Below are 72,089 nucleotides of genomic sequence, written 5' to 3'. Positions count from 1 at the left end.
GTTGTTTGTCAACTAGGTTGGTCGAATCGGTCAACAGATGGTGAAATAGCATTCTGTTGATATATGAGAGTAATTTGTCTACAAATTGGGGTTTATAAGGGGAAATCTGTCGACAGATGGGGATTCATCTATCGATGGATTGAAGCATGGTTTATGGTTGTTGACAATTTGGTTTTCGTGGTTTCTTGATTCTTCATTTTATGTCTCTAATATGCCCCTAAATCATCCTATGATCTTCTAGCAAGCCCCTCCATCAATTTTAGCATTGTTTATCATCTTTAGAGGGTGGGGAAACTAGTTGTTCAATTATATATATGAGCATTTATGTAAATATTTTGTGAAAGGGGGGGCATTAGGTGCTATGGATGCATAAAGGCATGAAAGAGGGTAATACCTACATAAATTACTCCCTAAGGAGGTAATGGAAGATAAATCCATAAGAATGCATGGTGTTGCATGTTGTAATTGGGCATACGTGTGTGTGCACCCATTGTTTGGTATGGCAGTGTGTCTGTGTATCTTGTATGGTGGTGTGTCCATGTGAAATTAAAGGTTATCCTACCAAGATGGTGGGGTTTATGCCCGACCATGGGAGCTTCGGCTCATAATGCCACCTAGTATGAGCTAGGTTGTGGGTGGATGGAGGTCCACAATTACATATGATGTGTGTTCATTTATGAGCTAGCATGTAGCATGGCATAGAGGCGTGGTCATTGATATTTTTATTCATGGTGGGGGAATTCTTGATTTGATCTTGTTTTTGTTATTACCTAGTGTTGTTCCTCCTCGGTGAGATGATCTTACATATTCGTGCTTGTTATATCATGCTTCATTTTTTTTGTGATCCATATCTTTTTTGTAGACTTGCTAAGCCTTGTGGCTCGTATTGGTTTCTTGCACCATTCCAGGTAAGGATAAAGCGAAAGCTAAGGAAGGTGACAGGTCTAGCTGCGGTTGAGTCTTATGTTAGATATGTGTACAGATGTCTGCCCAACCTAAAGATCCTTAGGGGTTGTTTTAAGGGAAAGGAGATGAGTTTTATTTTGTAATTTTTCATAGCCCTTTAGATATTTTTTAATGTATAGGAAGTCAAGCTCGAAAAGAATATTGTAATGGCATGGTGATGTATATATATTTAAGGTTTGTTGGATTTTGTTTATGTACCTCGTCTTTGACGACTCTCTCACAAATCTCTTATACTAGCGGGAGCTCTGAGAGGCGGGCCGTTATATGTGCATAATGAATTGTTGATGAGAACTATAATGATTTTGAGAAAACTTTCTAACTAGACCTTTCCAAAGTAGGGATCATTCTTATAGAGCTCTTTCAACACTTCAAACCCAAAGACTTGAATTTGCACGATAAGGAGTAAAGGATGCCTATGAATTAATGCATCGACTACTTGATTTTGGACCCTAGCCTTGTGCCTGATTACAAAAGTAAAAGCTTGGAGGAACTCAACCTAGTTTGCATGCCTATTGTTGAGCTTATGTTGGCCATTGATGTATTTTAATGCATCATGATTTGAATAAAGTACAAACTCCTCAAAGATGAGATAATATTGCCAATATGTTAAAGCTCAAACAATAACATATAACTTCTTGTCATAAGTAGAATAATTTCTTCTTGCACCACTCAATTTTTTACTAAAATATGGAAGTGGCTTACCTTCTTAACAAAGGACAACTCCAATGCCCACATTTGAGGCCTCGCAACTCACTTCGAAGATTGTTTTTGTTATGATTTTGGATTAAAAACAAACCATCAACCACACAAATGAACACATAAATTTAACGTGGAAAATCCAAATCGGGAAAAAGCACGAGTAGAAAGAATAAAAATATCACTTTGAAGGTATTGGTACAACAAAACTGATATTGCTATAACTAATTTTAGGGTATTTGGTACCTATTTATAGATCTACCACTCATCTATAGATATATACAAAAAAGGATTTAACCAAATCCATATTCTAATCAAAAGATGAGCCAAGAAGAAGATAAATCTTCAATTGTGGATGTACTTGAATCACAATCAAATTTGACGTCCTAATCACAATCAAATTTGAAGTCCTAATCACAGTCAAATTTGAATTTCGGGTCACAATTATAATAGTTTCAAATTTTGGTAGGGCAAGAACAGGGACCTTCCTCATTTTTTACTTTATTAGCTCAAAGCTTTATTATGCCTTTCCACTCCACTTGAAAACTCCACCTTTTAAGCATTCAGTAATAGGATAAATGATAGTACTAAACCCCTGAATGAAGCGGTAATAAAAAGAAGCTAAACCATGGAAGCTTCGTATTTCTTAAATAGGCTTAGGAGTAGGCTAGCTAGGAAAGGCTTCCACCTTGCTAGGATCCACCTTGACACCTTCACTGGAAACAATATAGCTTAAAAATACTAGGCTATTAGTGCAAAAGTGAGATTTCTTCAAATTGGCAAACAAATGTTGTTTTCAGAGCATGAGGAAAATCAAGTGAAGATGATCCATATTTTCCACTTGACTCTTGCTATAAATCAGGATATCATCAAAATAAATGACAACAAAATTTCCAATAGAAGGTTTGAATTGGTTAACAAAAGTAGGGATCCGGTCGACAACTTTGAGAAAGTGGTCGACCGGTCAGAGAAACCCATAAACTAGGTGACTAATGGCTTTGTTGTTGTCAACCGTTTTTGGTTTAGTGGGAGGTTGTTGCCCTATTCTTCAGAACGGTCGACCGGCCCATCTGAAACCCAGAATCAGTCGACCGTTTAAGGCATTGAAAGACTATTTTGAGTCTTTTTCGGTTGCTATTTTTGTGCAATGAGATTGCATTCTGGCAAAGACGATTAGTGCTCATGATATGAGATATCAATGGTCCGAAAATGATGCATATTACATTAGCATGGAAATTTTAATGCGCTATATTATTTAATGAGATTGAATGGATGCGTGATCATGGATTTTTTATAATGTAATTGTATGGATAAATGAATGAATGTTACAGGTATTTGATGGTTTGTAATAATTAATTTTCATTTTGTTTGAGACTGTAATGAGACTTAAGTCTCCTTGCTATTTTCATTTTAGTAAAAAAATGTATAGTACATCATTTTATGTAAAATGAAGATGAGGCCATCAAGAGTTGGTGACTCCAAGGAGCAAGAAGGCCGAGAGAAAGATTTATGTTCATGAGATGGGCACTGGTTTTTGTTCCTAATAATGCTGTTGATTAAATCCAGAGGCTCAAATTTAATTAATAACCATAAAGTCCATGATCATCCAATACATATGCATGAGTTTGTTATTATAAGATACAAGATGGAAAAGTTAATGCATGTGCAAAGTAAGACCTCTAAAATAAATACCAAAATCTTCCCAAATTATGCAAACTAATATTAGACTAAAACGATAAATAAGATTTATCATGACCCTCCATCGTTGTAGGTGATCGTTAACTCAGTTGGGTGTACTCTCGTTGCCCAAAGGTGGGAGGACGCATTTCATGAGAGGGGATCGATGCCTATCTAAATCATAAGATGTTGTTGGTGTACTCACATGGATATGGCCAACATACCACCAAAGTGTTCAAGTTATAGACGTTGAAGTGAATCATTAGCTGAGGTAATGGGTCAAATCCCAAGAAACCATACAATCATATCAAATATATGGGTATCCTAAGAAACGATCACAGCGTTGTGGGGTAATCATGTTGGAAAGAAATCGATCACTCGCCACGAGTCCCTTTAGGGATTCGCATTTTCCACTCGGGAAGTGCGGGATTCAAAAAATTGAGTGAGAAGTACCATTTAGTTTAAGACTAAAACTAAATGGTTATGTAAGATAAAATCAAACTAACAATCGTTTATTTATTTATTGTAGATTTTTTCAAAAAAATGGTAAACTCCTCAAACTCCACCTCGCACATATTAGAGAAAAATGTTTTCACTGGACCTAACTTTAAGGATTGACTAAGAAACTTAAAAATTGTTTTTTAAGTATGGAGAAAATTGAGGATGAATTGGATAGATATGTCCTTGCTTCTCTTCTAGAGGGCTCTAGTGAGGAGGAGCGTGTCACCTAGAAAGAGATGAGGCAGAAGGATCTGAGGGTGAGGAACTATATCTTGGAATCTATGACCAATGAGCTCTAGCGTCAGCATAAGCACATGATTAATGCAACAAGCATGATTTGGAATCTACAGGAGCTCTATGGGGAGCATAGCTAAACATTTTGATATGAGATATCTAAACAGTTATTCAAGGCCAAGATAGCAGAGGGCCCAAATGTGAGAAACCATATACTTAAGATGATTAATTTGATTGGTTAACTAGATGTACTGGAATTCTACATGAATGTTGAGCTGCATATTGATCTCATACTTCAATCACTTTTGGAATCTTTTTCCCCGTTCATTCTTAATTTCAATATGAACAATCTTGAGTTGTTAAACATGTTAACAACAACCCATGCCTAAATTAAGGGGAGGAGGTAAGGAGTTCTTGAAATTGCTTCATCATCTAGAAATTCTAAGAGGAAGAAGAGTTCTTCCAACAAGAAGAAGAAGCTTGGTCCAAAGAAGGACATTTCTAAGTAGAAGCAAAAGGAGAAGGGATCAACTGGAAAGTGTTTCCATTACCAGGAAGATGGGCATTGGAAAAGGAACTGCCCCATGTATCTTACTAGCTTGAAAGTCAAGCATTTTGAGAACTAGGGTTCAGGTATATCTTTTTTCTTTATCATTGAGATTATTAATGCAATTGGTCATTCTCCCATCTCATGGATACTTGATTTAGGTGCAACTTCTCATATATGTGTTTACATGCAGATCTTGAGAGGAGTAGGCCGCTTGCAAAATTGGAAGTTATCCTTCTAGTGGGAAATGGAGCTCTCATAGAGCCATTAGCTATAAGAACAACATTTGTAACTCTCCATTCTAGGCATGTATTTACTTTGAAGGACTACTTATATTTACCAAATGCATTTCATAATGTACTGTCCATTCCAAGGCTTGTAAATGATGGTTATGAACTCTCTTTTTCTAGCAATGAATGTCACATCCATCATTTTGATGAGGTTGTTGGAAAAGGCTTTATGGTAAATGGTCTTTACATATTAGAGTTGCGCTAAAGTGTTAGATAGAGGGATGTAAATGTTGCATTCACTAGCAATGGGAAGCATTCTCATGGTGACGGTGTTGACCTTAAATAGTTGTGGAATCATAGACTAGGCTATCTAATTGAGAGGAGGATTAACGAATTGGCCAAAAGAAGATTAATTGATCCAATAGGTTCTAAACTGGGGCTAACTTGTAAATACTGCATTCTCAGTAAAATGGCCAAGTTACCCTTTGTGGGACAAAGTGGTAGAGCTAGTGAATTGTTAGGGTTAATCCACATAGATGTATGTGGCCCGTTCCCTGTAATGGCAAGGGGTGGTTATAACTACTTCATAACCTTTACTGATGATTTGTCACAATATGGTTATGTTTACTTGATGAAGTATAAGTCTGAAACCTTTGAAAAGTTCAAAGATTTTAAGGCTAAAGTAGAGAACTAGATTGGAAAAAGTATTAAAATACGATCAGATCGAGGAGGGGAATACTTGAGTACAAAGTGTAATGACTACCTTAAGGCCAATGATATAATATCCCAATTGTCTCCTCTTGCAACTCTATAGTTAAATGGTGTTCTTAAGAGAAGAAACAATACCTTGTTGGAGATGGTACAATCAATGATCGCTTTTGCTGATCTATCATTATCACTGTGGGGGTATGCATTATCCTCTACAATTTATCTCCATAATAGGGCTCCAAGCAAATTTATTGAAAGTACACCACATGAGATATGGGTCGGGAAGCAACCTAGTCTTAAGCATGTTAGGATATGGGGTTGTCCTTCCCATATTAAGAAGTGTTGTTTCCAAAAATACAATAATTATAATTTTGTGAAGCGGGAAAGATTGCGATGAAAGACTTTGTTACTGTGGAGAATCAACTAGCTGTAGGTTGCCAAAAAATATATTTCTGAAAAAGTAACGTAAGAGCCTTAGTGTTTCCTAATGAATTTGGAGCTTCCCAAAAAAAGAGTCTTTCTGAAAGAAGTTTGTCTTTTTGATAGAAGGGATCCTTTCAAAAGGACGAGGAAGGCTTTCAGTGAGGATCTGGAACTTTTCTCATAAATGATGGGTGTCAACTCTCAGAGAGAGTCTTGGACCTCTCTCGGAAAGGGTGGTGAATGTCTTTCGAAGAGAGTATGGGACCTCTCTTGGAAAGGAGAGTGGGTGGGCTTCGGAAAGAATTAGATGCTCTTTCGGAAAGGTGGTCACCTAGCTCTTGAGAGGACTAAAATCTTCTCGGGAAAGATAGGGGATCTTCGAAGAGAACCGTGAACAACCAACAAAAGGTCAGAAGGCTCACGGGGGATCTCTACCCTCGAAGACCCTTCGATGCTTAAGTTAACTACCAAAAGAAAGTGTGTTACGGAAAGAAAACTAAGGCTTCAGAACAAAAAGTTCAGGTAAAGGAAAATTACCCAAAGTCCCTTTCTGAGTATTATAGCTTGGCTTTTATAGGGCTCGAATCTTGATAATCATTGTAGATACATATGTCAACATATTCGAAGGACTACACGTGCTAATCAGCATACTTTCTTTCGGAAGAAAGGCATCATTTTCAAAAAAGCTCTTTCCAAAAGGATTCTTTTAAAAAGAACCAATTTCTTTCGGAAAAGGGCCTTCCGAAAGCATTTCCTTCGCTTTATGAGGTTATTATTTTTCTTTCCAATTTTGGGGGTACAACAAGAAGCTCAAGACAGATAAGCTAGAATCACGTTCTAGCACAGGAACATTTGTGGGCTATCCTGAGTATTGCAAAGGATACTACTTTTACTTTCCCAATGATCAAAGAGTGTTGATCAATAGGGATACCACATTCTTAGAGAAAGAGTTTCTTCACAAGGGAGGCATCAGAAAGAAAGTAGAACTAGAAGAGGTGTCTTTTGAGGTCTTGCCCTGTGAAGAAGCCAATCCTAAGCCAGCATGACCAAATAGCGTCATTCCACAAGAGGTTCATAGATCTAATAGAGCATTTTGTCCTTTAAAATAGTATGGTTTTATCGTGGATGAGACACATGAAGCATTCTTGTATGAAGATAGTGATCAAGATGTTGATCCTACTAGCTACGAATAGGCGATGTCAGACATCGACTCTAAGAAATTGCAAGAGGCTATGAAGTCATAAATGGAATCCATGTATTCCAACCAAGTCTGGACTCTAGTAGATCCACTTGAAGGAATAGTTCATATAGGGTGTAAATGGATCCATAAGAGGAAGATTGGTTATGATGGGAAGGTGCAGACCTTCAAAGCACGACTAGTGACAAAAGGTTATCATCAAAAGCATGGTATTGACTATGAAGAGATGTTTTCGCTTGTCGTTATGCTCAAATCTATCATAATGATTCTAGCCATTGCAGCACAGTATGATTATGAAATATAACAAATGGATGTCAAAATAGCTTTCCTAAATGGTTATCTTGAGGAAGATATATTCATGGAACAACCTCATGGTTTTGAGTCTTCTAATGCCAATCGAGTGTGCAAACTTAAGAGATCCATTTATGGTCTTAAGAAAGATTCAAGATCTTAGAACATTCATTTTGATGGTGAGATCAAAGAGTTTGGTTTCATTAGAAATTTGGATGAACCTTGTATATACAAGAAAGTCAGTGAGAGCGCTCAAGCTTTCTTGATTTTGTATGTGGATGACATTTTCTTAATGGGGAACAATGTTGGCATGTTGATTTTAATCAAACTATAGTTGTCCAATAAATTCTCCATGAAGTATCTATGAGATTAGACTTATATCTTGAGAATCCGCGTCTATAGAGATAGAGCAATGAGATTAATAAGTCTCTCCTGAAAATATGCTAAAGTGGTTTAGCATGGAGAATTCCAAGAAGGATTTTATACCTTTTAGGCATGAAGTTCATCTCTCTCAGGGCATGTCTCCCAAGACACCTGAAAAGAGACAACATATGGAGAATATTCCCTATGCCTCAGTTATTGGGAGTCTGATGTATGTTATGCTATGTACTAGACCTGATATTGCATATGCTGTGAGTATCATGAGTAGGTATCAGTCCAATCCAAGTTTGGAACAATAGATAACAGTAAAGTGTATACTTAAGTACTTGAGGACTAAGGATTTGTTATTGGTGTATGGAGAGAGAGATCTTCACGTTGATGGATTCACTGATTTAGATTTCCAATTTGATTTTCATGACAAAAAGTCTACATCCAGGTTTGTGTTTATTTGTAATGGAGGGGTAGTTAGCTGCAAGAGTTCCAAGCAGGAAGTAATTACGGACTCCATTATGGAAGCCGAATATGTTGCGACATGCGATACAACAAAGGAGTCTGTTTGGATGAGTAAGTTCCTTACTGAACTAGAGATGGTTTCATCCATTGAGTTGTCGATATCTCTATATTGCAATAGCAATTGGGCTATTGCATAGGCCAGGGAACACAATCTCACTAGAAATCCAAACACATAAAGCGATGTTTCCATCTGATTCGAGAGATCGTGGCATGTGGAGACGTGCAGCTGCATAAGATTGAGTCACTAGGGAATGTCATGGACCCACTAGCCAAAGCACTATCTTAGGCTCATCTTGATTGCCAGAAAGAAAGGATGGGTATTAGATATCAGACGACTCTAGAATAGTTACCTATAAGCTGTAAATCAACATTAGTGCAAGTAGGAGATTGTTAGTGTTAGTGCTCTTAATGCTGTGACATCCAGCAATTCTATTATGGGACTAATGATGTAAATCTTGCAAATATAATAAAATATATTTTCATATTTTAAGGTCATATCTTTATTCATACCTCTCCAATCAACATATATGAATGAGCTCTTAGATTTCCTAATGAAAATCTTAATCTTAAGTGGTAAGAATATGTGACAAAAACTTTTGGATTAAGAATTTCTTAAAAGGATTTTCGGTCCTTAGATTTCTTAGAAGAAGGCTATGATTAATCTATTATGGACTGACACATGGATTACAACATTTGGTTAGTATGAGATACTAATGATAAAGGATGGTGAGTCGCATGCTATAATCCATGAGATGGAAATAGTAAACATGTGGGTAGATGTTAGTTGAACATCTACTGAATGTACGCAAGTGATAGATCACATGGCTGAGAAGATCTATGATCTATCACTAGCTTCGATTGTGTTACTGGTCCTTCGATTAAAGGTAACACAATTATCTTGTATGTTGGTATCTAAGATTTGTAATTGCTAAGAACCACCCGATTTCTTAGGTAGGAGATGCACTGTGTGGTCTCTGTGTAGTAACATATGGAGGCAGGTGATTGCTAATGGAATCCATTAACCTCCAACGTGAGGTGAACATCCTGTGTGATCAATGGTGGTTGTGATTGTATAAACCCTTGGCAACTTGATTGGAAAGGTGTTTCCAATGTTGGAAGGAGTTCAGATGTTCATCTCGATCACACCATGCTAGATCTTGGCATAGCAATCAAGTTAATGAGTTTGATTAGTCCATAGCTCTCACTCAATCGGAATGTTAGTTGATGGAGGGATTATATTACATGAGAATTGAAAGTCCAAATAAGTTCTCTTGAAGTATGGCTTCATTACAGGTAGGATCGCTCTAACATAATCCTAGTTGTCACTCAGGGTCTTTTGGGGTACATCGAGGAGATGGAGAGATTCTCTTTCTAAACCAAAGTGTTTGGCCGGTGTCAAAGTGTTTAACATGTCCCAATTGCTACTTAGTCGTGAACCTAAAAGGTTACACATATATCTAAGTGTGGTGGTTAACTAGTGATAGAAAGTAGTAATTAATTAATGATCGTCATTAAGAGTTAATGATAACACTGTTAAGAGTTAACGGATCGGGTTTAAATTAATTAGAGGAATTGTTAAGAGTTAATAGGCATGTCGTTAAGAGTTAAAAGGGGCCTTGGTATCATTATGAGATAATGAAAGGGCTACTAAGTGTTAATGATGAGCTTAGATGCAATTTACAGAAACTTGGAACAAGGGAACAGAATTGGTTGATCGTACTTGGAAGCGATCGACTAAATCAAGGCCGAACCAATTACAAGTTGAGAATTGATCGATCGAACCTTCTTGATGGGTGCGGACCAGTCGACCGTCTCCTTGAAATCAGTTGATCGTTTCTAACAACAAGGGGCATGATTCGACATGATTTCTTTGTTGTTTCTATAACCATTTGGATGGACACGTGGAGGAGGAGGAGGAGGACGTTCCTGGGGCATGCCTCTCCCCTCTCACTTTGTCTCTTCTCTCTCTCTTAGTCATTTGTCCGATTTTGGGAGCATTTAGGGTTTTAGGGCTGAATATAAAAGGGAAGAAATAAAATAATAGAGGAGATTTTGCTTACTACGTTTTGCTTGTTGTTCTCTCTCAATTAAAGCAAAATTTCCCATTTCTTCTAGAGCCTTCGAATCTTTCTTAACCTGCTCCCATTTGCTCCATTGATTGTTGTTGCTATTATAGGCAATTCTAATCCAACAATGAGACTGTTTGGATTTGGAATCCATTGTTGTAAACCCATTACAGCTTAATCACCTACAAGAGGCTTAGCTATCACATAGGCTCTCTTGTAGGTCTCAACCACTCTTTGATGTGTGGATTGACTAGGGCCCTTGTATTTTCGAGGGTCGGACTAGTCATCTGAGTTATGGATTGAAGCAGTAAGTGACTGTTCAAAGAAGCTATTCAGGAGCTATCCGATGAGCAACGGTTGCTGCCACGAGAGGATATTCAGCCTCTACATCAAACTCAAAAGTTTCCAGTGAGGTATATTTCCCAATGCCCCATGGATGGTTTCATTTCGTATTGCATATGGTTATTGATACCAAGTCTTGCAAGGTGGTCTTGATTTAATTTCTGCTGCGTTTTGTATGTGCTTTTGAAAATATTTTGAAAATCGGTAAAACCCCTTGCATGATACACCAGGAGTTGGCGTTCCCCTTTAGAGACTAACATCTATGGGTGTGTCTAGTCCTCAAAAATCAAAGCCTAAGTTCCTAGCATAGTAAACTTTAGAAACTTGAACCTCCAAAAACCTTGAGCATCCTCAACTCTAATGGTTTAAGGATATGCAACAATAGATACATGGATATTTAAGCTCAAGTTTAAAGTCCCCTGTAACAATTAACAAATTTTAGGTAAAAGGCCTTAAAGAAGGAAAACTTGACTAGAAATTGTATTTTGCAATTATATTTCTATGAGGAATTTTATTTTACTTCAAGTTCAAAATAAAATATCCCTATCCAAATGTCAAAACTATCCCATGTCTCTAATCTCTAAGTTGAGACTAATTTCTATGCATTACCTGCACTATCTAAGCCCACAAATAGTCACACTTGAGAGCCTTAGGGCATTCAAAGTACCTAAGATTGTCCTTTATCTAGAAAGGAGAGTTAAACCAAATGTGAAACCCATTAGTTCATAGGGTGAGTTAGGTGCAAAAATCCCACATCAAAAGAAACATGACTAAAGCACAATTCTTATTGTACATTAACACAAACAACACATAAGTTTTAGTATTGTGCTTCAACCATGAAGGATAAGATCATATCAATCTATTGCATGCCTCTACAAGTCCATGTAACCAAGACAATTACAACAATTTGGTGTTTGGCTCAACAAATATTTGTTCAAACCCAAATACAAGGGGAAAAAAAATCCTTAACCATAGTTAATACTCCTCCCAATTCTGTAAGAGAAGAAACACTAACTATTAACACAATGGTTGACATCTTGATTACTAGAAAGGAATTTTTATACAAATTTCCTAAATAGAAAGTTACCCAACAAATCCAAATATCTTCTTCAGAGAAAGCATTAAACATATGTTAGTTCTACTTATTATGGTTTTAGATAAATTGCAGTGGTAGTCCAAATCCCTAACATTAATAAGCAAAAAGATAGTAGGTACTAGGTCATGAAACAAATCAATGGTCTATTTTCCAATTATAAATGCTATAAGGTTATAGTTGATGAAAGATTTTTCTTTTAGCCCAAATGATATTTTTCTTTTTGCTAGGATTTTGGGAGAAAGAAAATCAATGTGACCAAAATATTTTATTGAAAAGGAAATCAAAAGGTAAATTTCTACTAGAAAGTAATCCTTTAACTTCTTCTCATTTTCTAACTCAAACAAAAAATCCAAGTCAATATAACTTCAAATCCATCCAATTTATCAAACTATATTTTTCTTTTCCCCTGTTTTTCCATCTAGAAATCCAAGTTCCAAATGTAGCATATGAGCTTTTTGGTAATAGAAGCAAATAACAAAGATATGAGTGATAAATTAGTTCAACTAATAGGAAATAAAACTTTAAAAAATTATCATAGCCTAAAAAGTGCTTAATTAGTTCAATTAATGAGAAACAAAACATTAACAAATGATCAAACTCCAATCAAGGTATCTCATTTTCCTTAATTTTACACTTAAAGTGATAACACTATTTTTGCACTAAACAAGCACGATTGGGGTATCTTTGAAAACATAATACATGTCAAATAATAGAAGATTATAACTGTAAAAAACATAATTTACAACCTTAATATACACTTTCACAAAAGAGAAACACATTAAGTCATGTAAAAAGAATAAGAAGTTACATAAAGACCTGGAAAAGAGCTTTAGTTAATTCAGGATTTTGGATAAAGACTTGTTTCATGTGGGCCTCATCTTGATCAATCAGTGCCTACAAAGATAACGAAAGAACTTTTGAATAAGAACACACCATTTCAATCAATGAGTAATGAGGTAGTGCTTGTATGAAAAGAAAATTGGAGAGAAAACAAAAGAAAAAGTTTCTTGCCTTGACGTTGCACATGATGTCATAGAGCTCTTTCTTTGACCTTCCAATGAAGTTTGTCAATGAACCCTCGCCTAGGGATGGGTTTTCCGCTATGTTTGGCATGTGGTTCTTACTATTAGGATTGGGTTGTGTTGAGAACTTCAAGAAAAAGAGACAACATTTTCAGAAAAAAAAAAAAAAAAAAAACCAAAATAAGCACAAGGAAAATACTTTTGAAAAATGAATGCAACCAATACTATAAAAATTAGATAGAACCATAGGTTAAATAAAAAAAATCGATAACTAGTCTTGGTTCGATCTAGTAAAATAGAAAAAATCAACTAGTTTTTTGGCTAAATGAAATGGTTAAAATATGAATCAAGCATCTCAATTCAACACCTTATTCCCCCAAATTTAGCCATGTCACACAAAATCTTACCAGATCTTCTCTCTGTTGTTGTTGGGTGCCATGGTGATAGTCATTGCCATCACTAGATGCCATCTTTATTGTCACTCTCGATCAAACTTGAAGAAGACAAATCTAAGACACCAAAACTAAGAAGCTAAACTCTTTCTGTATCACAATTATAATCAAGTCAAAACTCCATTTTTGATTTGAAAACCAAAGAAGAAGGTGAAACCATAGATACTGAAGACTTACCGAAAAAGAGAAGATATTGACTGCAAAATCGAAGATTCCCAGATCTCTCACTCCAAATCTAGATTCAAATTAAAGGAGAAGAAATTTTGAAATCAAATTTCACAAGTACTTCACCCCATCTTCGATATTTAAATTTGAGAAACAACGAAGAAACTAAAGAACCCTAATGTCGTAAAAATAAAGCTACTAAATAAGCTCAACTTTTGATACTCTCTCTCCCCCCCCCCCCCCTCTCTCTCTCTCTCAATCAAGTTAATCATAACTTTTTGTTGAAACTTCTAGAGATTGCTAGATATTTTGAACTTTTGGGTAAATTACCCTTAACCCCTTGGGTTTGGATCATTTTCATGAGGACCTATTGTTTATATTTTTCCTTAAAAGTCCTTATAGTTTTCCTTTTCTACTCAAACACCTTATTTATTAGCTTTTTTGGAATAAATGGTTTTAAACTAAGATAAAATTAAGAGAAGTTTAATCAAAATTTTGTTAGAGTTAGTGCCCTCATGCTAGATTTAGATGAAGTCTAGCTTATGTATTAGGGCCAATGATGTATATCTTGCAAATTTAATAAAATATATTTTTATATTTTATGTTCATATCTTCATTCATATCTCTCCAATTTGTATATGAATGAGTCCCTAGATTTCTTAATAAAGATCTTATTCTTAAGTTGTTAAGAATACATGACAAAGATCCTTAAATTTAGAATTTCTTAAAATGATTCTTAGTTCTTAGATTTCTCATAATGGGAATATGATTAATCAATTACGGACTAACACAAGCTACTACCTTTGATTAGTATGAGATGCTAATGATAAAGGATGGCGACTCACATGCCATAATTCATGAGATGAATAAAGTAGACACGTGGGTAGATGTTAGTTAAACATCTACTGAATGTGACACAAGTAACATATCACATGGCTAAAAGGATTAATGATCTATTATTGATCCTTAGACCGAAGGCAAAATAATTATCTTGTATGTTGATATTAGAGTTTCTAATGTCGAAAAGAGTTCTGAAGTGTCATCTCAATCAACCATGCTAGATCTTAGCATAGCTATCAAGTTATGTAAGTTTGATCAATCAATGACTCTCACTTAGTCGGGATGTTATTTAATGGAAGGATTAAAGTACACCAAAATCAAAAGCCTTAATAGGCTCACTTGAAATTATGACTTCATTACTGATAAGATCGTCTTGACATAATGCTAGTTGTCACTCAGGACCTTTCGGGATGCATTGGAGAGATGGAGAGATCCTCATTATAGATCAAATAGTTCGATTGACTTTAAGATTGTTGACATGTCCCAATTGCTACTCAGTGGTAAACCTAGAAGATTACACACAAATTTGAGTATGGCATTGGATTAGTTATGTATTGTTGTAATTAATTATTGATCATCATTAAGAGTTAATGATGAATGATGTCATTAATTGTTGACAAAATTGGTTTAATCAATGGGAGCAATTTTTAAGAGTTAACTATTAGTGTATGCCCTATGAGCCAAGTGTGGTTAGCTCATATATGATACACTAACATGTAAGTTAGTGTAGGCTTAACAAACTAAGTGTGGTGGTTTGGTGAAAGATACACAACGATTGTTATAGTGATAAAATAAATTAGGCAAAATTCATCCTTTGTACTTAATTGTATACAAATGCCTAAGGATGAAGTCCTAAGGACTAACTTGTGTGGAGACTAGTTAAAGAATGACTTTAATTGTAAGAGCACTCAACACATACACAAAAAGGTTAGTATCTTAAAATATAGTCCCTGGTCAAGGTATTATTGAAAAAGGATATCAATAATGATGTGAGATTGGTATACACGTTGCCCCTATCTTAAGGAAGACAACAACCAAGTTACAAGGCTAGTGGTGTGGGATTCAAGGCAAGTGTATGGGTGCTTGTTGGAGAATAAGTTCACTGGACATGATCCGACATGGGATTCCATAAGGTTTTCAGGTGTTTATGGAAACCTTGGTGGCGGTTGTGTAAAGTCATCCTTTGACTTGTGGTCACTATAATATCTTGTGTGTGGCTTTGCATACTTTGACTCCATTATGAAAACATCCAGTAAAGGGTGTGAACTTGACAGTGATTGTGTAACGACCCGTTAGAGGGTCTAGAATTTATCTAAAAATTATTTAATTTCTTATTTATTTTTTGGCCAAGAGAATTTATCAATTAATTATTTAATGTCTCAATTTAGAGATTTTTAAAAGAGAATGATAGCATTTATCGGCATTTAATTATTTGGAAATTAAATGCAAGGGCATGAAAGTAATTATAGAGTTTTAATAATAATTTCTTTTAATAGGAATTATTTATTTGATATTAAGTACTTAAAGCAGATTGAAAATCCATATGTGAGAAGGATTAAGTAGAAATTATCCAAATTAATTAAGAATAAGGTCTCCAAGTTATAGTAGGAGAAAGAGATGGGCTTCTAGGGCTTCTTATGTGTGTACATAAGTCTCATAAGCCTTAGCTTTCTTCACGCCGTGAAGAAGAGAGAACCAAGAAGAGGTAGCAGTGCTTCAGCATAGGAGATTCTTATTGAATCGTTTGAGTCGATCAGAATTATCAAGGCAAGTTTCTTCCCTGTAATCGCTTCCATTACAGGATCATGTTAGCATATTTTTCAGATTGCTCAATCTCTTGTTTGAGTTCTTAGATTTGTGTTTTTAGCCAGCAAATATGTATATATATACATATGCATATACAGTGAAATTTTGGCAAGTTATGCATAATTTCTTATAGCAATTCAATCAAATATAATCCTTGAATCATCCTTGACATTGTTTCTTGTCAATTGGGATTTGTTTTCCCAAGATTTTATTTGGAATAGTGTAGTAATGTTAGATTTTGATCAAAAGCAGAGTCACTATAATCTTTCATGTTCATCAATTTTATTTGTAGACATCCGAATGTGAGCCCTCATATCCAGATGAGTTGATTAGATCATGTGAATAGCATCCGGATGTGCTAGAGGCTATTTGGATGAGTCAAAAAGTTTTATGTGAGTGACATCTGGATGACCTATGTGCATATTCGGATGGGTTGTTAGTTCTGTGAGTGACATCCGGATGGCCCTTGGGCATATTCGGATGGCTTTAGTAATATATCCGGATGGTTTGTATCACATTCGGATGAGTCCAGTGCCTATTATGAGTAATATCCGGATGCCTTGAGTCCTATCTAGATGTGTCTATTATTCTCTATGAGTGATATCCGGATATCTTGGTTCATATCCGGATGAGTCTTTAATATTTTGCAAATGATATCCAGATGCTTTCTTCATGTATCCGAATAGGTCCAGCATATCTGGATGCCTCATTTCATATCTGGATGTCTGTCTCTCAAAAGTTGAATTTTATATTCGAATAGTCTCCTGTAGCATTCGAATGCCTTGTGAGATATCCGAATGTCCAAAATCATATCCAGATGTCCTATGCTATATCTGAATACATTCTAGCATATCTGAATAGCTTGTTCTTTGTGCTTCTAGTGTATCCAGATGACTTGATTCATATCTGGATATCCTTCCTCATATCCGGATGGCTTTTCCAGAATTTTAAATATGCTTTCTAGTGAACCCCAATCCAAGTTATTAGCTAAATAAAGATTAAATATCCTCAAATATTGGAATCTTATGACATTTATAATAAGTTTAGCATGCCCATAACTCATGAATCATTATATTTCAATATAAGATATGAAGATCATATAACATGTTTAGTAATTATGATGACATGTTCAACATTATTCCATGATATTATGTGCATACATCTTGGTATGAGCATTGAGCATGACTTTATATGGAGCACTTCATATGGTGTGCTAACATGTGTATGGACATTGCATTCAGTATGCGTGCTAGGTGGCTTGTCCACGATGATCCCACCAGTTTCAGTTTATGTATTGCTCGCTTGGTGATGACCAGGGGGCTAGGGGCATATTGCCCACAGTATGTGCTTGCAGTTTTTATGTATGCAGGATTCAGATTAGTCAGATATGTATTACAGATTGTGTAGGCCTATGAGCCAAAGTTGCATACCTGCATTTATTTTCAGATTATGTGTATTAACATTTTGTAAATGCAAACAGACAATGAATATTATCCTTTCAGTTCAAGGACAGTTAGTATGTTTTCAGTATCGATATTCTTCGATTAAGCTTCAATTATTCTTTCCAGCTTATTATTTGCTGAGCTTTATAATTCACCTTGTACTCTTCACCATTCCAGGTCCTAGCGGGGGAGTACTAGATGTGGGGCCTAGCAGCAGTGGTCAGTAGTGTGTGTACGTGGAGCCGCTTAAGAATAAAAGATGTCTGGGAGTTTTGTTAGTTTATAGTGTCTTGTCAGTTTAGGATTATTTTATATTTCAGTTGAGGGATTGTCCCTTAGACAGAGTTTATGGTTTTCAATTTATATTGACTCAATTCAATTTTAGTTGTTTGAGATGCCTCCAGTTTTGATTAGTTGAGTTATTGATGATTTCAGTTTCAGTTTATCAGAGAGTTTATTTTATTTTATCTATTTTCCCCGTAGCACCTTTTCTTGGGCAGCTCTAAGAGATGGGTGTTACAGATTGGGTATGTCATGAAGCATACGAAGGTTGTGAGTGACCTAGAGAGAATTCATAGACCCTTAATGGGAGGATGTCTCTTGGGCCCCTTTGATGAAAAGATAAATGTTAAATCTATGCACAATGGGATTTTGATTTGATATTTCATCTTGAATCAAATACTCTTAAAGTTATCCTTTTGATATATTAAAGATAACAAGACCAAACTTAGAAGAGGTGACACCTAATCCAATCCTCCATTTGGTTGAGACACTTTAAACTGATGAAGGGATAACATTACATATACATAGTTGTAGCTTGCACTAAAAGGTTAGTGAAAACTTTTGATCCTTTAACAAATTGTGGGCCTTCATGGATTGTTAGATCCCATTCAAGGTCTATGGGTCTTTTAGGAAAAAGAATCATTGCCAACATATGTAGAAGCCTAATGGGTCACTGGCTGCACTTAACCTTGTGCATTTATTTTAAACAAACACATACAAAATAAATAAAGAAGAAAAAAGCATGCAAGCACAAGGCGTTTATACTCGCCAATGTACGAGTGTGCGTTGTAGCACAATTTAATTTTCTGGGTAAGTCCAGGTCAATTCACTGGGAGATCAAAATAGAAATGAAATGCGGCGAAAGATTTTTATGCACTGAACGAGTTTGTCAGACCAATTCAGCTGAACGATTTGTTTTTTTCAAGATTAAAAATAAAGATAATGTTTGTGTATTAAAGTCAATCTTGGGACAAAGCAATTTATGTGCCAACCCACTGATTTACCAAAGAGATATCAAAATACCTAACATCGACGGATTAAAATTGAGGCTATGCAGTTAATTATATTCTAAAATAATGATAGCTCTAAGTTAAGCACTTTCCATACATGGCATGAGAAAGTCTGGATTAAGCAACTATCATAAATCAAAATACACTTAACATACCTTGAGATTCTACCAATAATCACAACTCAAGATAATGATAATTCTAAGTTAAGCACTCTCCATACATGGCATGAGAGAGTCTAGATTAAGTAATTACCATAAATTGGATTGCAATTAATGAACAAAGATCAATAATTCAGATTAATCAAATGAGTTTGGGTATGAAAACATTTCCAAATTAAGTAACCTTCATACATGGCATGGAGACTCTAATTTAGGATCATGCTTCAATCCACACCCATAGATTCAATTTACACTCTGCTCAATTAAAATCAACCTACTGTTAATTCATTAGGAGTTCGGCTCTCTTGGGCAAGTAGTGGCACTGGACACAGTCCTTGCCTTGGCCCAAGCTTAAGCTTAGCCACACATCTCCAACTAAAAATTAAAGAGACAATAAGTAAAATGTTGGAATGTAAATACAGAAATTAAAATTACAAAAACGTAAATGAATAGTTAAAGAACATTACAGAATGTAAACAAGCATGAAAAGAAATTGCAGAATGTAACTAACTAAAAATGAAGAACACCGTATTGATGAAACAAAGTAAATGAACAACATTATTGGAATGAAAGAAAAAAGAAAAACAGAACGTAAACAATGCTCTCTTCCCCTTATTCTGGTTAAATGCCAGATGGGGTTCTCTTTTGCTGAAGTCGACGATGGATATATATATGTATATATTCTGCAAATGGCCCTGGTCAAATAAAAAATTACGCCGCATGCCACCACGTTCATTTACGTGTGCTCTGACAAAAGATCGCATGCTGAAGTTGCTGTGCGCCTACTGATTTCACGAGTTGGGCTTCCTTTTTAATTCCAATTTAATTTCATGGGTTGCTTGGAGTTGGCCTTCTTTAAATGGTGGAGCATGAGGCTTTAATTTAACACAATGGGCCTCTAAAGATCAGTGGTTAGGTCCAATTTAATTGGCATTTGTGGGCCTTCCTTTACTTTGGACTTTGATGAGCCTCAAAGTCCACCCATACTGCATTCATGAATATATGTTATTATATTATAGTATATATATATTTATATAGTATTGCACATATATATATTATATTTATATATTATATATTATATATCATATTTACTTACTATTTTATTATTATTATATTTATATTTGGGAAATCTACATATAACCATGAAAGGCATATAAATATTCAATTAAATCCAATTTCAAGGTCAAAATAAGGGCGAAAATATAATAAAATTTTGATATTTTTGAGCATCAATCACACCCCCCAACTTAAACATTGCTAATCTCGTAGCAATCAAATTTTATACTGGCCAATTTTCATTCACAACATCAACATTAATGTTTAAATTTCAAATCTAAAACCAAAATGTATAAAACGAGAATAAGTTACTCTTACACACAATCGACCATTCTTTGTCAAATTTTCATCACAGGACACTCAATCATAGAAAAAGCAATAAAATAAATTAACACACCTGCATTAAAACCTCTAGGCTTTGACTTCAAAACCTCTCAGGTGTATACTCCAAGAAAAACGATCTCTCATGGCTACTCTCTAGGATGCACCGTAATAAGAGTAAATGTAAAACAAATTCAAATCGGTGTCATCCTAAAATGAAAAATGGACTTTAATGAAAGAAGAGGGATTTTGACATAGTTTCAGATCGGAAAAATGCACAAATACACAACTTCAGAAATTAAAAAAAAATTTAACTCTAAAATTCAAAATCTCAAGCTTCCATGTGTCATAGGATCTAGAGGGATTGCATATCGGGTTGTAATGGGGTTTAGGGGTAAATGGGTTAACAAAGAAAGGATAAAGGATTTGAAGGACTGTATCCTAGGAAATAATTCTATTTAAGCATATTCTCATTTTCATTTTTTTTCCTTTTTTCTTTTTTTTTTCTTTCTATTTTTTTTTAATTTGATGTTAACAAAAAAAAATGAATCAACACAATGAAAGCATATATCTTCTCATCAGCTTTTTATTGAATAGCTATGAGTTTTTTTCTTTTTTTTTCATCATTTTTTTTTCAATTTTCAATACTAAGATAGACTATTTCCCGAACACATTAGGTAGGGTAATATTTACAGGGTTTAGGATAAAATGAGGGTAATAAGAAAAGAAATAATTTAATTGGTTCAATGGGACTAATAAGGGAAAATAATAGAAAAATGAAATAGGTTAACAGGCTCAAATTTTTCAACAAAAGAATTCCACTATCACCTCCTATGACACACTTTCACTCAATCATCAAATTTAGAATTTGAAACCAGTTTAATTCTTTCATTGACATTTTTTGGCATTCAAAGTAAAGTAATGTAATGAAGCTATTGAAAAATGTGAGAGGCAAGGAAAACTGCAACTAGAGTAAGCATTTATTCACTCAGAAAGAACATTTAATAAGCTCAATTACTCACACTAGGTAACAGTCTCCACTTAAATTGAGGAATCATGCAGTGCATTAACCAATTAATTACTATTCCAATAGATTTCATACTCAACTGACAAATTTTCAATCAAAGAACAATCTATGCATGAAAATTACTCATTCTAAATCCTATACATTCATGTGTTCAAATAAGAAATCATCACACTCATGCCTCAATTGCAAACTCAAATTAGCTAACAGCATAAAAATCTAATGCAATAGAATAAGCATCAATGAAAGTATATTAATCCTCAAATAGAAAAAATATATATGTATGTAGGAGTAAAAAGGAGCAAAAGAATCCCAACTTTTTTTCTCTTTTTTTAATTTTTTTAATTAATTTTTTATTTTTATTATTTTTTTATTTTTAATTGATGTATTCGGATGCTACAGAAAGCTATCCGAATTGATTCTTCATTTTTTTCTCTCTTTTTTAATTTTTTTTATTTTTTAATTTTTTAAGGGATTCATTCGAATGTTATATGAATAACGTTTTAATGAATTTGTTAATTTTTTTAATTATTTTTTAAAAATATTTATTTACTTATTTAATTTTTTTTTAATTTTCTTAAGTAATTCATTCAAATGATACAGGAATAATATTCGAATTGATTTTTTTAAAACTTTTTTAATAATTTAATTTATTTTATTTTAATTATTTTATTATTTTTTATATTTTTACTTTTAAGTGATGCATTCGAATGGTGAGGGACAACATTCCAATGCATTTGATCAATTTTTTTTTTAATTTTTTATTTTGTATTTTTTTATTATTATCTTAATTTATTTATTTATTTATTTTAAAACCATTCTAATGAGTGCCAAATTCATTCAAATAAATTTCAAATAGGAATTCAATTAGTGAAGAAATTGTACAATCCATTCGAATGAACCAGTGATATCATTCGAATGTGTTATTTTATTTTTTTTATTTTATATTTAATTTTTTAATTCTTAAAAAAAACAAGAGCAACATTCAAATGAATTTGCTTTTTTTTTTAAATATATATATTTTTTAGTTTTTTTATTTAATATATATTATTTCTTTATTTAATATATATATATTAGGATATATATATTAGGATTATCATTCGAACGAGAACAAAATTCATTTGAATGAATTTTAAACAGTAACTCAATTTGTGAAGAATTTGTACAGGTCATTCGAATGCAACAGTAACACATTCGAATGTTCTTATCTCTCATTTGAATGAATTTCTTTTTTCTATACATTTCTTTCTTGCTTTCCTTGAGTCATTCGAATGACCTCCAAGACATTCGAATGACTAAGCATACATTCGAATGTCAGTTAATTTTTTTTTTTTTATAACACAAACAGAAAAACACACAAACAAATAAAATTAAACACTCAAATTGAGACACTAAAACACAACGGAAATATTTTTTTTCTTTTTATTTATTATTATATAACACAAACAAAAACTCAAATAGAAACAAAAACACACAAACAAAAACTTGCATTCGAATGTTTTTATAACACCAACAGAAAGTCACGCAAACAAACTTAAATAGAAACTATTTATTTATTTTTTAATTATTATTATTATTATTATTATTATTATTATTATTATTATTATTATTATTATTATACATTTTTTTAAAAAAATAACATGACCACACAATTAAACAAAATCAAAATAGAGTCAAGCATGCTCATGAAATAGGGTCGCAATTTTTTTTTGGTGCAGAAACTATCGCAAATTCATCCGAATGCTAGTTGAGGCATTCGAATATGAAGGAAATTCATCCGAATGAATTTGACGTTGGGGGTCAATTTTTTGAAATTTTGTGAAAGGCATTCGAATGTAACAGCGCATCATTCGAATGACTGAAAGGATATTCGAATGGCTGAAAGGTTATTCGAATATGCGCTGAGAGATTTTTAAGAAATGGATGCCTCATTCGAATGTAAGCAAAATTCATTCGAATGAATTTTAAACAGTAATCTCATTTGTGAATAAATTTAGCTGGTCATTCGAATGCAACAGTGTTGACATTCAAATGAATTTCATGAACATTCGAATAACTTTGAGGACATTCGAATGGTTTTGGCAAAATACACACTGAGTACTTATAAGCCATTTGAATGTGCTAGAGTTCATTCGAATGCTGCAAAGCTTAAATTTTTTTTTTTTCAAAAGAATTAGAATTGCTGAAACCTATTTAGCAAAGCCACATAATACTAAGAAAAATAAACACATCAAACACCAGCAAATATTTTTTTTATCAAAAATAAATCAAACAAACAACGACAATTAAGCATGAATCAATTATACCTCACCCCTCAACTTGGATTGTGTATTGTTCTTAAACACAATAACACATAAAAAGTAGGAATACCTAGATAGTGAAATATGCTTAGACACAATAAAAAGTTGAGATTAGGAGTACCTGGTGTCTTCAATGCAGAAAAGATCCATATGCTCATTGTGGATTTCAAAAACTGAACTAAAAAAAGAAGCATAAACTAGTGAATGTTAAAAAGGAATGCCAAACTTACAAAAGAACTCTCTAACAAAAAACACACATTCAAAATAAAAAACAACTACATAAAGGCAGAACTAATAGCCTTTTATTGTTATTATTCTTTTTCTATTACTTTTTCCTCTTCTTCCAATTAAGGATCAAATAAGTGGTCACGCTTTGAATCAAAGCATTCAGCACCAACCGTGAACCACTTGCAAAATGGTTTTCAAAAAGATGTAATTTGATTTTTCTAATTAAAGCACATGCATCTTTTGAAAACTCATAAACTAGAGGTGTTTGTTTTATTTGATCTAATTGTGGAATGTTAATTCTCACTTCTTTAAACTCCTTGGACATATCTATTTTTGTCTGATCCCTCTCTAGACAGACCAACCTAAGGGACATAAATTTTGCAGCACTAATTCCATCACCAATCTCCCCGGCAACGGTGCTAAAATTGGTTACGCTTAACCTTGTGCATTTATTTCAAACAAACACATACAAAATAAATAAATAAGAAACAAACATGCAAGCACAAGGCGTTTATACTCGTCAATGTACGAGTGTGCGCTGTAGCACAATTTAATTTTCTAGGTAAGTCTAGGTCGATTCACTGGGAGATCAAAACAGAAATGAAATGCGGCGAAAGATTTTTATGTACTGAACGGGTTTGTCAAACCAATTCAGCTGAACGATTTTTTTTTTTCAAGATTAAAAATAAAGATGATGTTTGTGTATGGAAGGCAATCTTGGGACAAAGCAATTTATGTGCCAACCCACTAATTTACCGAAGAGATATCAAAATACTTAACATCGACGGATTAAAATTGAGGCTATGCAGTTAACTATATTCCAAAATGATGATAGCTCTAAGTTAAGCACTTTCCATACATGGCATGAGAAAGTCTTGATTAAGCAACTATCATAAATCAAAATACACTTAACATACCTTGAGATTCTACCAATAATCACAACTCAAGATAATGATAATTCTAAGTTAAGCACTCTCCATACATGGCATGAGAGAGTCTAGATTAAGTAATTACCATAAATTGGATTGCAATTAATGAACAGAGATCAATAATTCAGATTAATCAAATGAGTTTGGGTATGAAAACATTTCCAATTTAAGTAACCTCCATACATGGCATGGAGACTCTAATTTAGGATCATGCTTCAATCCACACCCATAGATTCAATTTACACTCTGCTCAATTAAAATCAACCTATTGTTAATTCATTAGGAGTTCGGCTCTCTTGGGCAAGCAGTGGCACTAGACACAGTCCTTGCCTTGGCCTAAGCTTAAGCTTAGCCACACATCTCCAACTAAAAATTAAAGAGACAGGAAGTAAAATGTTGGAATGTAAATACAGAAATTAAAATTACAGAAACGTAAATGAACAGTTAAAAAACATTACAGAATGTAAACAAGCATGACAAGAAATTGCAGAATGTAACTAACAGAAAATGAAGAACACCGTATTGATGAAACAAAGTAAATGAACAACACTATTGGAATGAAAGAAAAAAGAAAAAAAGAACATAAAGAATGCTCTCTTCCCCTTATTCTGGTTAAATGGCAGATGGGGGTTCTCTTTTGCTGAAGTCGACGATGGATATATATATGTATATATTCTGCAAAGGGCCTTGGTCAAAGAAGAAATTACGTCGCATGCCACCATGTTTATTTATGCGTGCTCTGATAAAAGATTGCATGCTGAAGCTGTTGTGTGCCTGTTGATTTCACGAGCTGGGCTTCCTTTTTAATTCTAATTTAATTTCATGGGTTGCTTGGAGCTGGGCCTTCTTTAAATTGTGGAGCATGAGGCTTTAATTTAACACAGTGGGCCTCTAAAGATCAGTGGCTGGGTTCAATTTAATTGGCATTTGTGGGCCTTCCTTTGCTTTGGACTTTGATGAGCCTCCAAGTCCACGCATGCTGCATCCATGAATATATGTTATTATATTATATATTATATATTATATATATGTATTACGCATGCAATTGTATCATAGTATATATATATTTATATAGTATTGCACATATATGTATTGAATATATATGTATGTATTATATTTATATATTATATATTATATGTACTTACTATTTTATTATTATTATATATATATTTGGGAAATCTACATATAACCATGAAAGGCATATAAATATTCAATCATCCAATTTCAAGGTCAATATAAAGGTGAAAATATAATAAATTTTTGACATTTTTGAGCATCAATTAGTCACACGCAATAGGACAGCATGATGAGGTAATTGCAGGCTCGATAGGTTTTGTGAGTAAACCTAAGTGTAAGAGCTAGAATTTCCTAAACATTAATGAGATTAATATTATGGAAATTAATGTAAATAATGATCCTAATAATATGGGATTAAATTCACTTAATGTCCTTGGCAAAGATGTAAACCCTAATTTGGATATGGATCCTTATTGGGCTTTAGTGTTTGGTGACTTATTAGCCCAAATTATTAGTTGATCTTATTTACCATTTACCTAGGGTTAATAGACTGGTGGAAGAGGGGCCACACTCATGGGCTTTCCCACACAAGCTAGGGTTTCATTAAGACTATATATATCCTTGTTGAGAGTTAAAAGAGATGATTTGTGATTGCCAAAAACCCTAGTTGTGAGTGTGATTTGTTAGTGTTGGTGCCTTAATACCAGATTTAGATGCCATCTAGCCTTTATATTTATGGGACTAATGATGTAATTCTTGCAATATGTAATAAAATATATTTTCATATTTATGGTCATATCTTCATTCATAGCTCTCCAATCATTAATATGAATGAGTCCTTAGATTTCTTGTTGAATGTCTTATTCTTAAGTGTTAAGAATATGTGACAATTGACCTTTGTAATAATGATGTCTTAATGGTTATTCCCAATCCTTAGACATCTCAGATGAGGACTATGATTAGTCGAGTACGGACTAGCACATGGGATACTACCTTTGATTAGTATGAGATGCTAATGATAAAGGATGGTGAGTCGCATGCCATAATCCATGAGATGGATATAATATACATGTGGATAGGTGTTAGTGGAACACTTACTGAATGTGATGCACGTGATAGATCACATGGCTCAGAGGATCTATAGTCTATCACAGGCTTCGATTGTGTTACTGGTCCTTTAATCGGAGGCAACACAGTTGTTTTATGTGTCGATGTTAGAGATTTGTCGTTGCTAAGAATCATCTGGTTACCGAGTAGGAGATGCACTATGTGGTCCCTGTGCAGTGGCACATGGAGGCAGGTGATTGATAATGGGATCCATCGACCTTTGGCATGAGGTAAACATCTTATGCGATCAGTGGTGGTCTTGATTGTAGAAACCCCTAGCTAGTGTACACTTGATTGGAAAGTGTTCCAATGTCGAAAAGAGTTCCGATATGTCATGTCAATCTCACCACACAGATTTTGGCATAGTCATCGAGTTAATGAGTTTGATCAGTCCATGACTCTCACTCGATCGGGATGATAACTGATGGAGGGATTATAGTACACGGGAATCAAAAGCCCAAATAGGTTCTATTTTGAAGTAAGACTTCATTACTAGTAGGATCGCCCTGACATAATACTAGTTATCACTCAGAGTCTTTCGGGGTACATCGAGAAAATTGAGAGATCCTCATTGTAGACCAAAATGTTTGTTCAACGTCAAGGTGGTTGACGTGTCTTGATTGCTACTTAGTAGTGAACCTAGAAGGTCACACGCATATCCGAGTGTGATGGTTGACTAAGTGATTAATGTTGAAACCGTCATTAAGAGTTAATGACATTACCGTTAAGAGTTAACGGATCGGGTTCAATGATCAAATTAATAAGGAGTAATCGTCAAGAGTTGACGTGCATGCCGTTAAGACTTAATGGGGGTCTTAGTGTCATTACGAGATAATGAAACTGCTATTAAAAGTTAATGGTGGGCCTAGATGCAATTTTATGAAAGTTTTAAATAAGGGGCTAAAACAGTCAATAACCTTGAGAAGCTGTCGACCGGTTTCAAGAGAAATGGTTAACAGCTCCTTGCGAGCGGTCGACCAGTTCTGTTGATCTACCTGGCAGATCGCACAATCGTTTGTCAATTCGTGAGGTGAAAAGATTGGGGCATATGGAAAATGCGAACGAGGGAAGGAAGGAGTGCATCTGTAATACCCGAAGTTTTCCTAGGCATTGTTGTTCAAAAAACTAAACATTTTCTTGGAAATCGGAGAATGCATGTGAAGTTTCAGGGTAATCGCTGAGGAACAAATGAAGGGTTTTTCAAAAAATCATGGAAACTACCACGAAGGGGCATCATCTTAAGGTATTTTGGAGAGGTTTAAGGAGTTATAGGGCTCAAGTGATATAAGTGCAAATAAGTTTTGGGCTAAAGAGTTATTTGAAGAAGTTAAAAATATCTTGTGACTAGTTAGTTAAAGGAACCAAATGAGCTAACTTAGTTAGGGAACATAATCATGAAGAATCTTGAAAAACCTAATCAACATGTGGTGGCACATGTTTTAAAGGACACATGTAGCAACGGGGTGAAATGGCTCAAATCATGAGGGACACGTGGCGCGATCCTACAAAAGCAATGATTACAACCTTATCCAAGTGACACATGGAACACTTGGATTGGCCATAGATTCCTATAAATACTAAGCCCTTATAAGGGACAATCTCATCATTAATCAAGAGCAAAAAGGAAGTGAGTTTGAGAGGAAAAGCTCTGCCCAAAAATAGAGTGGAAAAATGCTTTACCAAAAAATTTGGACCGCCATGGTAAAAGGAGTTAAATAGCATCAAAATAGAAAGTTAATTCTAATTTCTTTCTCTAATTCAATATATAATTGAATAAGGGTCGCGTGGGTTCAAACGGAAGTCAAATCGGAGTTCGGACGAGGGAGAACGGGCTGAAAAACCACAAGAGGTCAAAGCTGGATGGGCGGTGCGTGCAGCTCATGCGCCACCTGACTACTGCAAGTGCAGCGCATGGGGGTCCTTCCCCCAGCACGTGAGGGCGCATGAAGGGCCCCCCTGGCCCCAAATTTTGTGTACTTGGTCCTTAAATTTATCCCTAGGATTCCATGTAAAAATATTTTAGGTTTGAGTTTCGAAAGTATATTATTTTTGCAGAAAATCATTCCCGAACCCTGTGAACAGTACCTTACCGCTTTCGAACCAGCAAGATGAGTGCTTCTTGCATCTTTATGATACATACCGAACATTTTCTCTTCACACAGGTAAGGGTGATTACTTGCATAAACATGACTTTCCTTTAAACCAAGCATTTTCTCTTTCTTTATCATGCATCACTTGGTGTGTGTGGCTAGCTGAAGTTAGGATCTCACATTAGACTGTGAAAAGTCATGGAGATGTGAGAATATGATAGATCAGCTGGGGTGATTGCAACACCTCGGCATCACTACCTCACAGGCGGTTTCATATCATTTTGCATATCCATTTACATGCATGCTATCTCTTCTTGTTGCACTCACTTAGATATAACTATCTAACTTGGGTGTCTCATACCCTTGGAACATTCAACGTTCTAGGTGGGTTAGTCATGACAGGTGCCCTCGGAATCAAGCCAGAGGAAAGGAAAAGAAGTGGTTCTCGGATAGCTAGCTTCTTTACATTTTAATTGCAAAGCATTGTACTGTGACTTTAGTGTGAGTTTTACTTGTTGTAAAAGGAAGCCTAAATGATCCCTAGATTTCCAAGTTATATTATGGCTTTTTAGGTGGTTTTTGTGTTAAAAGCATATAGTGGAAGCCTTAAATATCTAGCTTATAGTTTTTATAAAGCTTTCAGGTTCAATCCTTTGCTTCCGTTGGCAAAGGCTTCCATAAACGCCCTTTGATTACCATGTGGTTGCTAGCGTCATCATGCATCTTTGTATGTGTACCTTGGAAAAAGAAAAGTGGGTGTTACAACATCCTCCTTGTCTCCTCCATGTTCTCAGCTCGATTTCCATGTCCCTGTCGGTTATGGGTGGGTTTTAGGCATCTAAGGTTTATATATTTGAATATAAGCTGAATGGGAGAAGAAATTAAAGGTGTGTTGTTGCATTGGTTTTTCTCCCAAAACCCTAGCCCAAATCCTTCTTGTTCTGGAGAGCAAAAACCCTCTCTAATTGACCTTCTTCCATAGCTCCTTATTTCTCCATTTCTATTGTATCAATCCAACCATATAGATAGTTTATATTGGTTAAGAGACTTTTCCTTTGAACCCAATATCAACCCAATCTCCCTCACTCTCTTTATCTAACACATAGAGTGAGTTGAGGGACTTGACCATTCACTAGAGTGTGGACTAACTAGGCCTCCAGTGCCTTCAAGAGTCAGTTTGGTCTAATTAAAATTCGTTTGGAAGCTATTTGGAGCAAGGAGTTGTTGCCACAGGGAGTATTTCAGCCTCTACATCGGCCTTCAAGAGTTGAAAGGTATACCTACTAAACCCCTGAATGCTAGGAAGTCTTTTTCAGAAAAACTCATCCGAATGCTAAATGGGATATCCGAATATGGGAGGGCCTATCTAAATGACCAAGCCACATATCTGAATACTAGAGACAAGAACAAAAGGCATATCCGAATATGAGACCTAATAATACACAAGGGTATCCAAATACATGACACAAAGAATGCATAAAGTATCCGAATACTATGCATCGTATTCGAATGCCATGCATTTCCAAGGGGGATATCTGAATAGCCCCCTAGGTATTCGAATACCTCACCAATACACTACCATATTTGAATATACAAGCCTTATTCAAATATCGCAACCTCCATATTCAAACACAACAAGCCCTCATTCGAATATCCATGCTCCTATCCGATTACCAAAGCCTAAAACCAAGCATGTATTCGAATACCATCCTCTAGCCCTTAAATCCAAAACACAAACACCCATATGCTCATGCTAATGATTAGCATAACCCACTAACTAAATCCCGACCTCAACAATGGGTCATTACAAATCCTCCCCCCCTTAAAAGAATTTGGTCCGCCAAATTTGTACCTAATCACTCGAAAAGCTGGGGATGAACTTGCCTCATCTCTTCTTCTAATTCTTACGTAGCTTCCTCTGGCCCGTGTCATTGCCATTGCACTTTAACATAAGGTATAAAGCGATTTCAAAGTACATTCTCCTTCTGATCCACAATACACAAAGGCAACTCGATATATGAGGCATCTTCTTGTACTTCAAGGGGTTGATAATCAATAACTTATCTTGGATCTACCACACCCTTACGGAGCATAGAGACGTGAAAAACTTCATGCACTTGAGCAAGTTGAGGAGGCAAAGCAAGACAGTATGCCAATTGTTCAATCTGTTCCAGTACCTTAAATGGGCTCACATAACGCGGACTGAGCTTACAAGAAATTCCAAAACGGTGTATACCCTTCATTGGCATCACCCGAAGGAAGACATGATCTCCTATAATGAACTCTAAGTCCTGTCACCGCTTATCTGCATAGCTCTTCTAGCTATCTTAAGCAGTCTTCATTCGTGCTCTAATCACTTTAACCTTCTTTGTGGTTTGCTCAACAATGTTTGGCCCTAACACTAATTTGTCTCCAACCTCAGCCCAACACAATGGAGATCTACAAGGTCACCAGTACAGTGCGATCTTAATGTTAAACTGGTAGTTATTATTGTAAGTAAACTCTACCAGTGACAGGCGCTCATCCCAATTCCATCGAAAATCTAGTATGCACGCCCGGAGCATATCCTCCAAAATCTGAATAGTCCGCTCCGTTTGTCCATTGGTCTGGGGATGGAATGTTGTACTGAAAGTCAACCTCGTCCCCATGGCACTTTGTAACACCACCCAAAAATAAGAACTAAACCAAGGGTCATGGTCTGATACTATATTGGTTGGCACCCAGTGCAACCTCACAATCTCATCAATATATATCCTGGCTAGATGATGCATAGGATAAATCTTCTTGACGGGTAAGAAGTGCGCCAACTTTGTCAGTCTATCGACAACCACCCATATCATATCATGACCTCTACTGGTACGGGGTAATCCAAATATGAAATCCATGGCAATCTAGTCTCACTTCCACTCTGGAATAGACAAGGGATGAAGTAAACCTGCTGGCCTCTGGTGTTCAGCTTTAACCTGTTGACACACCAAGCAATGAGACACATAATCGACTATCTCTCTTTTCATGCCCATTCACCAATGCTAGCAGTACAAGTCCTGATACATCTTCCCTACCACTAGGTGTATGGTGTAACAGGATCGATGAGCTTTTGATAGTATCTCTTGTCAGATCTCCTTATCACTTGGCACACAAATCTGACCATAAAACAACAACACACCATTATCCCTCAAGTTGTACCCCAAAGGTCCAAACCTACCCATATGCACCATAATCTAAGCCAACCTCTCATCATATTGTTGTTGGTCACGTATCCGTTCCACCAAATCTAAATAAATGTTTATATAAGCACAGTAAACACCCGGGATACTACTCGGCATCGATATAGTGAGCTCGCTCATCTGCTCTAATAGAGACCATTCTTGAATCAGCATCGTCGCCACTGAAGCTCCCGACGACTCAAAGCATCAGCTACCACATTTTCCTTGCCTGGATAATACAAAATCTCACAGTCATAATCCTTTATCAACTTGAACCAACGACGTTATCTTATGTTCAGCTCTTTCTAGGAAAATAAATACTTCAAACTCTTATAATTAGTGAAAATTTGTACCTTCTCTCCATAAAGATAGTGACGCCAAATCTTTAAGGCAAATACTGTAACACCCCGCCTTCTAGGGCATTAATATATGCTAGGATTTTTTTTTTTTTTTTACATCAAACATAAACCGGCAATAAATCCTCAACATAACTTTTATTTAATGACACTCCCAAACATAATAAAGGAATGACATACTTTAAACATAAGCGGAAGCAAGATCAGAACCTGTAAGAAACTTCGAAAACACAACACATGTGGGTACATACTAATCATTCACCCAACATAACATCACCAATAATATTAAAATCTAAGCAATACATCCGAATAAAATAGATAGTCCTAGTTCCACAAGGGACCCATAAAATCTCCATCACGATCATGTCTCGATCACTTCCTTGCCCTTCCAGCTGCTTGCCTCGCTTGGAACGTGGAATATTCTAGGGACATAATCCAATATTAGAAGATGAAATCTTCTAATCGAGGGTTAGATAAGCATGAATAAATGATGCATGATGTACGGACATTTATAAACATATACCCATAATGTAACTTCCCAGGTCCACTGGCCATGCACGGAACCCTAGGCAGAATCCCGAACTTCTGCAAGATAAGCCTAACATTGTTTCTTTAATTGCCCTAGGGGAATTGCGACTACACTCTTAGGGTAACATCCCAACCCCATGCACGAGTTTCAATATGACAAAAATATCGTGTCATGCATATATCACGTTTTCCCATGCAACAGTATATGGACGAAAATGATTACAACATGTGAAAATATCATGCATAGAAAAGAAATCATATCATATATGGGTTAGAGGGACAAAACCACTCACCTTTCACAATTATCGGGATACCTCGAAAAGTGTGCAAACTGCCTCGATTTGCGTGCCAACCTTGAAATTCACACCAAATGTTTCAACTCACTTCCCAAAGCACCCTAGGCAAGATATTTGTTTTAAAAATCAATAAAACCTATTTTTCTTCAATTTTCTTGCCTTTTTCTCTATTTTTCCTCAATTTTTCCTTACTAATATTCCAAAATAAATACCTACACCTATTTTTCTCCAAATATTTTTACATAGGAAATTCTAAATTATTTTTCTAAACTATTTAAAAAAAAATACACAAAAAACCAAGCCCGCACATGCCCACACGCGCTGGTCATCTTCTTCAGCCACGGCTTGCTGGAAAAATGCAAAATCTATACCAAAATGAAGCTTAGGCCAAGTCGATCACAATGGTACCTGAATGGGATCGAAAGGAGGTCCGGAAGCCGGTCAACGAAGGCCTTGAAGTCTCGGCTAGGCGGTCCGCCTAGGGTTCCGGTGAGGCTTCGATTTGGCTTCGTTTATGCTCCGATGCTCACCAAATGCTCCAGATATGACCCTCAAGCTATGGGCAACAAAAGCCCTTTATCCTTGTCTCTCAATTCATCCAAAATAACCCTAGATTTGAAGCTTCTTTTCTTGAAAATTTTGGCCATCTTCGAGCTCTATTTATAGGCGATTTTGAAGCTTCAAATGGCCTTGGATGCCTTGCCCATTGCCTTAGGAGTCTCCACCGCCCCTAAATTGATCTAAAAGCACTGATATTCGCCTGCAAAAGCGAGTTGCAGGTCTCCCATTTTTTGCCAGCTTTCTTGGCCGATTTTCTCAAAATGCCGACCACTCTGATGACCGTTGCCGGCTCATGATGACTCCTATGAGATACCCAACCATCCATCGTGCTAGCCCATTGCCTGAAACTGCCGGCCAGAGATTGTGCGCCACTGTCAGAAGCCATGGCTAAATTTTTCTCCTTTTTTGCACTTTGGCCCTTCAGTTTCAATTTTTCCCATTTTGGCCCATTTCCTCACAACCCCTACTCTTTCCTTAATTGCCATTGAGCCCCTTAAGTTCCAATCTTTCCATTTCCTCTTTGAAAATTGAGCAAAAAATGTCATTTTGACCCTCCTTGGGCAACTTTGGAAAATTACACTTAGGCCCGTTTCTCCATGTTGGCTTTAAACCTACTTGTTTCTTCCTGAAACCTCTGAAGGGTTGTTCTACTTGATAAACCGAAGCTTCCCATAGCTTCCGTCATCATTTCGGGAGTCTCCTGCGAGAATTCGGTTTTGCAGCTTAAATGGAAGTTGCATTTTTACTATACCGAAAATTGTTCCCAATTGCATTTCTTTCGATCCTAAAAATCATGCCTCGAGATGCTTACTAGAGGCGTTCCTATTTCCTTAGACATTTAAGCCTTAGGGTACTCCCTTCGGCTGATTTGGTAAATTTTTTGGGCTTTTCAGATACTTAATTTTCTCGAATTTCCAATTTTTCTTTAAAATAATAACCCAAAGTTCTTAGGTATTACAAATACCACCGCAGCAAGCTCCAAATCATGAGTAGGATAATTCGCCTCATGCTTCTTCAACTGCCTAGAGGCATAAGCATTAACTCACCCACCTTGCATCAAAACACAGCCCAGAACTGTACAAGGCATCACTATAAACTGTAAAAAACTCACCACTCCTGCGTATGACTAATACAGGTGTTGAAGTCAACCAGCATTTCAACTCCTAAAAAAACTCTCACAGGCATTGTCCCAAATAAAGCTAACTCCTTTACGTGTTAACTTAGTCATAAGAGAGGCTAAATGAGCAAACCCCTCAATAAAGAGTCGATAATATCTAGCAAAACCAAGAAAACTTCGAACCTCTATCACAGTAGTAGGCCTCAGCCAATTCAACATGGCCTTAATCTTCTCGGGATCCACAATTATACCCTCGCCAGAAACTACGTGATCCAGAAATACTACCTAAATCTGCTAGAATTCACAATTAGGAAACTTGGCATACAACTGCTCTTCCCAGAGTCTCTGCAACACTAACCTCAAATGAACCTCATGACCCAACTGGCTAGGTGAATAAACCATGAGTCATTAATGAAGACGATGACGAAGCTATCCAAATATTCCTTGAATACCCGATTCATCAAGTTCATGAATGTTACTGGCACATTAGTCAACCCAAATGGCATGACTACAAACTTGTAATGCTCGTACCTCATGCGGAACACTATCTTCAAGATATCCTAGTCTCTCACACACACCTAATGGTACCTCGAACACAAGTTAATCTTGGAAAACACCAAGGCTTCTCGAAGCTGGTATAACAAATCATCCACATGAGGCAAAGGATATTTCTTCTTCACCGTCACCTAGTTAAGTTGCCTATAATTAACACACAGCCGCATGGAACCATCATTCTTACGCACGAATAACACCAGCGCTACCCACGGTGACGTACTAGGACGTACGAAACTCTTATCCAGAAGATCCTACACCTGCACCTTCAACTCCTTTAATTCATTAGCAGCCATATGGTAGGGAGTCTTGGAAATAGGTTGAATGCCTGGCAGTAACTCAATAGTGAAATCAATCTCCCTATAAGGTAGTAAGCTCGGTAACTCCTCATGAAACACATCAGGGAAATATCAGACAATGGGAAGATCAACCAACTCCTTCTTCTCACTAGAAGTAACTGTCACAAAGGCAAGGTATGACTCACCCCCCCTATCGGATTAACATTCCTGCTTGCATCACTGAAATCATTGGTGTCGCCACCATTGACTTTAACTCCCCGGTATACAATAATTAGCTGATGTGGATGCTCAAAAGTGATTACCTTCCATCGACAATCTACCTTGGCATAGTGCTAAGATAACTAATCCATCCCTAATAGAAAATCAAAGTCCTAGATGGCTAGCACCACAAGATCTCCTGGAAAAACCCAATCATGAACCACAATCTCACAGTCCCACACCACTTCACTTCCTAACAACTTGCTACCGCCCTGTGTCGTGACAGAAAGGACATATGGCAAAGGACTACGAGCAACATGAACTAAATACAAGACACGTGGTGCTATGAAGGAATGCGTAGAACCTGTACCAAATAGAACATGAATATTGGAGTTATATAAGGAAAGTATACCTTGCACCGTCTTATTTCCTCCTTTAGCTTCAGCTGCTGATAGTGCAAACACCTTACCTGAAACCTGGGGCCATTAGTAGTAGTAAATCGTTGTGTTGCTTGTGAAGGTAGTGGTATGGTTTCTCCTTGCATGCTGGAAATAGTTAGTCTCTATGTTTATCTCAACCTTGATCCTCCCATCCTTTGTCCACCACCCTGAGCTGGCTGAGTGCACACATTACCCTTGTGACTCGGCTAGTTACAACAATAACAAACAATCCCCTGACTAGGCGCTACATCAGATCCATATGGACAGTCTCGCTGCACATGGCCTGGCTGCCCACAACAAAAACACGCATTCCCACATGCTACATGACAATGCCTCTGATGCCCCTTGCCACAAGTCTTGCACTTTGGAACAATTCTTGGTCCTTGGCTAGAGCCCATATCCCAACCTCTCGTTTTACCACTGTTTCTTGTTGTCTTCATAGTAGCAGCAGCCCATAGCATCTTGGCCTCTTGTATATTATGTTCAACAAAGTGGGCTCGCCTCACAATAGTAGGAAAATGCTCAGCCCAAACTCCAGCCATAGCATGTCAAATCTTCGCACGTAAGCCCCTCTTGAACTTGCTGACCTTTCGCAACTTTAGAGTGACCATCTTTGGAGCATAACGTGCTAGTGCACCAAACTCTGTCTCATACTGAGAGACAATCATGCTCCACTGTTGCAGCTCTATGAACTTATAAACCCTCTACTCTTGAACCCACTCAATAATGTAGGTCTTGCGGAATAACACCTCAAACTTAGCCCATGAAGGCACCCTATCTCTAGAATGTTGTCTGGTAGTCTCCCACTAGCGCCTTGCGTCACCCTTCAAAAGAAAAGTCCCCAACTATACCTTTTGGTCCTTTATGCAACCCATGGACTACATTTGCTTCTCCATCTCCAAGAGTCAATTCTCAGCCTCCGCTGCATCTGCACCCATTTTGAACTCAAGTGGACGTAAAGCCATGAAATTCTTAAGAAATGCACCCCTACACCTGCCCTCAACACTCGGTGCCCTTGAATGAGACACTAAACCCCAATCATGATCATGATGCCCCTGTCTCAAAGCACCCAATACATCCACTGCATGTAGAATGCTTACCAGGGTATCCTGCATGTACGAAGTCCCCTGCTATTGCGCGCTCCACTTGCATCTCCTGGCACCTCAGGTGGGGGAATACCCTGGCCACGGCCTAGCGTAAGTGGTCGTCCTCACCCTCAACCACTATAAGTATTCATCTTCCTACAAAATCAGCAATAGAACTTAAAATGAATTCAAACCTCGAATGCTAACTTGCCCTTAGAGATAACCTAACTCTACCCGATAACCTAGATGTATAGGGACATCTTATCCTAAATAACTCCAAACACACTCTGATACTAAGCGATGTGGAACCCCTACTTAGATACCCTAGCCAAGCTGAAGAACCCAAGCAAGAACCCCAGAAGGGTAAAGAAACAGAAGAGGAACCACCCTAACCTATTATGCATGCTCAACTAGGATCACCTGTACACATACAAAAGAAATGGGCAACAGAAGCATAACTCACATCCTAGGCATGTATATAAAAGTTAACAGTGCCAAGCACTTAAAAGATAAACAACCATGGGATAACACCACCAGATACACATCAAAACAGGATCTCCTAGGACTACCTTGTACACCATCTATCAGAGTACCTCAAAGACTGCTAGCCTCACCCCTACACTTAGCTTTGGCCTTACTTGGAATGAAGAGAAGCAAGAGTGAGTCAAAAGACTCAGCAAGCATATAAGAAAGGAAAGGTTGATAAGAGTATGGAAGCTAAAGAGTAACCAACACCCCACGTGCAACAACCATACATCATATGTCCATGAATCACATGCCCGATATAGAGAAATGTTGTAGAATAAAATATGACATACCGGTCCTTGGGGCCCACATAAGACACTCGGCACCAAAGTCTTTGTCACAAACCTATCACTACCCTGAAAGGCAATGTGAGCAACTACCCAAGCCAAAGCTCCCTTGGGCCAGTGCTACCAAAACCCAAAATGGCATGCTAACCTTATTAGTAAACCAAACTTCGACACAGAGTAATCGTCCAAAAAGAAACTGCAACACACCTACACGATGTCAGAAACCATGCAATGCACAAATATAATGCAGTGGCATAATGACCATCAATGTGATGCATAGTCCCCATAAAACCATACATCAAGCTCTACTCGCCCATATAGGAAGTCACATATGATGAAGTGCTCGTGCCTAGCTAACTTAGATATTAAAACCATCTAGCATGTCCATGGCCAAGCACAGAAGTCACATGAATCCCCCAAATGCACAATCCCCAAGCACCTGTATGCAAATGAGCCCTTCAAATCACACAAGAAAGACCCACCAATTGGGCAAGGATCTAACCAAGATGGAGCAAACTAGTAAGAAACAAACCTATCTGACTAGTGAATCCTCAAATAAAACCACCTGTAACTCAACAGTGAGGAAATAATCTGAACATAAAAGTGATGGAGCCCCTGACAAATTGAACATTGAAGGTTATAGAATTAAAGAAGGGTAAGAGCTTGCCTGACATGAAGAAGAGACCGTATCCCATAAGCTTGGCCAACCCCTCTTTTCTCTTCATCTTCTTCTTCTTCCTGCTTTCGGCCAAACACTCTGTAAATATCCTCTTCTCTCGACATTCACTCGGTTTATATAAGAAAGAGACAAATGAAAGTGGGTTTAGACACGTGGAAAGGCCTGACAAAAAGCCATCCACCACTGCCTGAAAATCTGGGTTAGGTCGAGAAAGTGGCCTTGGAAGTCATTTTCAGAAAAGTTCATCCGAATACTAGATGGGATATCCGAATATAGAAGGGCCTATCTGAATGACCAAGCCACGTAGCCAAATACTAGAGACAAGAACAAAAGGCATAACTGAATATGAGACCCAATAATACACAAGGGTATCCGAATACATGACACAAAGAATGCATAAGGTATCTAAATACCATCCATTTCTAAGGGGGATATCCGAATAACTCCCTAGGTATTCGGATACCTCACCAATACACTATCATATCCGAATATGCAAGCCTCATTCAGATATCTCAACCTCCATATTCGGACACAACAAGCCCCCATTCAGATATCGTCATGCTCTTACTCGAATACTAAAGCCTAAAACCAAGCATGTATTCGGATACCATCCTCTAGCCCTTAAATCCAAAACACAAACACCACATGCTCATGCTAGTGATTAACATAACCTGCTAACTAAATCCCAACCTCAACAATGGGTCATTATAGTTTGAGAACTTTCATGTGTTTTGGATATGCAATGGAAGCACTTGGATGTCTCAAAAATGAGTTTGGGGATATTTATAGGCTTTTTCAAAAAATCACTATTCATAACAGTCCAATTACTGTCGCAATGATTCGAATTACTATTCACAACGGTCGGATCACTATTCACTATTTACTACAGTATTTTAAAAAATTATATTTTTATATGAGATTTTTTATACATATTAAGATTACTTTAAAAATAATTTTAATGGAAAGTAATAGTTTTGGTAATACATAGACTATGCCTAAATATTTTATAAATTAATAAAAAAATAATTAGGTACAAAATATTATTTTTGTTAATCATCAAAACTTAATTAAAAATTAAATAGAGCAAGTTGGCTCAACATATGGTTCTTATCAACGGCAAATCCCTAGCATCGACATACAAGACAATTGTGTTACTTCCGGTCTAAGGACCAGTAATGCAGTAGAAGCCTGTGATAGATCATAGATCTTATTGGGCATGTGATCTATCACATGCGTCTCATTTAGTAGATGTTCTACTAACACTTACCCACATATATACTATATTTATCTCATGGATTATGGCATGTGACTCACGATCATTTAATCATTAGTATCTCATACTAGTCAAATATGGTAACCCATGTGCCAGTCCGTAATTGATTAATCATAGCCCACTTCTAAGAAATCTAAGGACCAGGAATACTTTTAAGATATCCTTAACCTGAAAGTCTTTGTCACATATTCTTAACATTTAAGAATAAGACTATCGTTAAGAAACTCTAATGGCTCATTCATTTGAATTGATTGGAGAGCTATGAATGAAGATATGATCTTAAAATATGAAAATATTTTATTATATTTGCAAGAATTACATCATTAGTCCCATTATTACAATTTCTAGATGCCATAAACATCTAACATTAGGGCACTAACACTAATATTGTTAAATTTCTCAATCTTCTCAACTTTCTTGATTTCAGAGGCTCATTTCATTAAAAAGGTCTACAATTTCAGTGGATGAATGCCCTAGTTGGGAAGACATATGCCCTGAAAAGGTGGATGTGTACTTTGAAAAGGTTTTTGGTCTCAAGGAAGATTGTTTTTGTTTCCAAGTTTGTTTGATTTGAACTCGATGTTTTTTAGGGTCAGTTTATGAAGTTCGAATTGAAGCTTGTGTTAGTGATGTATGCCCTAATGCTAGATTTAGATGACATCTAGTATGTAATAGGGATACATGTATGATATTCTTGCAATTAATAAAATTGCCATTTCTTCATTCATTGCTCTCCAAATGTGTATGAATGAGTTCCTAGATTTCCAGATGATCTTATTCTTAAGTTGTTAAGAATATGTGACAAAGATTTATAACACGGGATTTCTTAAAAGTATTCCTAGTCCTAAGATTTATTAGATGGAAACTATGATTAATCGATTATGGACTACCACATGAGCTACTACCTTTGATTAGTATGAGATACTAATGATAAATGATGTTGAGTTACATGCCATATTGCATGAGATGCAAATAGTAGACATGTGGGTGGATCTTGGTTAAACATCTAATGAATGAGACACTTGTGGATAAAAGGATTAATGATCTATTATTAGTTTTTGATTGTGTATCTTGTCATCAGACCAAAAGCGAAAGAGTTATCTTGTGTACTGGTGTCAATGATTTTCCATGGAGTGGAACCATCTGGTGTAAAAGGTGAGAATTCTCTCTGTCTGGTCTTTGTGCAATGGTGTATGGAGGAAGATGCTCATTGATGGGATCCATTAACCTCCAAGGTAAGGTGAACATCCTAAGCGACCGTAGTTGGTTGTGATTGAAAAACCCCAAGCCAAGATACGCATGGTCGGAAAAGAGTTTCTGATGTCAAAAGGTGTTTTGATATGTCATCTCGATCACACTATACTAGATCTTAGCATAGTTATTGATATGTCTTAATTGTATTCATATTTTTATCTAATTTTTATATTATATTATTAAATTGAAAATTTTAAGGGATGGAATTAGAGGGCTAGGGTAGGCGAGCACTTCATGTATATATATAATAATATTATAAAACCAAGCGAAGGAGAACAAGGGAGGAAATTGAAATGGTGGACAGAGAGATTGGAAGGCAATTGGAGAAGCAAGCAGGCATAGGAGCAACGAAAAGATGCCTCACGTAAGTGAGCAGTAAATCCATCTGGCCCAGATCTATTCCAGATCTGGGCAAGAAGTTCCTTTTCTCTATTCAATTTATGTTTTTATTTTTATTTTAATAAGTCTAGCTAAATTGTTTTAGCTAGGGTTTAGATGAATTTTAATTCTGAAATTATTTTATTATTTATTTAGTTTGATTCAAAACTCGATTATTATTTGCATGAGGAATTTATATTGTTGTGTTTAATGCTTTAAAAGATTTACCACTTTTTAATGATTTAATGATTTATGCATGACATGTCTATGATATCGAGAGATTATTAGCTCATGTGTGGGAATCGAGGAAGCTTAGTAGTCACATCCCCTTTCGAGATTAGAGGTTTCCAAATAACTTAATACTTATTTATTCTTTTGACATCTGCTCAGAAATTTGACGATGAAATTGAATTAATAAAGGATTAATATGACTTGAGAAAACTTATTAATTAATTAAGAGAAATCCACCATCGCAGGCAAATAATTATAAAATACTGTAAGGGTATTTTTGATTTTGAATCGGGTTGAATAGATAATTACATAACTAAGATTAAATGAAATCTAAACCCTAGTTGCATTCATTAATTATTGTTTTTCATAATAGAATTTAGTTTTTCCTCTATTTTTCTTTTTATTTATCTAATTAATTAATTAGTTCAACTTAGATTAAATTAAAATTGTTTTGTATTGTGATCTAATCCATGCGGGATCGATATTCGTTTCATCACTATATGCATATTTAACTAGAGTACACTTGTCCAAATTAATTGTGCATAAATAACACATCAAGTTTTTGGTGCCATTGCCAGGGACTAATTTATTACATATCAAAACTATATAAGTTAGCCTTAAATTGAACATCTTTTTGTTTCTATTAGGATTTACAATTTTAATTTAAGTTTTTTATTTATAATTTTTTATAGCTTTTAGGAATTTTGTTTTTAATTTTAGTATTTTTCTTTTTCTTTGTAGGTTTCATGGTGCATGACATGCACTAGTGGTGGAGAATTGATACCCCTTGATTAAGAAATTTAAAAAACTTTGAAAAAACAAAAGAATGAGAAAAAAAAAAAAAAAAAAAGATGGAGCAAGAACAAGAAGTCCAAAATAATCCAAGAATATTGAGCTCATATGCTACAACTTCTCTGGATGGCACTACATCAAGCATTAGAAAGCCAAATGTGCAAGCAAACAACTTCGAGATCAAGCCTGCAATTATTCAGATGATCCAGATGAGTGTACAAATTTCTAGGCCTAATGATGATCCTAACTCTCATATTGTTAATTTTCTTGAAATATGTGATACTTTTAAGCATAATGGAGTTCGTGAGGATGCCATTTGACTTAGGTTATTTCTCTTCTCCTTAAAAGATAGATTAAAAGAATAGCTTAATTCTCTTCTAGTGGGTTCTATTACTACATGGAATGATTTGACACAAAAAGTTTTATCTAAATATTTTTCACCTGCTAAAATGGCTAAATTAAGGAATGATATAGCAACTTTTTCACAATTTAGCAATGAATCCTTATATGAGTCATGGGAGAGATTTAAGGAATTGCTTAAGAAATGTCCTCACCGTGATCTACCTATTTGGATGCAAGTGAAAACTTTTTATAGTGGCATTAATCAATCTTCTCGTTTGATATTAGATGCAACTGTAGGTGGTACCCTTATGAGGAAAACTCCCGAAGAAGCATATGAACTTTTGGAAGAGATGGTGACCAACAATTATCAATGGGACAATGAGAGAGAAAATAAAAAGGGAGTTAGAATTTATAATGTTGATTCTATCACTACCTTATCTGTTCAAATTGCAAAATTAAATAAAAATTTGGGTAATTTTGGAGTTTCAGCTATGAATGTTTCTTTTTCTTCTCATTTTATTTCTTGTGAGCTTTGTGGGCGAGGACATAGTAGTGTAGATTGTCAAGTAGAAAATCCTTTTTCTTTTGGTTCTTCTAAACAAGCTAATTTTATTTCTTATGGTGGCAATGGGTCTAATTTTGACTTGTAAGACAGGACTTGTAAAATTTTGAATCTCAAAAGTCATATTACAGAACATCTAGAACCGTTGGAATGGGGATTGTTAGAATGTCAAGAACATCGATTTATTTGGAAAATTTAAATATATCCCCCATAAGGATTAAGTGAATAGCTTAAACTGTTGGAGCCCTAACCATGGAAACATTTATTGATTTCAAAGTTGTTAATTGAGGGACAAATTAATTAAAATCCTCCAAGGATGTCACATTAATACACTTATTGACTACTTTATCATCCCTTCAAGAAGAATTTCGTTAATGGCAAACCCATGATATGGAAAAGGGAGAAATAATGACAAAGCAACATATAGAAAAAAGGAAGGAGAAATGGTGAAATTAGATAAAGTTCAGAGTTTCTTTGGGAAATATATATATATATATATATTCATCGACCTAGCCACCCATAAATAAGGAACAAGCACCTGGAGAATAAAACTTTTCACAGACTCAACATTCCACTCCTCATCACTTCTCTTCCTCACTTTTGTGATTACTTCGAGTAACTACATTCTCTCTCTCTCTCTCTCTCTCTCTCTCTCTCTCTCTCTCTCTACCTTTCTTTCACTTGAAACTTTTCTAGTAAAGAAAGAATATTAACTCTACAATCCTTCAATATTTTTTTTAAGCATTGGGCAATCATTGGCTGCACACAAAAAAGTCTAACAAATTGTTGCATTTTGAGAGAAGAACATGAAGCTAAAACCCAATACAGAAAAGATGTTTCCTTTCTAAAGATAGCAGCTTAGCATGTCGATCCAAGGACTATTTTGAACTTTTTTATCAAATTTATTTTTTATTTGCTTTATTATTTCTATTGTTTGGTTTAATTGAAGGTATCCTTGTCAGTTGGAAAAATTGGAGAGAATTTATCCTTATCAATTGGAGAGAATAACTCCCTAATATGCCCTTGCTTTATATTTAACTTCGCCTGAGGATCTAGTGACATTTTTATAACAAATGGACTTCAATGAAATAGCATTTAAGAGCTTTCCAATAGATTTCAGTAGGAGCTAGATCAATATATTATCATACTGAACAAGGTTCGGCAAACAAGTCAGCTTTCAGCCAACTCCATAAATAGTCTGAACTCAACATGCAGTCTTGTTTTATTATTGCAGTTTAAATCAACATTCATCATCAATATACACCAAATAGTACAAAGCTGACTAGCTCAAAACTATTAAATCAGTAAAGCTAAACAAAAATACTATACAGCAGCACCGATCCCCTATATCCACAAACTTCATGACGATTGGCAATTGCCTAAAATTACTGCAACTGCTAAGAATTAAGAAACCTTGAAAAGTTTGAAGCTTTAGTGTGTGTTTACTTTCTCGAAGGCTTGGCTACTAAATTGCTTTCGCTTGCAGATTTCAGCATACCTGAAAAACATCAATGGTAAGATGTTTAGAGAATCAATGGTCTGGCAAGGTAATTGTAGGACAAACTAGCTGGTTGTTCCCATTGAATAGAACATTTAAACAGTAAGGAGTAGTTCTATGTACCTCTCTTCAAAGAGTCTTGTGCCAATCTTGTTGTGGTTTTTTGAAGTTTAGATGCAACTCTAACCCTGCAAACAGTTTTTGGAAGCATAAATCCAGCAACCACAGGTTTGGTTTCTTTCTTAACCAAAATATTTCATGGAATCTAAAATCTTGATAGTAAGGACTATCACTAGTATTTTTTTTAGTTAAAAACATCTTACTATTAGTGATATGCCCTAATACTAGATTTAGATGACATCTAAATGGACATTTTGATATGTTCTTGTATTTAATAAATGACATTTTATCTTCATTCATGACTCTCCAATTATGTATGAATGAGTCCCTAGATTTGTTGTTAGAGATTTTATTCTTAAATTGTTAAGAATATGATGACAAGATTATTTAGTACAAGAAATCTTAAATTGTTCCAAGTCTTTAGCTTCCTTAAATGTGGACTTTAATTAAGCAAGTATGAGACTAATGATAAAGGGTGGTGAGGTGTGCTACAAAGCATGAGATACTTATAATAAACATGTGAATGGTTGTTGGTTGAACAACGCACTAAACGTGGCATTGATAACAAATCACATGGCTAAGAGAATTAATGATTTATTATTAGTTGCGGTTGTGTAAATGATTATCTGACTTAAAGCAACACATTTGTCTTGTGTATTGGTGTGTGAGATTTGCTGGTGATGTAGATATATCCAATTGCGAGGTGAGAAAGTTCACTGTATCGTCTCATTTGTTTGGTATATGGACGTATGTGTTTGCCAGATAAGATCCATTATCTCCGATGTGAGACGAACGCCCTACGTGATCTTCTGTTGGTTTGTGATAGGAGAAATCATTGGCCAAGACATAAATGATTGAAAATGAATTTTTAATGTGTCATATCATCACACTGATTAACTCTGCCTGGGGATGTTATCAACTACCAGTCCCAAGCCCGGATAAAGAAGGAAGGTTGTATTAGATAGCCGACAACTAACGTAAAACTTAGTCAGATCCAAAACATGAACTCTAGACAAACTATGAAAAATTGTTGGGGCGTAACCCTTCATAGCAACGCGCTACACTGCCCGCGTGTAGTGTCAAGTGAGCTAAGGTCATTGTATCGACGCTCGGATGTAGTGACAAATGAGCAAAGGTCCTCGCATTTGCTTGGACGGATGCAGGTAAAGAAGTTAGTCCAAAATCAAAACCAAAATCAAAAACAAAATCAAATTCAAAGTCAAAGCCAAAATCAAAATCCTAGATTAAGGATTGGGTCATGGAACATAGGAACATTAATAGGCAAAGCTATGAAAGTGGTAGATGTGATGATTAGGAGAAAGATTAATATTATGTGCCTTCAAGAGACGAGATGGGTAGGGAAAAAAATAAAAAGTTTATTAGAAATTGGATATAAAATATGGTACACGGGAAATGATCAAGTGAAAAATGGAATGCGGATTATTATGGATAAAATCTTAGTAGATGAGGTAGTAGATGCAAAGAGAATAGGGGATAGGATTATTATGGTGAAAGTTGGTCTAGGAAGAATAACTATGAATATCTTTAGTACATATGCGCCACAAGCGGGGTAAGGTGAGAAGATAAAAACAAAATTCTGGGAGAACCTAGAGGAACTCATACAAATAATACTAAGAGGAGAGAAAGTGATTATAGGAGGTGACTTAAATGGTCACGTGGGTAGAGACAGAAATGGCTATAGAGGTACATGGAGGGTATGGATTCAGGAAAATTAATAATAAGGGTAAGTCTATTCTAGATTTTTCTAGGGCATATAGGCTCATCATAACCAATACTAGGTTTAAAAAATGGGACGAACACTTAATCACATATAAAAATGTTACATCAAGCACCTAAATAGATCACTTTCTCATGAGACAAGAGGATCGGTTATGTTATAGGGATTATAAGGTGATATCGAGGGGAGTGTTTGACTACTCAACATAGACTTTTGGTACTTGACGTCCAAGTAAGAAATTGAAAGCGAAAAAATCACATAAAACAAAATCTAAGAATTAGGTAGTGGGATTTAAAATGGGAGAAACAATTAATCTTCAAAAAAAAATTAAGAGATAGAAGGGAATAGAATGGAGAATGACAGGCAAACCAAATGTGGAGGCAAATAGCTACTGCCCTGAGAAGCACGACAAAGATAGTATTTGGAGAGACAAATGGTAGAGCCCCAAACCTTAAGGAGTCTTAGTGGTGGAACGAAGAGGTATAATTGAAAATTAGAAAGAATAAAACTTGCTATAAGGTTGTATATCAATGCAGCAATGAAGAAAACCTAAAAAATTATAAATAAGCAAAAAAGACAACAAAAAGAGCTGTTAGTGAAGCAAGATCACAAGCATATGAGAATCTATATAAACGACTTGATATAAAAGATGGAGAAAGGGATATATATAAATTAGCTAAAGCAAGAAAAAGAAAAACAAGGGATCTAAACCAAGTGAAATATATAAAATATGAAAACCAAAATGTATTAGTGAATGAGGGAGCGATTAAGGAGAGATGGAAGGAGTATTTCATAAAATTATTCAATGATAGTGGGGACACGAGTTAGGTTGGGACATCTTAGTAACTCTTAAGGGAACGCGAGCTATACATTTTATCAACACATAAGTTCAAAAGAAATAAGGCAAGTATTAAAAAAGATGAAAAATCATAAGGTGGTGGGACCAGATAATATACCAATAGAAGCATGAAAATGCATGGGAGAATAAAGCATCTCCTGGCTAACGAAATTATTTAACGTGATCCTTAAATAAAAAAGATGCCAAATGAGTGGAGGAAGAGTACTTTGGTTCCTATATACAAGAACAAATGAGATGTTCAAAACTGTGAAAATTACAGAGGAATTAAGTTAATGAACCATACCATGAAACTCTGGGAGAGAGTAATAGCGCAGAGGCTCAGAAAAGAAACAGACGGCTCAGAAAAGAAACAGACGTCTCAAAAAATCAGTTTAGTTTAATGCCTGGTAGGTTAACAATGGAAGCTATATACCTACTGAGGCGCCTAATGAAAAGGTATCAGGATCATCAGAAAGACCTGCATATGGTGTTTATAGATCTAGAAAAGGCCTATGATAGGGTCCCTAGAGAAATATTATGGAGGGTTTTAGAGAAGAAAAGAGTCTGCATAGCCTATATACAAGCCCTTAAGAACATATATTACGATGTAGAGACAAGGGTCAGAACATGCGGAGGGGATACTGAACCATTTAAAATTACAATGGGACTGCATCAAGGTTCTGCACTAAGTCCATACTTATTTGCTTTAGTAATGGATGAACTCACTAAACACATTCAGACAGAGGTGTCATGTGTTGTATCATATTTTTTTATATATGAGAAAAAGGGTTTGATGAAAAACCTATCTTAGAATGAAAAATCTTTTATGTTAATCTCATATTTCAAAATAAGCATTTTATATTTAGAAACATGTATCAAAAGTTTTGACGCGAATATTCAAATGTTTGATAAATCTAAAGTTCATGCATCATGTTTCAAAACCTATGTTCCATGTTTCGAAACATTGTTTAACCAGGTTTCTGTTCTTGTTTCGAAACTCCTTTTTAATAGGTTTCAAATGTTTTTCTAAGTATGCATGTTGTATTTCAAAACATCTATGAGATTTAAGCATATGTTTCGAAACCTACATGGTATGTTTCGAAACATCTGACTCTATCAGTAGAACTTTTAACAACCAAAATGCTTTTGCTTCACATTTTTTATTTTTATCAAAAAGCTTCTCAAAAGTTTTTTTAAAATTTAATCTCTATGCTCTGAGAATTCAAATTCAAATTTAAAAGTGGAGATCAATTCTAAATCATAGTGGGCATAAGACTTTGTCTCCTACTCATGCTGTCTCTAAGTGCAAGTCCAACTGTAAAGGTTGGATGTTTCAAAACATGTGATGTATGTTTCGAAACCATAGTGTAAAATTGTGTTGTTTTGAAGCCAATAAGCTATGTTTCGAAACCTTCTTCTAAATCTTGTCTCTAACGGTTATAATATAGTCAAACTTCTATAAATAGCAGATGTTTGAAGACAAGAATAGATACATATTAGAATATATACAGACAAGATACAAGAGACACAATACACAAGTGGTGAACAAAAGATTTTGATTGAGCTTTCAAAAAAGATCAACATACATCATGGTGTGTAAAGGAGAGATAAGTCGAAAATAAGAAGTATCATATCGTTCAACTCTCCTTATCTCAAGCTAAGAGGTTTGTACAGCCATTGGTAAGGCATTTCATTGCTATAAATTCATTAGGCTGTAAAAATAAATTTTATTTATCTTGTTGATTATTGAAAGGTTTGAGTTGAGCCATAAAACTCATTATATACAAGGTTTTAGGGTAAACCGTGGTAAAACTCTTGTTGTTGATCACTAGTGAAAGTGATTGGGTTTCAAAATCCTTCAAGTGGGAAGACTTGAAGGTAGGGACTAGGCGGGGTGCCGAACCACTATAAATCTCGTGTGCACTTAATTTATTGGTTTGATTGCCTACTACTTATTGCTCAATCTTTCAAAAGGATCGTTTTCAAAAGCTAAAATAGATTTTCCTTGTAACATAAGTATATGTAAACCTATCTTTAATCTCAAGCATCTTTGGAAAACTCCTTTTTGAAGAAATCATCTTTACCAAAGTCATTTCTTTGAAATCCTAAACTAAAAGTTTCGAAACAACCCAAAACAGAAATGTATATTTCAAAACATATATAGTAGATTTCGAAACCTACTTGACAAACAGGTTTATTCCGAAACATACACCCCTATATTTCGAAACATAGTTCTCTGCCATAAATCGGTGTTTAAATTATCAAAAAATTTATACAAATCCCAATTCACCCCCCCTCTTGGGATATATTTTCCATCATTTGGAACTAACACCATGGTGTATGCTATTTGCAGATGACATAGTGTTGGATGAAACAAAAGATGGAGTGAACACTAAATTTGAGTTGTGGAGAAATAATTTAGAATTTAAGGGATTTAAATTAAGTAGAAGGAAAACAGAATATATGGAATGTAAATTTAATAAGAATGCAAGAGTGGAGAATGTTATAATAAAATTGGAAGACCAAATCATACAAAGAAAAGACCATTTTCGATATTTGGGATCAGTGATTCAAAAAGATGGAGAAATTCACGAGGATGTCACGCATAGAATTAAGGCAGGTTGGCTAAAATGGAGAAATGCATTGGGGGTGTTATGTGATGGTAAAATCCCATTAAAACTGAAAGAAATTCTATAAGACAGTTATAAAACCAGTTTTGTTGTATGGCTCAAAATGTTGGACAATCAAATACTAGCATGAGCAAAAGACGAGCATAGCAGAGATGAGGATGCTAAGATGGTTTGGTTATGTGAGAAGAAGACCAAGAGATGCTCCTGTGAGGAGAGTTGATGAAATGGAACAATTAGTCAAAAAAAAGAGGTAGAGGCAGATCCAAGAAGACTTTGGGAGAGATATTAAAGTTTGATATGAAGTGTATGGGCCTAAATGAAGATATAACAAAAGACATAAATACATGGAAGCCTAGAATTCATGTAGCTGACCCCACATAGTGGGATAAAGGCTGGATATGTTGTTGTTGTATCATCACACTAACTAAGATCTATGGCATAGTATTAAGTTAGTGAGTTTGATCAATCCATGGCTCTTACTCGATTGAGACATTAGTAATGGAAGGATTGAATTGCACTCTGAATTAACTTCATTGCCTTTTACATTATCTTAATATGTTGCTAGACATCACTCAAGATCGTCAAGGTATTTTGAGAAGACGGAGAGATTCTCAGAACAAATTAAAGAGTTTGATTGACATCAAAGGAGTTTGGTGTTTCATATTGCTAGAAAGTCACACACCCAAAAGCAAGGTGACTGAAATAAGAATTGTGAGGCTTGTATTATGTTCTCGATGCCATCAAGAGTTAATGGAGAGTCTAATTGTCATTAAGAGTTAGTGACATATTTGTATGTAGTTGAGTAAGGGCCTTGCAGCAACAAACACCAAACTGTCGACAGACTATCAACTCTTTTCATGACTATCTATAGTTTTTCAAAAGTTGAAAACTGTCAACTGCTCAATAAATATTGTCGATTGTGTTTGTTCAATAGATTGTGCATGGAAGCTTCGAGAGTCGATAGAATGTCCACCAATTCCCATGCCACTTGTCGATCCCTCAGGTTGCATGGTTTTGAGGTGGATTATGCCAAAATCCACCACTTAATCTTCCAATTAGCATACAAAAAGAGATATTAGAAAGAAGAAAAAGGCTAGAAAAATCTAGAAAATAGACAAACATTTTTTCTTCTTCTTCTTGACAGCTTCTTCTTTGTGTTCTTCTTCTTCTTCTTCTTCTTCTTCTTCTTCTTTCTCTCAAATTGCTCAAGTTGTTGAACTTTGGTTTTTGAAACCAAGAGCAACAAGCCTGCACATAATCTTGCAGCTTTCAACTAGCACAAAAGGGAGCTCTAAGAGTTTTGGAAGCTAGCTTGGTGTGGACCAATTAGGCCCTTAACACTTGAGGAGGAAAAGGTCAGATTGTGAAGCTTTATCTACTTCATCCTTTGATTCTCCAAAAGGTAACCTGACTGAATTATTCAATTTTACATTCAATGGTTATTGCATATTGCTTAAACACCAAGCTTCATATGGTTTTGTGTATAAGTTCGATGCACACATGAGATGTGAAAAGTTTTGAAACCCTACACACCCATATGAGATCCCCTACACTTGCAATTGCCATACATATTTCATTAAATGATTTGTTGTACAATTAGTTAGCATTTGGTGCACTTATTTATTTGGGTATATTTGCTTTGCTATTCTGTAGCGAGGAGTTCATGTAGCCAAAACACAACCTAGTGGAATTAAGGCTTGATATTTTGTATTTTGTGCCGATGTCTTGCAAGGAGATAGAGACCCTCAAGTGATCTAATTTTGTATTTTGGATTTTGATCTTACTAAATACTGTTAACATAAGTAATATTATTGAAACATGTTATCTTTTTTATTATAACATGATCATCAAAGAGAAGGATGGATGAAATCATCATGCTAATTATGAGAATAAGCACCAATATCTAACTTTTAAAGACATCAAGAACCATGAACAGGAAAACTACACCAATGTGCTGTCACTAATATTTCCTTGAATTCCCATTTATTTTTCTTTCAATGCCTTTTTGTTCCAAGATTTTCATACTTAGCTAAAAAATTTAGAACTCACTAATTTGTTTTTCCTTTATGGAAGGAAAGAAAAAGCATTTGGAGTTTTTCCCATTCTTAACTTCACAAAAGTTCACACAAGAAGATAGTCTAACTGAAGGCATTTAAAAAGAAGGAATACTCACTTGCTTTTGCTCTCTGATGGTTTCACTGGTCTAGAGGAAACACTCAACTCCTCCGAGCCATCAGAATGACCACCATCAGAAATGTCACTTGATCTCTCTTTGCTTTCCACATTGTTGAATCCTATAGTCCTAGTGTCCACAGAGAAACTCTGGCTGGTGTTCCCTCTGGCTTTCTGGTGCTTAAACTCATCTGCGAACTGTGTGGAACAAGTTTTAGAATACTCATTATTATTCCCATATTGTACTTAGTAAAAGTTGTTTCCTCACCAAGTCCTGAGCTTTTCTCGCCAGGCGGTTTTGAGATTCTTTGAGAACTCCCGCTTATGGAACTTCTGCTCAAAGTGGAAGATCCAGGTCTGGGTGAGATTGGACCACGCTTCTCACTAATCACCCCCGGGTGGGCATTTTTCGGATCTTTAACCTGTCGTAAACGCTCAATCTCCTCTTCTTTCTTGGCAATCGTGTCTCTGAGAGATGCCATCTGCATGTTAAAAACTTTTAAGCTGACATTCCCTGGAATTTAGCATGGCTACTTCCTAAAGTAGAAAACAATAGTTCTTCCAGTCAGAAAATTTTTGAGATTGTATACACAGAAGAATTACCACATGATCATTGTATTAATAGATCTAGTAAAAACTACATAACTTAGCAATAGAAAACAAAAAGAACTGCAAAGAAGTAGCAGAATATAAGATAAGTAAGAAGAAACAGATATTGGTACCTGTTGCATTAATTCCTTGGAATCCTTGCTGTCTTTACTGCTTCGTGCAGCACCTAGCTCAACTCCGGAGACCCTCTCAGCAAACTTCAAAGTACTCATAGTTTCCAAATAGGAGTTCAACTCGGGATTAAGCTGGACAAACATAAGGGTCTTGGCATGTCCACCTGTATTCTCAGATGTAAAAAACTAAACATAAAGCACAAATGTTTTTCCACCCATCTAGCATGAGAAATGAAAAGAATTCTACTAATTCACAGAACATAAGTAAAAGGAACAGAAAAAAAGTACCTAGAGAGCTTTGAAGGATTTGAGTGAGCTTGCTGTTTCTGTAGGGGACATGCTGATTCTTTTGTGCCAAAGCAAAGATGACATCTCCAAGGGCAGCCAAGGATTTGTTTATATGTTGTGCTTCCTTGAGTCTATCTCCAGTTACCTCAGAGCGATCGACTCTTTCACTTCCTGCAAGATCTATCAGATGAAGACTACCTCGAAGAGAAGAACCAGTCTTCATATCCATCCCACGAACATGAATGGTGACAACACTGCACATCCACGTCGAAATCATCAACAAAGACATGATGATAGTTTGCAGAAATTCTTAAATGTTCAAATAATTTAAAACCTGTGTGATCGACTACTTCTCTCATTCATGGCAGTGGCACTTTTTGCTCTGTTATTAAATCCAATTTCTATTAATTCCAGTACATCAGAGGTTGATTTGACTGTCTGCATGCTAGCATCAGGGACAGCTAATCCATTGGAATTGGAGGTAGAAGAAATCCCGAGTGTGTGCAAATCAAGGAAACACTCTTGTAACAAATTATAAAATACCATCTCTTTCATTTAATTAAACATAGATCAAAAATCAACAAAAATTAGTAGCAAGCTAATAATTTCGGCCAATATATATATACATATACATACATACATATATATATATATATATAGAGAGAGAGAGAGAGCTTGCCATGGTATCATTTATGTTAACCCAAAAAAAAAAAAAAACCAAAGCCAAAGCCAAAGCTGAAGTGCATATTATGAGCAAAGCAAACCCAAACGTGAGCAGAAGAAAATAAAGCAGATAGAGAAGGATATTTTTTCGGACCATCACTTGACAGTAAATCACGAACTTGTTCATTATATATCTCGACCATTTGAAGCTCAATTTCATAAGTAAAGCTGCGTCTTCGAGTTTGAGAAATTTGGAAAAGGTCATTTAGAGCTCGAAAGTTGACACCCCATTCCTCCTCAGACGCTCCATTAGGGCCAGACTATATAGAAAATTTTAGATGCAAGTAAAAGTAACATTTAGAAATGCCTATAACATATGTTCATGGAATAACATTTAAAAGAAATAGATACCATCGTGTAAGTCTTCCCCGAACCAGTTTGTCCATATGCAAATATGCATACATTGTATCCATCAAGAACAGATCGTATCAGTGGTTGGATATCAGAATATACTTGTGCTGCCAAAATTTGATAATGTGCATCTAGTGTCACCCCATATTGCTCAAGTAGCTTAAAACATGTTCATATTTAGCTGGGATAATTATCAGTCATACGGAAACTGATTTAAATCAAGTATAATTTCACAAATATAAAGATGAAAACCTTGAGTTGCCGCTGGACCATAGACCTTGTTAAATCGAAATGATCGCTGTGCATCTTTTCCTTGTTTGGAGGGGTTTGTAACACCCAGCTCCCCGTTTTCACCAACAGGCTCTACAGTTGACTGTGTAGCATTCTGTCCAGGAAGAAATGGCCTTATCCGGCAATAAACTCTTATATTGCCTATCAAGCAAATGCACAAGTGAACACGTGGAAATTATATATACATTTGTGGTTTTCCAATAAAAAAATAAAAAAAAACAATGGCACCTTTTAATTCTTGAACCTCATTATGCAGCTTCCTGTTTTCAGCAAGGACTGCATGATAATTTTCTGCTGCATCTGCCATAGCTTTAAGCTTAATCCCTGAATCAGGTGGAATAAATTCATGAGAACATCTGTATGACATATAGCTTGAGTTTTCAAAATTATGTAAACAACCTCCCACCTAAGTGATGAAAGTCATCTGAATAACTCTCTCGTGTTTTTGCAACTTCTTCCTTGATTGACTGAGAAGCAAACCTCAGTTCCTGAACACTTTTTGAAAGTCCAATGAGTATACGATATTAAGCACTAGCATGTGGAAGTAAATAGGATTGTGGTAAAAACAAACCCGGAGTCCACCAAGCTGAATTTCTGTAAATTTTTGGTAATTTTGCTTTTTCTTGTTCCATCGCAAATCTTTTGACTCAGAATATGCCTCAAGCTCTGTAGCCCTATTCCTAGATTCTGTTAAGAGGTGCATAACTTCCTTTAACCTGCCCTCGAGCTCTTGCTTAGCTACTTTAGCTTCCATTTCAATTTTAGAGCAATGCTCTTCATGTTCTTTTCTTGCTGTTTCCAATTCTTGCTTCAATGCTGAAATTTCTTGATTAATCTGATACTTCTCTTCCATCAATCTGACTACGTCTTGTTCCTCACGTGCCTTCTTTTCTTCATTTTTGGTATTCTCAGTCTTTGATATAAGGCAAATCCCCAAAACCATCAATTAAGAAGAAAATAAATCCGTATTAACAAATTTTAACACATCTTTTTCTAAGAAAGCATAGCTTATAATTCCCATCCTTTGACTAACCAACTGCCAACTGTAAAGAAACTAGCACTGATTGTTGGATATGTGAAAAAGAAAACTTCATTGTAGCAAGCATAAGATATCATGCATGTTAAGTGGCTTATGTTCCTCTTAGGCTCTCACATTACTGCCATCCTCGCCATATCTCACTATTTAGTTTCAATAATATGAACTAAAGTAATCAGTTGGAAATTTCTAAAAATATGGGAACAATAACATGAGCAAGGATTCTGTTGCGAGGAAAATATTAAGTTAAAGAATGAGAGGGACAGTTTGCAACTAAGTAGCTAGTTTCCCATTGAAATTTATGTTCAAGTCCTCTCATAATTTCATGCAGTTACAACTGAATTAAGCAGGTCAACATAATTGCCTTTGGCAGTTATGAAATCCTGCAGAGTAAAGGGAAGAGTTTTTCATCAATTTTAAAGGAAAGATTTTCATGTCATAGTTTGGAACTCAACAGGTTCCAAAGAGCCATGTATTATACTTTTGTTCCCTTTACACTCATTGTTCCTTCAGTGCCTAATTTGGCAGACAACATTCAGAATAAAAGTTACGATAACCTCTCTGGACCATAGATGAGTTTGTCTATGTTGTCATGGTTACAGAACAGATCTTAAAGTTGTAGGCTTCCTGTCGCTGATTACAAAAAATTGATGCTTCAGCTTATCTAATATTTTGCAGTAAATAGCCTCCACATATTCACACATAAATAAGAATATATATGCACAATTCAAACAATAATAATTCTTATGTAAAATACTGATATATTAAAGTTATACTGTACTTTAAGCATGGTTAAAGTCTTTTTTTTTTTTTTTTATACTTTTCAATAAGTACTTATCTTAAAGTTATATATGCTGTTGTTGTTGCAATAATGGGGTTGAGTAAGTAGATCCATTAAAAGAGAGAAGTGGCCGTGATTTCTTCAATTCCAATGTGGTTAAGCATAATATCCAAGGAAGGGTGCATGAAAAGGGGAGGAATAACGGTATTAAGCATTTACGCTGATAATTAGCTAGTCTATGTTTCCCAAAATCTAGACATATTTGATTACTTTGATTATAGTGAGTGAACACAAAACTCAATCAAGGAGAAGGATAAAAGAAAATCTCATTTAACCGAAACTTATTCTCCATATTCAAAGTTCTTCTAGATACCATAAATAACAATAATATACTGATCAAGACCAGTTTCTATGTTTGTCAAAAAAGAAAAGATAAAAATAAGAATGCATATGCTTTGATTAGATCATCTATCATATGTGCTTGATTAGATCTTTTAGATTTTATTTTCATTATTATAGGATAATATTTCTTATTTGACTTACCACCTCCTATAAAAATAGATTTGACTTTTTGTACAGTTTTATCAGATCACAAATTACATAGGTCTTTCTTCCAAGTTTTATGTTAACCCCAATTATTCTTAGGAGAGTTCACGTTGACTATTCTTGTTTCTTTGTTTGTCTTCCGTAATTGATGTAATAGGATCTCTAGCTTGTATCACTTATATAGATTAGATTCTCTAACTTGTATCATTCATATAGATTAGAATCCCTAGCTTCAGTAGCTTGTATCACTCTTGTAAAATAGGATCTCAATGGCTTGTGTGTGTGCATGTGTGTGTGTGTATTATACCACACCATCCCTTGAAAGTATAATTCAATCCAATTCATTCTCTTCACATCATTCTTAACAATTTCTTTTGCGATCCTTTCCTATTTAACACAGTATCAAGGCTAGTTTCTTTATTCCAGTGCCTCTTTTCATTCTGTCATCGTGTTCTGCACTCTCATGTGTGTAGCCTTCTTTCATGCCTGCATGCATATCTTGTCAGGTGATTTGCACATGCATTAGACATTCTCCGTTTTGGACTATGTTTTTTAGATCACTTCTTTGGCTTTGGCTTATTCGTAACACCTAAGAGTACATCATTTCACTAAAGTATACTTACAATCATTTTTTTTTTTTTTTATCTCCTTTCTTCTTGTGTTTAGCCAAACTGATACCAGGTGGAAATTGAAAGTAGACTAGTGAACTATTTATTCTTCAACAGAAACCAGGCAGATTAACATTTCTGCAGAAACAAGTGCTTTACACAATGACAAAGACACGAAGTAAAAGCACATTAAAGCATATGATGTTCTGTGCCTATGAGCAATGAGAGATCTGAGTCAGCAGGCCAATGAGGTGTCTTATATGCAGTCGGATTAAGTTTTTTCTTTGTCAGTATGACTCTTGTTACATATAAACAATGAGGGATCTGACCAAATTACTTCCTTGATCCATACTAGAAGAACTAGTTCTTAGTGTGCACTCATTACTTTTTTTTCTATTTTCTTGTTTCTAATTCATATTACTTTTTTTTCTATTGTCAGTGTCAGTCTATTTTATTTATCAAACAAACAACCAATAATATATCAAAACCACTTAGAAACTTACATATTGAGATGTAAAATCCTCAAAGAATAGTCTACAATGTCATGTCCTAACGTGTCCCCAAATGTCCTTATGGTGGTGCAACAGATACATAAATTACCTTAAGAATCAGTTAAGAATCAAATTAACAAAAGTCCCAGGAAAAAAAAAAAAAAAAAGAATCAAATTAGACAAAGTCAGTGAAATCAGGCATTCCTCTGTTAGCTTCATGGATAATGCCATAGTTCATCTTCATCATCACAAATACTAGGCTCATGCATTAGCATCATATGGGAAACGAAGAAAGATTGTTAATAAGACATGTTAGATAACTCAAATCCCAAACAAAAAGGGATTAGGCTTTTTAGGAAAATCAAATTTAGGTATATATGGGAAACCCTATCCAAGTGGAAATGCCATTGCCCATAAATAGGCCTAGCATAGGTCTTGCGATGACTACACCTCAATAGTCAAGGTTCTCATAGAGGTTAGTGGGGTTATGTGTCCATGCCGAGTGCCACAACTTGATAACCAGTATAATCTGAGTGAGGTAGTGACTCATTGTCTGTGGGGGTTAACGGCTTTCTCTGTCCAAAAACTGTATCTTATGAAGGTTTCCAGTTTTGGCCATCCAAAAATTATTTCATGAGAGGGTTTGTAGTTTTCCGGTTCAAAAACTACGTCTTGATTGATTGAGTGGATTTATCCAATTACAATAGGATCATGGACTTTGGTCTATAGAGATCGAACCACTTCAAAATTTTCTATGCTCTCTCTCTCCCTCTCTTGATTTTTGTGTGTGATCTGATCACTACAACATAATATTTAGACATAATCAGCAAGAAAGAGATGACAGAAAATTGAGAGCTAACAGTGCATAAAGCAAAGGAGAGGACAAAATATAAGCAGTTCATTAGTATAGACACAAAATATGCGCTTCCATTTCTGGACATAAATGGTAAATAAAGAAAATCAATAAAACTCAAAGAAACCTACCTGTGTCAGCTGGAACTGGTTCTTGTCAACCCGAAGAAAAGCAATTTCATTTGATTAAAGACCAACGTGTACCAGTGACATAAAAATTAAATTACGTGCATAAATTATGGATAAAATGCTGATAATGTACCTACCTCCTCCTGCTGGAACTGGTCCTTGACAACCTGAAGGAAAGCAAATCTCATTTTGATGAACGACCAACGAGTATCAGTGATAAAAAAAATTAAACTGTATGCACAAATTATGCATGAAATGCTGATACTGTACTTACCTGTGTCTGCTGCAACTTGTCTTTGACAACCTGCAGGGAAGCAAATCTCTTCATGATGAATGACCAATGACTACCAGTGATTAAAGTTAAATTTTGTGCCTAAATTATGGATGAAATGCTGATAATACCCCTACCTCTGTCTGCTGCAATGGGTCCTTGACAATCTGAAGGAAGGAAAATCTCATTTTGTTGAAAGACCAATGAGTACTGGTGACATTAAAATTAAATTTTGTGCATAAATTACAGATGAAATGCTGATAATATACAAACCTGTGTCTGCTGCAATGGGTCCTTGACAACCTGAAGGAAAGCAAATCTCATTTTGATGAATGACCAATGAGTACCGGTGATATAAAAATTAAATCGTGTGCATAAATTACAGATGAAATGCTGATAATGTAACTACCTCTGTCCGCTGCAATGGGTCCCTGACAGCCTGAAGGAAAGCAAATCTCATTTTGATGAATAACCAATGAGTACTGGTGATATAAAAATTAAATTGTGCACATAAATTATGGATGAAATGCTGATAATGTACCAACCTGTGTCTGCTGCATCAGGTCCTTGACAGCCTAAAGGAAAGCAAATCTCATTTGATTAATAACCAATGAGCACTAGTGATATAAAAATTAAATTGTGTTCATAAATTATGGATGAAATGCTGATAATCAACCTACCTGTGTCTGCTGCAACTGGTCCTTGACAACCTGAAGGAAAGGTCTCATTTTGATGAATGACCAATGAGTACTGATGAAACAAAACTTAAATTTTGTGCATAAATTATGGATAAAACGCTGATAATGTACCTACCTGTGTCTGATGGAACTTGTCTTTGGCAACCTGAAGGAAAGCAATCTCATTTTGATGAATGGCGAATGCTGGTGATATAAAAATTAAATTGTGTACATAAATGATGGATAATTGCTGATAGTGTACCTACCTGTAACTGCTGGAACTGGTCCTTGACAGTCTGAAGGAAAGAAATCTAGTTTTGATGAATGACCAACGAGTACCAGTGATATGAAATTTAATTTGTGTGCATAAATTTCGGATAAATTGCTGATAATGTACCTACCTGTGTCTGCTGGAACTGGTTCTTGACAACCTGAAGAAAAGCAGTCTCATTTTGATGAATGACCAACAGGAACCAATGATATAAAAATTAAATTGTGTGCATATATTATTGGATACAATGCAAATAATGTACCTGTGATTCTTCACCAGTCCCAGCTGCTAGGGCTTCAAGTACTCTGATTCTGGATTGGTATTTCTCCTCACGGGTCTTGAAAAGATTATTTTGCTGCATCATAAACAAATAAATAAATGACTTGAAAGAATTAAATAGAAACCAATAAAACAGTTTATTATGCATATTACAGTTCTCAAGTGCTCTGTTTGAGTAGATATACGCCGCTCAATCTCCTGCACGACTTTTCTTAATAGACACGTCACACGCTGATAAAAAAGAGCAACTTAAATGTGAGAGCATTTTTCCAGAAGTAATGTGGATACATTAAAAAGCTTGTGCACTAAATTTAATCCTGCGTCCTATTGTTGCATACATGTGGAATTTCTCCATTCTTCCTTTCAATGGTCTCATCCAGGATTCCGTTGGCTACGCTCAAGAGAGACTGTGTTGGGGCATTCTGCAGAGAGTAAATGGTTAAGGCATTTAAAGAGGAATGAAGTGAAAATTTTACACACAGAAATCCAAGAACTGCAGCAGAAAAAGATCCATTACAAGAAGAAAGACATAGAAACTCACATCAAAACTGTTTTAAGATCCATTACGAGCAGAAAGACAAAGAAACTCACATCAAAACTGTTCAATTTCATCAGTTCAGAGATCTTGGAAGCCGGAAGATCTGAATAGCCTTCGTGTTTCAGATGGAAAACTTCATGGAACTTAGGTCCTACATGTTGTATTAACACAGCTGATGGTTCCGAAAGAAGGAAAACAAGAAACTGAAGGCAAAATTTGCTTACCAAAAACTTCATGATGTTTCAATGCATGTAAAAGAGACAAGCTTAACATTCAGATACATTACTTAAAAGAAATTCAAGTGAAAAAGCTGGTATTACAATAAAAAATCATACTCCTTGTGGAAAGGTATTTCATGTAATATACCTGCATTAGTAGATGAAAACCTGAGAGCACAAAGATTGTAACTTCTCTGAGAAGACACCAAAATCTCTATAAATAGAGACCATAACAGCCCAGTCAATTTATTCCAAACACATTCAACTATTAATTGTTTTATCTATCTTAGGTATTCTCTCCTTTGGGGTGACAAACACCCTAATGGAAATCATTTCAAAATTCAACAGTAGTAATAGATCCTAGAGACATTGAAAGAGGATTTTGGGCTCAAACTAAGAAAATTTGCCTGCATATAAAGCGTGAAAATTTTCAAGCTTGAGCAATGCCATTGTCTGCTCTCCAAATTTGGAGCACAATTCAAATTTCCCCAAAATTCAGAGTCAGAGCAAACAGAATGAACAGAACAAAGTTAGAGTTTCATGAGGAATCTTTCGGTGCCAGAGAAGAAGTTGGTTTTAAGTAAATTTGGGTTGTGTTTCGGTTTTCATTTATGACTCAATGTGTAAAAGAGCCCAATTCATTTTTACTAAAACAGATAATGGCCTCAATCATCCTATGGCCCCATTCAATTTTGTTGTCATTTCCATTTTTCAAAATTTTGGAAAACGAAAAAGAAAACAGTAGTTGCTTTGTGTTTTCCTCCTCATTTTCTCTCCTCTTCTTGTCTTTCTTCTTATGTCTCTCCTCCTTATTCTAGTTTCTTCTTCTTTTCCAGCCAGCCAACCCATTGGATCGCTGACCGTTCTTATTTTACATCTTTCTTTCTTCTTCCTTCTTCATTTTTCACTAGTACTGCACCTAGCTAGTTATAGTAGTTATTATTAGAGAAATAACCTGAATCAGTGCAGATTAAACGACATCAATATAGCAAGCCTTGATTCCACTAGGTGGAGTCACCTACATGAATTCTAGCCTGGCAATCATTTTTATCTATAGCCATATCTTCTGTAAGGCCCGTATATTCCATGTCATGCCTAAGAGTCACCTACCAAGTTTTTCTTAGTCTTCCTCTTCCTCTTTTGCTAAGAACTTATTCCTTTCCATCCACAATGCTCACAAAAGCCTCTATTGGCAGAACTGGTGCATTAAATACTGTAAAAATTGTACCAAGAAGGGGGCAAGATGTCCTGTTACCAATTACTAGTTATATGATCATCAATCTTGTACTTGTGCAAAGAGGTAAGGATTCGAAACTAAGTTCTAGTGAATCACAGATTCCTTAGCTATGCATGACAGTGAAGGAGTTGATATGGCTTATGCAGAGAGCCTAGGACTAGTTAAGTTGCGATTGTTGAGTTTCAGTTGATCACTTTCAGTAACATATGCTTGGTCAGATTTTTATTCCTATTTTGCATTTGATTCAATTGAAGTGCATCCATGCATCATTGACCATGTTATTGGCTCTGTTATCAACCTTTTTATTCTTACAAAAGAGCAATAAGAAAAGAGAGCTGGATCTAAAAAACCTACAAAGAAATGTTTGATAACTGGACAAAAAAGCTAGAATTTTTTAGTCATTTTTATAGTAACATGACCTAGCAAATGATAATGACATCCAAGGGTAAAAGGATTGTTATAACTTATGGAAAGAATTATATAGAAAATATGAAATATATCAGCACTTTCATTATATTTTACTTCTTGATCATTTTTTTCTTTTCTATGTCCAAAAAACTTGTTTAAAGAAACTAAAAACCAAATAGTTTTTTTTTTTTTTTACTGAAAAAATAAAGCTGCTAAAAAGGATGAAATCCGTGCTAGACAGTATGAACGAAGCGGCAACCAGCTAAAATATTTCACTTTATAACACTACTAGCAAATGGTGTTGCTTATATGCTATTCAATGCAATGTCAATGCCAATACCAATTCATTGGTGTAAGTTTTGAGAGGCCAAGCACACTGGTTCGGAGATGCTTAAATTGAGGTATTTGGAAGGGTCAATGTTTTTCATCTCGATGCCTCTATGTCCATAAAGCCACCAATGAATTTGCACCATCAAATAACGAGGGTTAAGAGATATTATCATGTCCACCACGTGTGTTAGAGATAATACCAATAATCGGTTACCTTAAATTGGCTGTTTGATTCGCCTCTTATCATCCCATTGAATGGGCCTGATTATATCCTCTGATTGTATAGAACCTCATGTATAGAGACTATGGCAGTGTAGCTATCAATACAGGGAAATATACATTATGATCCCGTTTTCCTATCAACTGGCAAGTGGAAAATCTGGGACTGTTAGCAAAGTCTTCCTTTTCCATTGCCTCGGAATGTTTCACATTTGTATTGTGACGTGTGGTGTTACTTGGACACTTGATCCATGTTGGATTGTGATCATAAAATGTCCGTGGTTACTAGTCTGTTCTGTACATATATGTCCTCCAACAGCCCTTGAAATTCAATCATGGTAGTGTGGTACGTTCACAGAACAACAATAATTTGTTTTCATGGTTAAATAAAACCGTACCGTGCAAAGAAACTTCTGTTGAGAAAGGATGAGATAAAGAAGATACCCGACTTGACAGGACTAAGCAAAGCCCGTCGATAGCTTGCTTCAGGAAATCCCCTTCTCATATCTGCTCCGGGTGATGTGGGAGAATACGGTTGAGGAGACAATTCCCCTCGAGAACCATCATTGATTCCAAGATATTGTCCTGAAAGTTACCAGTTTGAATTAGCATAGATATCTTATTTTTGGGTGCAGAAGAACGAAAGATTTCAGCTAAGCAAGGTGCAGAAGAAGAAAAACAAATTTAATCAGTGTTCCTCATCTTCAGCCTCACCGTTGCTATTTGTTTTAGGTTCAAATACATCACTTGTAAAAGGAGCAGTAGAGATATCAAGTCTCCTGTTTTTCTTTGATTGATAATCCAGTGGATTCATCGTGAGATACTCGGGCAGGACGTCTGCAACGCAGATCAAAGATATAAACATAGTATAAGCAAAAATGCTAAATGTTTTATCTAGCAAAAGAAATGCTAAATGTTTCAACAAAAATCAAGACCACTTCAATCTTCTAAGATTGTACCATTCCAGTTTATTTAGGTTTACAATCCATTGGCCAGCCGACCCCTTTCTCATCATCATATTTTTTTTTTTGTGGCTTTTATCTTGTCTTTAATTACAGCTGTTATAGTTATATTGACAGCCATTTACTGATCTTTGTTTCACATGAAGAACAAAGCAACTAGTACTTAATTTATGCTGGCTCAAGCATATTGCAAATACAATTATTTCCTATCCCAATAATTAGTTTTTGCTGGTCATCTATGCCTAGATTCATTCTTTAATCTGTTTGTTGATTTCCATGGTTCAGCACTAAGAAACATACTAATTAGCGTTATTAAGTAATAAAACACCGTAATTCAATTATTTAGTATTGTTCCTAGAAGCATCTGAGACGCTCTAAGAGGAAAAAGTACAGAAATTTCCATCTTGGAGCTCAAATACAATGTCAATGTGTCAGCAAAGCATCAAATAAAGTCGTTATTTGCGTCCTCAACTCAAGAGTTCTAAAATCATCTTTTACATAGTGAATGCTAATGTAGTTGGCCATACAAGTTTGCTGCATCAACTAAGAAAAAGGAGGATAAACCTTAATCACAAGGCATGTCAATGTTAAAAGGACCCAACAATCAAATTAGTATTACTAATGGATTTTGAGTAATTAGTTTTGCTGCACTCTGTTTAAGGGAGACAATAGAAGGCATCCAAGCATTGTAATAGAGCTATTACTCCATAAGAAAACTTTAGGGAGGAGCTCAGATCTGCGGCTTGGTATTGTTGGATGTTGAATGGAAACAGTTTTGGTTAAGGAAAAAAGTTCATTTTCTCAGTAGTAGTGTTAAACAGATAGCTCCAGGAAACATCATTAACAGCAGTCTAAATTTTCTCAGTAGCGAATTGAAGCTTTAACTCATTAACAATAGTTTTCTTAGCACAAGTAATAATATCACCCAAAAATTGCAAATCAAAGGACAGGTCAAAAGAATCATCCTCCCCCAAACACACAAACAAGGCGGTTAAATGGAGCCCTTTGAGCGCAAAACAGAGCTCTCCAAACTCTGAAACGCTCACCCCTATGGTCCAAGATTGAGAGGAAAGAAATTATCACAGATTCTGATTTCCCAGCCGTTTACAAGACAACCCTTACCTCAAGAGGGCTTGAAAGAGAATTTGCTTTCCCAATTAAGCCTCTACAATTCTTTTCTTAGCTTTCACATTCTTATCTTACATCTTTTCTTATCAACAAAGATCTTCTCCTACCATCTTCTCTTAACTATTTCCCGGCTTATTTTCTAATGTAAGATGAATACATTGGTGATTGGACACACATATGTAACACCTGAGTTTCAAGAGAGAACATTTCTACCAAAACCTTTTCTGTTTGAGCAATAATCAGAAATAAAATATAATTCACAGCCTATCCAAATAGAAACAGCTATATGACCACTCAGGTAAAATCCATGAAAGATAAAATGCCACAACTGGAAACGCATAAGAGGGATAAAAGATAGTCCTATAAACCTTAAGATAGTAGCACAAATTCATAAAACCCATAATCACAGAAGGAAAAACGTACGGTCACTTCGAAAATGGAAGAAACCCAGAAGCAATCAAATTGATTGATGCGAATTTGTAAATCAGAACCCCATTTTCATATCTTCGAGACATGATTACATGAATGCACCAGTGTATAGAAACTTAAAAAATTGTAAAGAAAATGGATCCATTATAGTGAATGAAGTTCAACCCAGATGAGAGAGAACAAAGAAGGACGAACCCACCTGAGGAAACCAACGGAGATGGAGCCTTGAAGGTTGAAATTGAATGCAGCACTACTAAGGGAAGAAAAATAACGAAAATGTTTGATCTTTTTTCTCTTTTGGCGGTTGGGTTATTTGGTTGTTTTCTGCGTTCGGTTGCTCTTCTTCGTGAGAGTGGGAGGAAAACTCTCACGTCCAAATAATTTTTTTTTCCTTTTATTTCTTTATTCACAAGAAAATGTTTGATCTTTTATTTCTTTATGCATGGCATTCATATGCTCCTCAAACTCAAAACATAATTAATTTTTATTAAAAAAATTGAAAAAAAAAAAAACAGTTACAAGTTCTATGAATAGGTTAAATGTTTTAAATGAAAAATAAAGAATTCGTTAGTTGACTCTTGTTATTAGAAATGAATAGAAAATTTTAGACTGCGTTGTCTTTATTTTTTAATTTTTAGTTTTGAGTTTTGAATTCATTTTCAGTTTTTTATTTTGGTAGTCTGTTTTTAGAAAATTAAAAACGCGTTCTTTTTGTTATTTTGAAAAACTATTTTTCAAACAGAAAATTAAAAAACGTCTCTTTGAAATTTTGAAAATAATTTTTTAATGATATTTTATTCAATAAATTTGATTATTCAATAAATTATAAATATTTAATGTTAATATATTATTAAAAATATATACATTTTAAAGTTAATGAATTTTGTAATATTTTTTCCATTACAATAATAAAATATAAATAAATAAATAAATAAATGTGTTTTGAATTTAAAGTTTATTTTGAATGAAAATACTCAAAACAACTTTTTGTTATTTTGAGTTTTATTTATAATTTTTTTTTTTGTTTTCAAAAATATATTTTTAAAAATAATAAAAAGAACGTGTTTTCATTATTTTAAAAAATTAAAAACTAAAAATGACTTGAAAACAGAGAACGCAACCTTAGATGTTTGATCGTTTTTAAAGTTTTTAACATCACTAAGAAATGAATTTTCGACTTTAAAAAGTTAAAAGCTTGCCGATAAGCAAACTTTGATGTTATTGTACCAAATACTTTGCAAAATTTAAATAAGCAAGTTTCTAAAAGCATTCTTAACTTTAATTAAAACTACATCTTAAATCACACTAAACAAACCTTAAAAGTTAAAAGATTGATAACTCGTAATAGAACTTATTATTTTTATAATAATATTAAATATTGAATATTGAATATTCTAAATTTCATTATATTTTATAATATATTACAAAGATATTATAAGAATTACGATAAAAAGAGTCACCTAAATATTGATATGTGCATGTACTTGATTGGAGGCTTATATAATAGTTGTATATAAAATAATATTTCATAAAATTAATTTGATGAAAAACAATTTTTATGTAACTACGGTGAAGAAGTAAACCTAATAGTCTTTAAAAGTGTTGCCCTAAAGATTGGATATATAATTATAAAATTATATATATATAGTGAGCTCAAATTATAAAATTTAAATTATATATATTTCCAATATATAAGCAATAATCTATTTTACTGTTACTACTTTTGATAACATTTAATTTCCTAAAACAACCTCATATATGTTTTCTAAATTTAAAAATTAACCACCCAACGGTTGCATGGCTTGGGGGGGGGGGGGGGGGGGGGGTTGTAAGGGTTATAACAGTAACTTTGTACAATTAATAAGTATATTATTATTATTATTATTATTATTACTGTAGTAATTTACTTTTCAGATAAAATCTATTTGGTTGATTGAATTAATTGTTGTTATTTCTCTTTGAAAGTTGACAATGTAAGCATCACATTGGTACCTTCATATTTGTGTTTCTTTATCCAAAAAACAATGAGGTGTCTGAGGCAGGAAACTTCCTACAAAATGCCAAAACAATCTATCCAACTTTCTTATTCTAATTTGGTGGATATCACATAACTATATCTATGATTATTAATATCTCTCTCTCTCTCTAATTTGGTGGATATCACATAACTATATATATGATTATTAATATCTCTCTCTCTCTCTCTCTCTCTCTCTCTCTCTATATATATATATATATATACTACAACAATTTTGAGATTAAGACACATTTAAGAATGCCCCAATATGTAATTGGACATTTTAGCTATTATGACACTAATAAAAGTGTCGCGTGTAATTATACCCAAAAAAACTTATTGAGATACTTACAAATGCTGTGCAAATCCCTCATGATATCCCTCTTAGTTTTATATGTAGTGATATTTAAAAATATCTTGAAAACAATTATAAATGTAAGCATGTAATGACATTTACAAATATCTCAAAAATAAATGTAGTTCTAACTACCTTGAGGCTGCAAGGCCTTCTTTTCCGCATAATCTCTATCTCTGCGGCACATGATGCTCTCTCCTCTACAAGGCCTTATCTCTAGGCACAACCACACGGCGCCCCATGAAACACCCGCGTGGCAGGTTATAAAATAACTCTAGCATGCTCGCTTTCCCCCTTGGCTCGAACCCTGGACCCCTCTTTCCTCATTCACGCATGTGACCACTGCAAACCTCCTCATTAATATATGCGCCCATATTAATTTTATAGTAAATTGACTCTATTAGACCATTTTATCATAGTGTCTCATTAAAATTATTTTATTAAGACACTTTAAAAATTTTGCCTTATTAGATTTTTCTATTAGAGTATTTCACCAAAGTGTTTCATTAAAATTATTTTATTGAGGCATTTCAAAAATTCTACCCTATTAGATTTTTCTATTAGGATACTTCATCAAAGTGTCTCATTATAATTATTGTATTAGGGCACTTCAAAAATTCTGCCCTATTAGATTTTTCTATTAGAGCAGTGCCTCACTACGTCTTGTTAGAATTATTTTATTAGAATAATTCTTTAAATTGTGCCTTAAAATAATATTTTATATAACACTTTTTAAAAAAATGCCTCAATAAGTGTTTTTTGTTGTAGTATATATATATATATATCAAGTTTCTAAAAAATTAGTATCTTATATTGCAGATAAACTGCTCGAGATATACAATGAAAGATAAATCAACACATCATAAGAGTTTTGTAGAGACTAACTTTTACACGCGTCTCTCTTTGAGATGAGTCTTAAAAGTTCCACTAAATAACAATATTAATAACCCTAACTTTTATTTAGAAGATAGAAAGCTTAATATAATCTTTTTGCTAACAAAAACATAATTGTAGCAATTCAAATCTCTCATATATATAAGTGAGTCAAATGCAACAAAATTAACACCAACTTACAAAGAAGTTCACTACTCAATCAATCCCGTTCGCTTTAGTAAGAACACTCTTTATTGAGTTACGATAAGTTGAGATCGCACCAATAAGTCGTGGGTTCGATTTCTTGTCATGCGTAATGAGATAAAGTCTTCATTTGCGATTTACTTTCTCAGTCGAAATCGAGAACACTAGCGGCGAGGGACCGCGCAAAGGCGCTAATCCCAAGAACACTCATTATTTCTAGTGTAGATTAATTTTAATGTTGTCTAAGTCTGTTTTTAAGTGCTCATTCATGCTACTTATAGAAACTTTTTGCAAGTTCATGTGTAACATCTTGAAATTTGAGATAATTGGCAATTTTTAATTTCGGCATTTGAAGTGATTTGAGGATTTAAGTAAAATAATTAATTTATGGGTTTTAGGGTAATTTATCAAGTTATGTGAGGTTTTATGGAGATTAATGAAAATATTAAATTTGGTATGTTTTTGGGGTAAAAAAATAATTATTTGAGGATATTATTGAATATGTGAAAATTCTAAAGAAAATAATTATTTAAAAAAAAAAGAGAGAAATTTCGGAGCAGCCTAGGCTCAGGCGCGCGCGCGCGCGCCACGCGGCCCACATGCATGCGGCCAAGTGCGGGCGCACGCAGCCGCATGCAGCCACGCACCCAGCATCCATAATTTCCAAAAAAAAAAATGTAAAATTTCTCCCATGTGCCTTATCCCTCTCCTACCTCCTTAACCTATAAATAGGCCATTGATGCTTGAGTGAAAGGGAATTTGGGGGAGGGAGAAAAGGTGGATTTTTTGTGGTTTGGGATTCAGTTGAGTCACCAACGACCCCGGTACGCTGCAAAAGTTAAGGAAAATAATTAAGGCAAGTTCTTTTCCCAGTCTTTGCAAGTTCTTATTCCTATCTTGCAAGTTATCTTCCTAGTTTTTGTAAGTTCTTATTTCTATCTTGCAAGTTCAGTTTCTCCCTCTTCTCAAGTTCATGTTTTTAATTTGCAAGTTCTTATTCCTCTTTGTTTCAATTAAGAAGCAAGATCTCAGTTTTCTTATTAATATGCAAGTTCAGTTCCTCATTTTTCTCAAGTTCATACCTGCAAGTTCAGCGCTTATTTTACAAGTTCATCCCCCTTTGTTCAAGTATGTTTAAATTACAAGTGTTATTCTCTATTTCTTGCTATTGCACGATCCTACCTTTTAATTTTCTAAATTGTAAGTTCCTATTACTATTTTGCAAGTTCCTCTCCTGTTTTATAAGTTAAATTCATCTTCCTCAAGTTTATGTTCTAAATTGCAAGTTACATATCTATCTCTTGTTATTGCAAGATCCTACTTCTTAATTTTCTAAATTACAAGTTATTTTCCTATTTTACAAGTTATTTCCCCCTTTACTAGTAAATTATTGCATGGTTCTTAGTTATACCTCTTGAGTCTCAAATAGGATTTTGTATCATCCTATCTTTCTTTGGGAATGATGCTTTATTGAACACATGCAAGGATTTGATGTTATCTTACATGAATGTTGTCCTATTATGCTTATTGTTTCGTTATTCGCATGTCAGTTATATATGAAAAAAGTTATTTCAAATTTGCATGTTACGATGATGCATGAAGCATATGCATGAAAGTGATTTTTAAAAATATGTAAAGACCTCATGATGCGCACAGCAGACAAATCCACAGGATATATCCGCAAAGAAAGTGTTGAGCTCAAAGTTGGACTTTGGTCCCAAGTTTATATTATAGACTTCAATCCCAAGGTTTTGGACTTCGGTCCCCATATTTATAGTTC

General features: G+C 35.2%; 1 protein-coding gene and 1 non-coding gene across 2 annotated transcripts; both read right to left on the bottom strand.

Annotated features, from left to right (window-relative positions):
- Positions 1-43,630: 43,630 nt before the first annotated feature.
- Positions 43,631-43,737, bottom strand: LOC127791257 (small nucleolar RNA R71). The gene has a single exon (XR_008020897.1). It is a non-coding gene; the product is annotated as a small nucleolar RNA R71 (small nucleolar RNA).
- A 1,536-nt stretch (positions 43,738-45,273) lies between these two features.
- Positions 45,274-67,219, bottom strand: LOC127789618 (kinesin-like protein KIN-14P). The gene is made up of 30 exons (XM_052318553.1): positions 67,060-67,219; positions 65,056-65,178; positions 64,786-64,926; positions 61,983-62,080; positions 61,730-61,813; positions 61,545-61,622; positions 61,375-61,467; positions 61,243-61,272; positions 61,108-61,137; positions 60,978-61,007; positions 60,845-60,874; positions 60,710-60,739; positions 60,574-60,603; positions 60,438-60,467; positions 60,302-60,331; positions 60,168-60,197; positions 60,031-60,060; positions 56,022-56,363; positions 55,857-55,938; positions 55,679-55,774; positions 55,412-55,591; positions 55,160-55,266; positions 54,893-55,068; positions 54,420-54,584; positions 54,086-54,339; positions 53,798-53,961; positions 53,344-53,557; positions 53,077-53,273; positions 45,701-45,765; positions 45,274-45,577 (listed from the first exon to the last, which is right to left on the bottom strand). The coding sequence occupies exons 2-28, from the start codon at positions 65,153-65,155 to the stop codon at positions 53,263-53,265; spliced, it is 2,685 nt and encodes an 894-aa protein (XP_052174513.1). The 5' UTR covers positions 65,156-65,178; positions 67,060-67,219; the 3' UTR covers positions 45,274-45,577; positions 45,701-45,765; positions 53,077-53,262.
- Between the last annotated feature and the right edge of the window lie 4,870 nt (positions 67,220-72,089).

Source organism: Diospyros lotus, chromosome 14 (genome assembly GCF_014633365.1).
Source record: "Diospyros lotus cultivar Yz01 chromosome 14, ASM1463336v1, whole genome shotgun sequence".
NCBI classification, from domain to species: domain Eukaryota; kingdom Viridiplantae; phylum Streptophyta; class Magnoliopsida; order Ericales; family Ebenaceae; genus Diospyros; species Diospyros lotus.
Note: the sequence above shows the minus strand (reverse complement) of the source record. Positions and strands in the feature narration are given on the sequence as shown.

Bases quoted from the DNA above. Each gene is read 5' to 3' on its own strand.
- LOC127789618 (XM_052318553.1), bottom strand. From the start codon at position 65,155: ATGAATCCACTGGATTATCAATCAAAGAAAAACAGGAGACTTGATATC. The intron at 60,332-60,437 runs GTTTGTATATTA...TCCTTCCTTCAG, and splicing joins ACCCATTGCAGCAGACACAG to ATTGTCAAGGACCCATTGCA. The intron at 55,592-55,678 runs GTGCCATTGTTT...TTTGCTTGATAG, and splicing joins TGAGGTTCAAGAATTAAAAG to GCAATATAAGAGTTTATTGC.